Source organism: Arachis stenosperma, chromosome 3 (assembly GCF_014773155.1).
Source record: "Arachis stenosperma cultivar V10309 chromosome 3, arast.V10309.gnm1.PFL2, whole genome shotgun sequence".
NCBI lineage: Eukaryota > Viridiplantae > Streptophyta > Magnoliopsida > Fabales > Fabaceae > Arachis > Arachis stenosperma.
The window spans coordinates 147,328,281-147,400,369 of record NC_080379.1 but is presented as its reverse complement, the minus strand read 5'-3'; the positions used below and the strand labels follow the sequence as shown (position 1 = coordinate 147,400,369).

General features: G+C 33.6%; 6 protein-coding genes across 7 annotated transcripts; 2 read left to right on the top strand and 4 right to left on the bottom strand.

Annotated features, from left to right (window-relative positions):
- The first annotated feature begins 31,333 nt into the window (after positions 1-31,333).
- On the top strand, positions 31,334-33,753 carry LOC130966771 (WAT1-related protein At5g64700-like). Its single transcript, XM_057891595.1, has 6 exons — positions 31,334-31,609; positions 31,871-31,987; positions 32,630-32,870; positions 32,960-33,118; positions 33,203-33,354; positions 33,436-33,753. The coding sequence occupies exons 1-6, from the start codon at positions 31,353-31,355 to the stop codon at positions 33,563-33,565; spliced, it is 1,056 nt and encodes a 351-aa protein (XP_057747578.1). The 5' UTR covers positions 31,334-31,352; the 3' UTR covers positions 33,566-33,753.
- A 464-nt stretch (positions 33,754-34,217) lies between these two features.
- Positions 34,218-39,816, bottom strand: LOC130966772 (uncharacterized). The gene is made up of 2 exons (XM_057891596.1): positions 39,414-39,816; positions 34,218-34,746 (listed from the first exon to the last, which is right to left on the bottom strand). The coding sequence occupies exons 1-2, from the start codon at positions 39,618-39,620 to the stop codon at positions 34,447-34,449; spliced, it is 507 nt and encodes a 168-aa protein (XP_057747579.1). The 5' UTR covers positions 39,621-39,816; the 3' UTR covers positions 34,218-34,446.
- Positions 39,817-43,247: 3,431 nt separating this feature from the next.
- LOC130968859 (uncharacterized) lies at positions 43,248-44,755 on the bottom strand. Its single transcript, XM_057894334.1, has one exon. It carries the CDS (start codon positions 43,995-43,997, stop codon positions 43,455-43,457), a length of 543 nt encoding a protein of 180 aa, XP_057750317.1. The 5' UTR covers positions 43,998-44,755; the 3' UTR covers positions 43,248-43,454.
- Positions 44,756-45,033: 278 nt separating this feature from the next.
- LOC130968858 (fibrillin protein 5 homolog) lies at positions 45,034-47,255 on the bottom strand. 2 transcript variants are annotated; one of them, XM_057894333.1, is made up of 7 exons: positions 46,614-47,255; positions 46,367-46,534; positions 46,155-46,277; positions 45,918-46,016; positions 45,767-45,811; positions 45,590-45,663; positions 45,034-45,470 (listed from the first exon to the last, which is right to left on the bottom strand). In XM_057894333.1, exons 1-7 carry the CDS (start codon positions 46,659-46,661, stop codon positions 45,374-45,376), a joined length of 654 nt encoding a protein of 217 aa, XP_057750316.1. In that variant the 5' UTR covers positions 46,662-47,255; the 3' UTR covers positions 45,034-45,373. The 2 variants fall into 2 exon arrangements, with proteins under 2 accessions (XP_057750316.1, XP_057750315.1); XM_057894332.1 differs by having other exon boundaries at positions 46,367-46,482.
- A 161-nt stretch (positions 47,256-47,416) lies between these two features.
- Positions 47,417-48,325, bottom strand: LOC130968861 (protein BOLA2). The gene is made up of 3 exons (XM_057894335.1): positions 48,086-48,325; positions 47,832-47,854; positions 47,417-47,747 (listed from the first exon to the last, which is right to left on the bottom strand). Exons 1-3 carry the CDS (start codon positions 48,146-48,148, stop codon positions 47,549-47,551), a joined length of 285 nt encoding a protein of 94 aa, XP_057750318.1. The 5' UTR covers positions 48,149-48,325; the 3' UTR covers positions 47,417-47,548.
- Positions 48,326-57,668: 9,343 nt separating this feature from the next.
- On the top strand, positions 57,669-59,204 carry LOC130966865 (uncharacterized). Its single transcript, XM_057891686.1, has one exon. It carries the CDS (start codon positions 57,669-57,671, stop codon positions 59,202-59,204), a length of 1,536 nt encoding a protein of 511 aa, XP_057747669.1.
- Positions 59,205-72,089: the final 12,885 nt, after the last annotated feature.

The following is a 72,089-nucleotide window of genomic DNA, read 5'->3' as shown; positions in this document are numbered from 1 at the left end:
ATTGGTGTTGAAAAATAAAATTGTTACCCATGGGGATCGATCGAACGACCTCCCCACACTTGAAGATTGCACCGTCCTCGGTGCACGCAAAGAAGAGCAGAGTGGATGGGTTGCTACAATTGATGAGCTCCTCAAATGGTAGTGCGGATGACTTGTTTGTTGCCCATTTAAAGGTATTCATTTCTCCCTTCTTGGTGGCCAACCTAAAAGGGGAGGAAAGAAGAACGACAATTAGGCCTACAACAAAGATATCAAAACAAGTATAACGTAGGCCTGGGCTAATGCCAAATAAGAGTAAGGTTCTCACTACATGTTAGCTATGCATGTAGGTGAGAAAACAATATAAGCTAATGGCATATTAACTAATACTTGATGCAAGAGTAAAATCGAAGCATGAAGAGCATATGGCACATCAAGTTCACATAAGAAGAAGTGGGTCATGAAAGACAATATGAGGTCATATCAATGCACAAAGACATAAGAGTCATACAAGATGAAGCATTGATTTAAAAGTTTCATCACCCAACAATATCAAACAAGTCAAGAAGCACCAAAATAATGCAAGAATTTCTCAACAATTGAGTGTAAGAATCCAACACCATTATTGAAATGACACTTAGAAAAAAAACTGAAAACATGCTATAGAAACAAAATAAAAATGGAAAGAGTAGAAGTATGCGAATGCAGTGAACAAAAGAAAATGGAAGATGAGAAAAGAAAACTCTTTTTTTTTTTACCGACGCGTGCGCGTCATGCACGTTTATGCGTCGATGGGTATATTGGTCGAAGGACGCGTACGCGCCAGGTGCGCGCACGCGTGCGTCGAGTTAGGCCGGAGGCATAATGTCGGTCCAAAAGTGGCACAACTCTCTGGTAAAAGTACCAGGAGTGTGGATCGCGCAATCGACGCGCACGCGCACAGTGTGCGTGCGCGTGCATTGCGATTTTAAGGTCATGTGCGCGTACGCGCCAAGTGCGCGCATGCGTGCATAGACTTGTGCCTTAGGCCCAATGTTCGCACAGTGCAAGCCTAACTCTCGGGTTTTTTGGCTGGAGGTGAAATTTTGCATCCACGCGTACGCGTACAATGCGCGTCTGCGTGGATGGTCGAAAAATGCTCAGGTGCGCGTACGCGTTATGTGCGCGCACGCGTGGATGGTGTTCTGTTTTTCAAAACTTTTTCTAAGTTCTTGCACCAATCCAAGCCTTTCAATCCTCCAAACAGCTACCAAAACACCCTAAAACCTTATTTATCATATTATACTACTAATTAAACTCATTAAAACAATCAAAACAAGAATTTAAACTAATTCTACCAATATGTACAAAAAGATAAAATGAAACGAAGTTACCATGGTGGGGTGTCTCCCACCTAGCACTTTTGTTTATTGTCCTTAAGTTGGACTTATGGGGAGCTCCTCATCAAGGTAGCTTATGCTTGTATTCATCTTGGAACTCCCACCAATACTTGGTTCTCCATTGTGCCCCAAGATTCTTCATGGATTGAGCCAAGTCTTGATGGAGTTCTTCACAAGCTTGGGGCTCCCAAAGTTGATCCTCTTCTTGTAATCCGGGATCCCACACTTTGTTTTCACACCCGTCTTGAGGTTGATCATCATTATTAGTCCAACCGGGTGGTGAGTAAGGTGAATTCTCTATATAGTGGCCAACAATCCTTCTAGACCCATCTATTTGAGCACTACTCCAACCTTTATATCTCATGTTTGATGCATCAACCATAATGAGCCTTGATTTGCAACGCCCACCACAAAACCTTTTCCGCTTACGCTTCATCCCACAAACTTCCCTAAGTTGGCCATCCGTTTCAAGCAAACCATATTCAAGTGGGATAATAAAGCTAATAGAAATGAATTTTACCCACTCAAATGAAGGTGTAGATGACAACCTAGGCAAAGATGCTTTCAAAGATCTTGACAAAGCATAGCCAACCCTCGTTCTTCTATTTCTAGGGACTTCCACCTCTTCATAAGATCTCTTAATCTCAATCTTTTGTTTAACAATTTTATCTAAACATTTTCCTTTACTCAAATCATAATAGGGAGGGTGAGAAAAATTTACCTCCTCAACGCTTTCAAATCCAACGGGAGAAGGTTCTTCATGCTCAAAGGATTCTTCACCACTAAGACTTGATGCTTAATCTTCATCACCAAGGAAACTCAATCTTTGCTCTATCCCATCCAAGTCTTCATATGGAGTATGCCTTGGAAGGTGTGCACTTTCCTCCCTAGCATCAATTTCAATCATCTTGGAGGGGTTTTCTTCAACTCTATGTTCCCATGGAGGCTCCGCATCTCCTAAGTCTTCTACCACTTCTTCCTTGTTTTCAACAATTAAAGCTTCCTCCAATTGTTCCAATACAAAGCAACTTCCTTCATTTCCCACCGGATTTTCCAATCTCTCCTTCATGCTATGTTCTTCATTTGATTCTCCACATGTAGCCATGGGAGTTTCTTGAGTGTTCAAGCATTGGGAGGCTAATTGATTTGTTACCGCATCCAAGGCGGCCATGAAATTTTGCACATCCCTTTTCATCTCTTCTTGCCCTTGAACAAGAACACCAAGGGTTTCATCCATTAGAGATTGGAGTGGTTGGAAGGATTCATCATTTTGAGGGAAGGGTTCATAGTAGGAAGGTGGTTCTTCTTGGTAGAGTTGTGGTGGTTCAATATTTTCCATTCTTTCCACTTGTTGCACAACACACTCCATGGTTGCTTGAAATTGATCCAATGCTTCCTTGAGATGATCCCTTGACTCTTGTTCCTCTTGGATAATATGATTAGGATCATGTGGCTCTTGGATTAATGGATATGAGTATTCTTCCATGGGAGGTTGTGGTGGAAGGTAGAATTCATTTTGTGGTTGAAAATTTTCATATATTGGAGGTGGTTCATCTTGGTAATAATATGGAGGGGGTGGCTCTTGAAAATGTTGATGTTGGAATGTTGGTGGCTCTATATGTGGTTCATATGGCTCATATGGTTGTTGGTAGGATGGATATGGATTAGGGTCATATGAAGGTGGTTGGTGAGAATGGGCTTGTGAGTGTGGTTGGAGGCCATGTTGAGGATATGATTCATAGGCATATGGTGGTGGTTCTTGAAAGTCACAAGGTGATTCACCATAGCCATTGGATTGATATGCATCAAAAAATGGCTCTTCTTCATAGTGCATTGGTGGAGGTTGTTGCCATGAAGATTGATCATATGCATATGGCTCCTCCCACCTTTGATTGTCCCATTCTTGATGCATCTCTTCATTGAAGTTCTCATCACCTACAACATAGTTGTAATCACACTCATAGCCAAAATGAGAATTCATGATAGCAAGTGAGGGCAAAAACAAAAAATAGTAACAAATAAAGAGAACAAACTAAAAACTAACAAAGAAGCAAAAAGCAAACATATTCACAATATTCACAATATTCACATATATACAATAGCCAATAACACAACACCATTGCAATTCTCTGGCAACGACGCCATTTTGATGATTGGATTTTTGACGGTTTAGAATTTCACAAATGAAGTCTCGTTGCAAGTATAGTTTCTAAACCAACAATAATCTTTTCATACAAAAGATTGTTTGTCACAAGTAACAAACCCCTAAAATTAATAACCGAAGTATTCAAACCTCGGGTCGTTCTCCCTAGGAATTACAATAAAGTGTTTTGTTATTGGTTGTGAGTTATTTTGGGGTTTTGATAAGAAGCATGAAAGATAAATGGCAAGAAAGTAAACTAACAACTATAAAAGGCTCTTGGTAAGGTGTGAGAACTAGAAGTCCTATCCTAGTTATCCTTCTCAATTGTGATGAGAATTGTTCATTACTACCACTTAGTTAACCCTTACTAAATAAAGGAAAGTCAAGTGGATGAATTGACTTGAGCCACAAGTCCTAACCAACTCCCAAGGAAAGACTAGCTTTAGTGCACTCCAAACCAATTAGCAATCTCTCCAATTATCAATCAACAAAGGAATTAGATAACTCAAGTGTCACTAATTACTCTACCTAGGCCAAGAGGAGCAAAATCTACACTATATCTAGAAGAGGCATTTCAACAAACACATAAAGTGCAATAGAAGTAAACATTATTAAATACAAGAATTAAAGGAATCTACAACTACAAAAACAAGAGATCAACAATAGAAAAGCAAAGAAGACACATTTATTATGAATTACCTCTTATTGAATTGGAAGAAAGTAGAAGGAACAATACTAGATCTACAACAAAATATAAGAACAACATAAAGGAAATTATAACAAAAGAATGGAAGAAGATGAATGTAACAACAAGGAATTGAAAGATAGAAGAAGATGGAAGCAAAGATTAAAACCTAGATCTAAGAACTAAACCTAATCCTAATCCTAATTCTAGAGAGAAGTGAGAGCTTCTCTCTCTAAAAATAACTTTCCCTCCAAAACTAAGCTAAACTAAACTAATGATAACCAACTTATGTTTCCCTCTTCACTCCTTGGGTTAAATAGCATCAGAAATGAGTTGGATTGGGCCCACAAGGCTTTAGAATTCGCTGGCCACGTTTTGCTTTAAGTGAACCAGGTGGCAGCAACGGCGCATGCGCGTACTATGCGCGTGCGCGCCACCGTACGTGTAGCAACTATGACAAATCTTATATCGTTTCGAAGCCCCGGATGTTAGCTTTCTAACCCAACTGAAACTGCATCATTTGGACCTCTTTAGCTCAAGTTATGGTCGTTTAAGTGCGAAGAGGTCGGCTTGACAGCTTTCCGGTTCTTTCATTTCTTCATGAGTTCTCCAACTTTTCATGCTTCTTTCTTCATTCCCTTGATCCAATCTTTGCCTCCTAAACCTTAAATCACTTAACAAACATATCAAGGCATCTAATAGAATCAAGGAGAATTAGATTTAACTATTTTAAATCCTAAAAAGCATGTTTTCACTCTTAAGCACAATTAAAGGAGAAGTTATAAAACCATACTATTTCAATGGATAAATGTGGATAAAAGGTCGTAAAATCCCTTAAATCAAGCACAAGATAAACCCTACAAATGGGGTTTATTAAGAAGCAACAAAATTAAAAAACTAAAAGAGGAAAAAAATTGAAAAGCTATCGAAAAAAAAAAATGACGTACGTATACGTTATTGAAAAAGTTTAGGGGTCAATACTTTTATTAAAATTTGGCCAACACTTAATTAGTAAAAGTAAAGTAAATAATTCTATACTCTTGAATGAAATTTCACACTATTAAAATCACTAATGATAACTAATTGATAGTTATAAATCACAAAATTTGTTGGCTCTATAACACTTGTCAATATTATTTGCTCCATCAAATAAACTAACTGAATGCAAAGTTATATTTATTTATTACGTATATTATTGATGGCAAAGTTATATTTATTTATCAAAAACCAAATTCAATGTTATTATCTATTAGAGTTGTTAGCAAAATAAACAAGAGAGTTGTTAGTTATCATTACCAAATAGCAAATGAACAAGAGAGATTAACGCATACAAGAAATATGCAAAAGAAAAAAAAATGTAATGGAATTGATCACATAATTAATCATGCATAAAATAAATATGCAATCATACAAGAAATAAAAAGAAAGGCATATAGGGAATAAAAAAATACATACATGAACATGCATATAGAACAAAGCACGTCAGAGATTAGGGGTATTTGCAGTACAATTTTGATTCGGTTTTTTAAAATAAATCATCCGATTTAATTTTATATTAGTAGTTTGATTCGATTTAATTTAATTTTTTTGCTGAGATCATTCAAGCCATACCAAATCAATTAAATTTAATTTTGTTCAATTTATTCAATTTTTCAATTAATTAAAAAAATTCCGTATCCTGCAAGTATTTTCTTGTCTCCAATGCTGTATAATTTTTTTTTGTTATTCAGGATTTGCTGAATTTTTATTAGAATAGTTTATTTGATCTTCTACCATGTCATCTTTGGTTTACTTTATTAAAACTGCATAATCATTGTAGTATAAGACAACAACCTTAAACTAGAATTAAAAAACTCATCAAAACAGAAAATACAAACCAACAACTCTCACAAGAATAAAAAAAATTAAATAAGAGGATATTATTCAAAAATAAAAACCAACAACTCACTTTTTTATCTGATCTTGAGTTATTATCCAGTATCACTTACATATCTAAGAAGATTGAGAATTTGATTTGGAATGCAAACATTTTTATTCTTCCTCCTACAAGCGACCTCAAGCATAATCACACCAAAGACAAACACATTCAATTTATAGCAAAAAATCAAAACATAACCAAAATCTCTTAAACAAAAAATCACAACCAAGAAAATAATAAATTCAGAAATCAGAATAAACAAAAATAAGAATAAAACTAGAATAAACTCTAAATCTAATAAACATAAAACAAAATCAAAATAAACCAAGAACAAAGGCATAAAACATAATTATAAACAAAAAACTCTCAAATAAATGTTATTACCTAAGGCCTCTCCATTTAGATCTTAAAAAGAGGAGGAGATGCTGCGAGACTGGCCATGGGAGACGCCATGAGACCAGCGAGGATGAGACGAGCAGGATTATAGGACAAACCGTTATGAGGAGTCAAGAGGATGCGACAAACTAGCAAGAAGGAAGAAAAAGACATGAAAAATTGGTGAAAAGGGTACGGCTGGATGGACACGGTGACATCTTTGGCCGCCTGTTGCTGTTCGGCGAAGGAGATGGAGGACTGGAGAGATAAAAGGCTGAGACTTTGAGTGTGAAGTGAACTAAGTGAGAAACAGACCGAGGTCTCAGAGTGTGAGACGTGAGAAGTGAGGGAGAGTGGCGCAAGTGAAGTATGATTAAGTGAATTAAGGAGTGCAGGGTTAGTTAGTGTAAGGATATTTTAGAAATTTTGGTCTTTTAGTAACATTTTTGGTTCGGTTTAATTTGGTTCAGGTTTTTCATGTCAGAATTGAAAAATAAACCGAACCGAATAAAAAATTTCAGAAATTCATTTTTTTTGTTTTTTCTATTTTTAATTTATTCTGTTATCATTTTTTTGTTTTATTAATCGGCTTTATTCAAATTGGATCGATTTTGAACACTCTATCAGATATACTAAAAAAATTGATGCAATGCTAAGAGAATAAAATAGTTTATGTCTAGTGTAAAAATAAACAAGAGAAAATAAATATTAAGTGAGTGGAAAGTGGAAAATTACTTAGATTGATAAAACTCGTGCTAATAAGGTGTTATAAAAATAAGGATTAGGGTTTGAGAAAAGAGAAAAGAGGAAAGAAAATTTGGAGAATAATAGATGACTTTATTAATGATTGTAATATCTAAAGAACATCGAAAGTAGGCTATTTATAGCCAAGGACCCAACTCGTACTTAACTCAGCTAGATTACATTTATAACTGATTCTATCTATTTAAATTTTAAAATATGGTTACAATTTAGGATTTTCATAACAAATATATTTATAACAAATATCATTTTTTTTCTTAATTATAACTCTTCTTTTTCTCTTTTCTTCTTCATCCTTTTTCATTTTGTTGACCATCATCTTTTCTTCCTTCTCCACCTTCCTTCTACCACTACTCTCTCCTTTCATTACTGCTCCCTCTACCACCACTATCACTATTATGCCCTCCTTTCAATGTCCAGATCCTTTAGGTCTCTTCTTTCTACAGTTTAGATCCGTCGCCTTTTTCTCTTCCTCCTCCACATTCGCCGCCTCTCTCTCTTCCTCTTTGCGGTTCACCGTCACGTCTCTCCCTCTTTTTCTTCGAGTCCGCCGTTGTCACCTCTCTCACACTCTTTTTTAGTATTTTATGTATTTATTCAACTAAATATAAAATATATATTTCAATTCTCCTAGGTAACCAATTAGGGTACCAGCCAACTTGAATAACTTTTTAAAATTATTAAAAAAATTAAATTTAAAAAATAGGACTTTAAATTTGTAACTGCTTCGTCAATGTGAAGCCCCATCTCATCCTCTTTCATCGCGTCACCAGTACCTCGTCTTCAATCGTTTGTCGCGCTACCGCTATACCCTCTGCTACAACTCCTCTGTGTGCCATGTGGGGCCGACCTGCATCAATCCCAAATTTAAAAAAAAAGAAATATCCAAAGTTTAACAAAAGAAACATCCCAACTTAACAGTAGAAATATTCCAAATTTTACAAAAGAAACATCCCAAGTGTAACAAAAAACATCCCAAGTTAAACAGAAAAAAACATCCCATAGTTAGTTTAATAAAACAAAACATTCCAAGTTTTACAAAAGAAACATCCCAAGAGAAACAAAAAAATTCCAAATTTAATAAAAGAAATATCCCAGTTAAATAGAAAGAAACTTTCTCATGTTCGTCGAAGGTCCGATGGAGTTTCACGAGACCTTGCATTCATAGTCGCACGTCGTAGCAAAGAGAAATAGAAGTGGAAAAAATGGCGACGCCATCTAGGGCGCTCGACGGCAATCGGCGGCAATCTCTGATAGATGGGACTCGCGACAATCGGAGCACGACATTGACAATTCGATCTCACCACAAAATACGTTTCTTAGAGATCGGTGATCACAGCGAAGAGATTTTGATGTAGAGGGGACTAGCAACAGAATGCGATAAGTTATGGTGGATGAGATGATAATGCGCGACAGTTGCTGGAGCTTCAGAAAACAACGACGCAAGGAGATGGCGTTTACATTGCAGAAGCAACTATGCAAGGATAGTACATGGAGGGTGTTTCGCATTGGGCTTATATGACGTGTTTTCAATATCTTAATTCTATTTTTTCAAAATTCTAATTTTTGCAAAGTTGTTCAGGTTGACTTACAGTAGAATTGATTTTTTATATTTTTTTGTATATCTATATTTTGTATCTATATCTTATTTATATCTCAGGGTCTAAGTTTATAGTATACATCAACCAAATAGAACCTAACAGATCAGAGATAAGTTGTTCGAGAGATTTTCTAATGTTGCAAGGTGTCAGATGTGCAGAGAACAAAGTTAAGAGTTGACCAATTTTGTAGCACATGATCACATGTAATGTAAGTTATGTAATTATGTATGTGTGTGAGGGAGTTTGGTTGCTTCCGCCCAAAAACAAATACGTAAGAAGAAATAGTAAACGAGTGAAATAAAACACCGAATCAAAATATATATCATTTTGGCCCGAATTTTCAATTAATAAAATAATTTTGACCATTAATTAATAAATAAATAATCTGATTCCAATAAAGCTGAATTTTTTGGTCTCATCATTTACGAATGACAATGGAATGGAACATATATTTAAATATTTAAATTAGTCTCTTAAATATCACGGATCTCTACTTTGGTCCCCCAAAAATTTTTTTAGTCAAATTCATTCTCAAAAGATTTTTATTTAGTCATGTTAATCCTTCCATCACTTTTTACGTTAACGGAAAGTGACGGGGCACGTTAAGTACTACGTGGCAAGATGATGTGCCACGTTAAGTGGCACGTGTCACCAGATGATTGGTTGACGTATCAGGTCAATGACACCTAGCATGCCACGTGTCACTTGACATGTAAAAAAGTTATTTATAATAAAAATAATCTTTAAAAGTTCTAACGTAAGTCATTTTCATCCCTAAAATTTAAAAAATTAATCAAATTAATTCTTATTTAATTTTTTTATTTTTTCATAATATTAAATTTAAAATATTTTTTGATAGTACTAATTTTAATATTATTTTTAGACCTTAATAAACAAAATTATCTTTACATAAAATAATAAAAATAATTAAATTATTATAAAATTATTTTGTCATTTGTATTTTAAAGTTTTATAGTTTTAAACTTTAAGTTTTTTTATGGTGGAATTTTTTTAATTTAAATGAGTTTATCAAATTATTGTTGATTATATATTTAAAAATTTAATATTTTAAATTTTATTAAATAATATAATAGTTATTTCAAAATTTAAATCTTTTAATTTTTTTAAAATTATAATTTATATTATTGTTTAATTTATATGATAGAACTCAATAATTTAAAAACCGATTTTTGGGATCACTTGTTGAATAAAGGATTAAAATATTTAAAATAACTACTATATTTATTTAGTAAAATAAAAAAATATTAAAATTTTTTAGTATATACTAGTTATATACTAGTTATTAAGATTCAACAATAATTTGAGTTCTATCATATAAATATTTTATATTAAAATATTAAGATTCAACAAGTGATTCAAAAAATCGATTTTTTAATAATTGAATTCTACCGTATAAATTAAACAATAATAAAAATTATAATTTTAAAAATTTAAAAGATTTAAATTTTAAAATAACTACTATATTATTTAGTGAGATTTAAAATATTAAATTTTTAAATATATAATCAATAATAATTTGATAAACTCATTTAAATTAAAAAAGGTAAAATTTTAGAATACAAATGACAAAATAATTTTATAATAATTTAATTAATTTTATTATTTTATGTAAAGAAAATTTTGTTTATTAAGGTCTAAAAATAATATTAAAATTAGCACTATCAAAAAAAATATTTTAAATTTAATATTATGAAAAAAATAAAAAAATTATATAATGACTAATTTGATTAATTTTTAAAATTTTAAGGATGAAAATAACTTACGTTTGAACTTTTAGAGACTATTTTGATTATAAATAACCTTTTTACATGTCAAGTGACACGTGGCATGCTACGTGTCATTGACCTGACACGTCAACCAATCATCTGGTGACACGTTATCTTGCCACGTGGCACTTAACGTGCCACATCACTTTCCGTTAACGCCGTTAACGTAGAAAGTGACGGAAAGACTAACGTAACTAAACAACAATCTTTTGAGGATGAATTTGACTAACAAAATATTTGGGAGACCAAATTGGAGATTGCGTGATTTTTGAGGGACTAATTTGAGTATTTACTCTTAAGTATTTATATCCATTCGAACACTTACCTATTATTCCATTATCTATTTCAATATCTACAAGTATTATAATTTTTATCCCTTATCTAAATCTGTAGGTATGTACTTGTTTCGTATTTGCTCCATCTCAAAACCTGATTATTTTATAGTTTTTTTCTTAAAATAAACTTATAATATGAAAATAAATAAATTAAATTGAATTAATCAATAAAATTTTAAATATGATTAAATAATTTAAAAATATAATTAAACACAAAGACAATCCTAATTTGTTTAGGATAACACATAAGATATTATTGAGTTTGAAGAACTAAAATATAAAGATAATGACTAAATATTATTGATTAAAAGCTAAGTATATGTGTGATTTGTTTTGTTTAATGTGCAGAAAATAAATTGAATTGAAATAGGTCCAAGATGTAATGATACAAGTCCAATGACATCCGACCCACACACACAATCATGGCCCAAAAGTTATTTGTTATATCACAAAAGTTTCTCATTAGAAACAAAAAACAAAGCCTGTAGCCAAAAGAAGGAAATCAAGTCTAGACCAAGATCAAATCTAAGTTCAACCGGTGGTCCATATCCAAATCCAATCTTCCTAACTAAGTGATTTAGTTTTTGTTTCATTTGAACTAAACTTCATATTACCGAAATCAAATTCTCTCTTCTATTTTCTTCCAATCCCACGTAATTTCTCAGAAGAAAAGAAAGAAAAAGGAAAAGCTCTGTGCTAGGACAAGATCAAGAAAACAAAAGTGAATTTCTAATTTCAAGCAAGAAGAGAAGGTCAAAGAAGCTATAGCAAAAATGCAAAATCAAATCAAAAGTGCAAATCACAAAAAATATTTTTACATTTGAGCTTCATAAAGGAATGTTGAAGAAATCATCTGTGTTACAAGTACCGATATGGAAAAATGAAAAATGTAAGATAACGATGCTCTACTGTGAATTAACGCTCAGAAAAATTATTTGGAGCCAAAGTTCAATTGCACGTCTCAGATTCAAGAGGCAAGATGAAAAAGGTTGAAAGAGAAGATTGAAGGTATGGTTGCATGTTTGATTCGGTCATTGCTTCTACCTCTCTCTTCTCTATCACGCCACTGCTACTATTGATTTTGGGAGAAGAAGTCAAATAAGGTGCTGAAGTAAGTTTAAAGCCTTGTAAGCTTCACTCCTATATCCATTTTGCCTTTTACCAATGAAACTTAGACAGACTAAATTGAGAAAAGAAAATACAACATGAAAACTATGAAGGAGAAGAATAAACAGCTCAGTGAGTTATGGAAACCCAAACGTGTCCTCTTACTCCTTTCTCCAATCCTTGACCATTCACAATTATTATAGAAGAGTGAAGCTTCCTAGGCTTGAAACCTTCTTCAGTACATGTTAGTTTTTCTTCTCCCAAGATCAGAATCAGCAGCGGCGTTTACAGAGGTGAGAGAGAGCAGAAGCAATGACATGCAACCATACCTTTCTCTTTTAATATTTTTCATCTATCTTCTTGAATCTGAGCCGTGCATCTTTACTTTGGCTCCAAGTATGATTTTTGATCGTTGATAAGTAGCAGAACACCATTGACTTCTCTTTCTTCATTTTTCAATTTGGTGTTTGTATAGAGTTGATTTTTTCATTGTTCATTGATGAAACACAAATAGAAAAATTACCTTTTTGGAATTTCTTTTCTGATGAGATCTTTTCTTTTTTGCTATAGCCCCTTTTACCTCTTCTTCTTTTTTGAAATCGAAAATTTGCTTTTTGAACTTCGCTTTGCCTTAGCTTTAGAGTTTTTTCATTCTTTCTTTTTTTTTTTGTTTCAGAGTGATGTGATGTGAAAGAAAGATAAGAGAGAGAAAATAAAGTTTTGGTTCGATGGGTGAAGTGAAGAATGAATTCAAATAAAATAAAATTTAAGTTCAGGAGAGTGAGTTTTGATTATGGATCATCGATGAACTTTTGTTTGGATATGAACCAATTACTTTCTTTTTTTTATTTGGCTAGAGACTTGTTTTTATTCGTGATGAGAAACATTTGAAGTGAAAGCAAGTGAATATTAGGCCATGATTGAGTATGTGTGTGTGCCGGATTATATATGGCTTGAGTCATTGTTTCTTGGACTAATTTCAATTTATTTAAATTTTACACACTAAACAAAATACATTACACAAATAATTTGATATTAATTTAAATAATATTTAGTCATCATCTAAATTATAATTTAGTTACCTAAACTCAACATCATCATCATTATTATTATTATTGTTATTATTATTATTATTATATAAAAATACACACACACACACACATATATATATATATATATATATATTAACGTGACGAAACGAGCTATTTTTCATACCTAGGGGTGGAAAAATGTCAGGCAGCCTGTCAGGAGCCTGCAGCTTGGCTTTTGTTTGGCCTGACCTAGTCTGGTTTGTTATAAAATAGGCACAGATTTAGACTCTTATAAAAGCCTTATCAGGTTAATAGGCTAGACCCAAACTCATTAATTAGCCTTATTGGTCTATAAGGGCCTGTTAATACATAATTATATATATAAATAATTTTTTATTATTAATAAAATTATCAAATATTTTAAATTTATTATATTTAATTATAAATAATTTTATATATTTTAAATACTTTAAAGTTTAAAAATTCTTATAAATATTAAATATGATATATTACATATAAGTATGTTTATTAAAAAATAGTTTTTTTAAATAATATTTTTATTTTTGTAAAAAAAAATTATAAGGCCTTTTAACAGGCTTTAAGTCAGGCCAGGCTGAATAACAGACCATACTTAGTACTTTAAAAAAAGTCTATAGCATACTGCAGACAAGACTCAGACTAATTAACTACATGACAGGTTAAGCCTGTTAAGAATAAAGTCTGATCTAGTTTAATCTATTTTCACCCTTATCGGCCATACCTAAACAGAAAACAAATATGTCGATCCAAATCTATCTTATACTTGATCAATCGTTGAAAAAATCCTCCCCATTCGGGTCGGGGTGGAATATAATGGTTTGAATTGCCATCTCTAGTTTCATTTATTTATTATGTGTCGATACCAGTACGAAATATATATGGATACAAATATATAATATTTATCAAGTTGCGAGAACCAGACCAATCATTCAATCGGTCAAGTGACTGATTCAATAATTTAATGGTTCAATCAGAGTCGAACCGTGATCAAACTAGTTTAATTAAATATACAGTAAAATTATAAAAAAAATTTAATATATAATAAAAAATTGAATATAGCATTAAAAAATTAAACAAATTTTTAATTAAATAAAGACACTACTCATTAGTAATCATAATCATCATTAAGTATTTCATTGTTCTCATCATAAAGATAATCCATATTACAAAATTGAATATAACATTCAAAAATCTAGAATCATAGAATCTAGAATCTAAAATATTCTATATAACATGCAAAATAAAAAATAAAAACTGAAAAGCAAATTTTGAGTAGACATCAAATTGCAAAAGAGCCTTTTATATTTTCTGTAACAAACAAACCACACAAGCAATCAACATCCATTGAAAATAAGATAATTTGTTCATAGCAAAGTTCTGCTATAGGGTTTGGACCAACGATGTGCTTGAACAATTAAACACACACTTATCTTCAATTGAAAACAAGATCATTCATTCATAACAAGATCATCCATTGAAAACTCTTCTTCCAAAATCAAATTAGAGATAAATCCAGTTGAAGAGCATAAATATCTCAATTGCATATTGACACATTTAGCAAAGTACCATCAACAACTCAGAATTAGAAGAATTAAAAAAAATCAGGAACCAACAACTCAAAAATCAGAATCAATATAACAAAACAAAACTCAGAAATCAGAATCAATATAACAAGTCAAGTTCTTGAAGGTGGCTGCAGCTCTGATAGGGTTTCCAAAATACAGACCAATATATCAATTCATAATTCATACAATTCATATGGCATTCAACATAGCAGAATTGAAAAAATAAAAAATTGAACAGAGTAGAATTGAAAAGATAAAAAAAATTGAAGAACAGAGTAGAGCAGATTTCTAAAATTCAACATACATCAGATTTATTCAACATTTGATTAATCATATAATAAACAAAATAAAAAAATTAAAAAAACAGAAGAAAAAAATAAAAACAGAAAGATGTCAAAGAACAGAAGAAGAGCCAGAAGCCTATAACTAACCGCAAGAGAAGTAGAGAACAGAAGGTCAGAGCCAGACAACCCGCGACGGTGAGGCGACGACCCGCGACGATGAGACGACCTGCGACGGTAAGGCAATTGACGGGGTCTGTTTCGATTGACGGGAGTGGCGCTTGGCTCCAGCGTCTGTTTCGATTGACGGCGGCAGTTGTCCTTCGTAGGCAGAAGCTCGAGCCACGAAGAGCTTAGGGTTGGGAGTGGGAGTGTTCTTCAAAGAGATTAGGGATTTGGGTAAAGTGGCTGCAATGCCTTCTTCAGCCTTTTTTTTTCTTTTTTTTTTTTAAGCCAAACGATGCCGTTTCGTTAGCTGGGGCGGAGAACTAGTACCTGCTGAAACCCGGCCAGTTTGTCTAGTTCGTCGGTTAATTACCAGTTCGATCAATTTTTTTATCGATTTTTATAAGACGGTTTTATAGGTTGACCGAATTGACTAGGTGATTGATTTTTGGTTAACTCGGTTAAACCGGTCGATCTGGTCCGATTTTTAAAACATTGATATTTATATAAATTACAATAATTATGTAGGTAAGGATATAAATAACAATAATGTATTCTGATGTATTTATGAATAACTATGTTTTGTGTAATAAAAGATACAAAAATATTATTTGCACATTAAAATTAATCACTAAAATCAGTTATTATGTATTTATATATATATATATATAAAATTTAATTTTTTTGTGTATTTTATATTTTTATATATATTTTTTACTCTGATAACTCATTTTAGTGTAGGATTGCATTTTTTCCAAATAACTCGAGTACACAGCACGTATAAAATTGAGAAAATATATGATTTGGTGGGAAATACAAACCATGCATAATTGTGATGGATGCCGATAGGATCCCAATGGATGTAGGTTTGTAGCCTAATATCATAGTAAGGATAAGTGGTCTCGTTGATTTCTTATTTTTACCTAAAATTTAGGTAAAATTGGACAACAATCAGCCCACTAATACATAATAATTCTCAACTTAAAAAATTCTATCCAAACAAAGACAAGAAAAAAAAATTCAAATTCACTTCTGCTGAGAATTTTTGTTACAAATTGAAGCTCTATTTAAAAAAAATATATAAAATCAATTCTTAATCAGTCAAAAATAGAACAACTTAATTAATTATAATTAATTTTATTAATTTATAATTTAAAATATTTTTTTAAATTATTATTAACCACATTCAAATTTGAATGGGAGATACACTAGCGATATTTCAAGAGAAAATCACGGAATAGACACAGTGAGCCTTCAGTCTCACTATCAGGTTTACTATCCTCCTTCCCTCTCCAACTAGCACCGTCCTCCTTTTCTCTCCCCCAAAAAGCATAGCCGCCTACCTCCTCCACCGTCTTCACCCAATAACTCAAGCTGTGTCGCCGTCGTCACTCCTCCACTGTACTTGATCGCATCATATACTCATGTTCATTTGCAACAATGAAGGTTATTTTGTATTTATTCAACCTTGTTCTCTTCACATATTTATAGGAATTATTTGCTTGAAACTAGCTAGAAAATACACCATTGCAGATAGGTTGAAATATGAAAGACTTCATAACAAAGGCGTTGACTCCTTCATGACGAGTGAAGGTTTCAAGCAGCCGAAATAATCTACCATAGTTTTAAGTGAATAAAGATTTGAGATCATGAACAATTATAAAAATATAGAAAAAACATTCATTTAATATGAAAAAAAAATATCCTAATGCTTAACAAAAGAAATATCCAGTTATATTTTGACAAAAATAATTAGATATCTAATAAAATTAAAAAAAGTTATAAAATTCTTAAAGAAATCGAAACATTCACATTTGCAATACAAAAAAATTCAAAAAATATATAAAAGAACATCCATTTAGTATGAAAAAGAAACATTCTGATACTTAGTAAAAAAAATATCCTAATACTTAACACAAGCACTATCACATAGAGATTTTTGATTCACCCAAAAATATTTGGCTGGTTTTTGGTTTGTACCCTCTTGGTTCTTTAGTATTATTGTCTATTTAAAGATTTATTACTAATCAATTAATTGCTGCACGAACAAAACATGATTCGAACTCTTCCACACTTTATTTAAACAAGTTAGTGATGTAATTACTAAATTAATCCAACTTAATTAGTTTTGGTGAGATATATTTCAAGAGTTTGCTGCGTAAATCGGCGTGGATGAGGCTTAATAACGTATTGCTAGCCTAAAACATATCAAAAACAAAGAGAGAGAGAGAAAAGCTGGCCAAAAAGGAGAGAAAAGAAGAAAAATGATGTATCCTTGGAACCACCAAAGGCTTAATTATTCAGCTTGTGATTCACATGTCAGCGTTGTATGGCTCTTATCTTTTATTTTTGGGTTGAGCATCTTGCCATCTTGCACGCTTACATGAATCACTTCAATAAGATGCATGAATATTTAATTCAAGAGACTCAGTTCACATTGTAAAGTTAAAGAACTTACATATAATTGTTTAAACAGATATATATGATTCCATTGTCTGTTCTAAAATGTTTAGCGCAATAATATGGTATAATGGGTACACGAAATTATGAAATTAGGACCACATCATCAGCATATATATATATATATATATATATATATATATATATATATATATATATATATATATATATATATATACTATTAAAAATATTAATAATAATTAATTAATAATTACAAATCATAAAATATATTATTTCCAAACACTACCGATATATATATACAGTCAACAACAGCGAATTGAAGTCAGTGTTCCCCACCAACCACATATGTATGCATGCATAGTTATGGTCATGGTCATGCATGTGGTTCGGTTGAAAACCCAACCCATCAACATCGAAGCTCTTTATTTGTGAAAATAATTAAACACATGCAATAATTTCCTGTAATTTTGCATAGCTCGATGAAAATTTAAACCATTTTTATGTATTTGGTCGATTTTTATTGTGATTATCATTATGACATACAGGATTGATATGGCTATGGAATTTTGACAATATTTAATAATAAAAAATTATAACATTAATTTTTAACTAAATTAAACTTTTTTAAGTGTTTTGTCACAGATTCATAAGCCACATCCAAAATTCACCATTTTATGTTTAGCATTCTATCAAGCTATCACTGTCAAAGCAAACAATAATTAAGGAACTTTATTTTTAATGACATGTCAGGTCATTAGCTTAATTAATAATTTCTATATCTTTAGGTGGGAACGCGCTCGGATTACTATATTAATATAGTCTGCAAAACCTATTTTAATAACATATATAGGCTATTTATCTATATAGAATTAAAGTAGTATATAATGGCCCAGACAAGTAAGAAGTAATATAAAATACTTACTGCGGACCAAAGAATTATGTATAGTCTCACTCAAATTAAAGCCTAAAGATATGACTTTGTTAATTATTAGTTGCTTTGAATTATAAAGGATTCTTTTCTATATATGGATGCGAGCTATTTAGAGGTAGAACACAAACACTAAAATTAAGTAACACTTTGATTAATGCAGTGTAACACACCAACAGCACGCAAGATCTGGATTATTGAAGTTTATTTGAATAATATAATCCTAATCCATCATACACCATATATAAGGAAATTAATTTTCTTTTTTACTTTATTAACAGCTATTGGGTCACGTACCTTTTCTACTAATCAGAATTACGAAGAAGCGATTCAGACCTTAATAAAAATGTATAAGGATTTTAGTTTAAGATACAAGACTAGAAGAAGAAAAATAAAGGAAAAAAAAGAGAGTGTTTTAGTATATCACTTTATGTCACTAGCTGGAGCTATTCTTTGTAAAATGAGTGGAGGAACTTTAATTTGCTTTTAAAATAAATAAATTAAATTTCTAGCTATATAGAGCATACCCAAAAATACTTAATTAACTAATCTGATTATTCCTTTAAACAAACTGGGTCCCTGTGCTTGGAAACTTTCCATTTGATGTTAACCGATTTAGACTTAATTATTGAAGTTTCATTCTCTGTTCCTGCATGTGTGCTTTCTTTCTTTTTTTTTTTATTTCTTCTTTCTTTTTCATCCATGCATATATTGTGAGTTTTAACATTGTATGATAGGACAATAGATTTTTGTGAAGAATATATAATAGAGAGAGGCCACTTGCATATAAAAGAAAAAATTAAAGACTAAAGTGTCATATATATATGGCTCGTGTATGTGAACAATGTCTTTTGATAATGATATTAAAGAGTTTCTTTTAATTTCCAAGCTAGTTCGTAACCATCACTAGTCATGTGCTCAATGCTACTATATTATATCTGTCATTTTTATTCTTTATAAGCTTGACAATTAATTATTAGCCAACACGTCTCTTCATTAGTTTGTTCTTCATCACATCCAAGCAACCTCCAAAAAGGTTTTCTGAAATGAAAATCATGTGTATTAATTATTATTTGCTAATAAAGGCAGGCTAGATGTCTGTGACACGATTAAAGCTAAGAGACACTGGAATCCTAAGTTTTCTTTTATTGTTCAATTATTTAAAAATGATCGATTTTACAATATCGAACTAGCTAATTAATAATAGAATTCTATTAGGGAGCCAATAGAATATTTATACAATGTGTATAATAAACTATTTATTTGGCTCAATATTAGTTAAAAAATGAACATCTAAGATAAAATATTACTAATTTCTCAAACACAATATACTCATATTATCCAAAATAACCATCCAGATACTAGGAATAATAAATATCTGATATCCTACTGAATCGAACATTCTTATACCCTCATTATATACATTATAGATTATACAAATACTCTATTGACTCCTTGTACTTACTCTTAATAATATAGATCCCCAATTAACAAAAACCCCTAAAATCTCAAAAGGTTATGTATATCTTCTTCATAATGGATTGACATGATGAATTGAAAGATGTAATTCTTGTTATATATATTTGTTGACAGAAGAAATATGTACTTCTGTAAGTACTTAATCATTTGGTGGATATTAAAAGAGGACACAAATTCAAATTTGAGAAGACATAATAGGGTTGAAGATATGTGCAAATTTAATGTATATTATTAATTTAGTGACTAAAATTAATTATTAATATAAAATATATATTAAAAATAAATTAAATAATACATATATTTATATATAAATACATAATGACTAATTTTAATAATTAATTTTAATTTCAATGTATAAATAATATTTTTGTTACAAATATATATATATATATATATATATATATATATATATATATATGAAAGTTTATGCCATTAATTCGTAGTATTCTATCAAACACATACGCTCGCCACTTTTGTCCCCCAGATATACCAACCATATTAAATTTAATTTATACAAAAAAATTAGTTATTGTTAATCCAGGTTGAAATTTGGCTATATATCAATTATGCTATGTGTATATATACTAAAATTAGGGCAAAATATCCTAATAAACCAATGCCAGTTTTAAGGTACGTAAATAAGCCAAAATAAAAATCGTTTCAGCAATAAGTCAAGGGATATTTTAATGTAATTCGAATCAAACTGGTTCGAATTACAATCGTTAATAAATCGAATCAAGCCATCTCGAATTAGGGTCAGAAAAGCTTGAACATAATTCGAACCAATGTGGTTCGAACTCAATATGCACATAATTCGAACAAGGCTAGTTCGAATTATAAATAGGAAAGCATTGCATGTAAATCGAACCAACCTGGTTTGAATTAACCAATTCGAACCATTCTTCCCTTCTCCTACCCACCAAATCCCAGAGAAAACGACCCAGATTCTCTCCGACGAAGACCAGAACGGAATACTCTGCTGAATGGGGGACGATCCGGTACAGTTATATCGCTTGGACAGAGTCGCTCATATAGCCGGGGTCATCAACGAGGAGGTTAGTACAGAAATAACTTCGTGCTAGTGGTATATGTGACTTAGTGGTTTTGAATTTGGTTTTAGTGGCGGTTTATGTTAGCGGTGGTTTAGATGGTGGTTTAGTTGGTGGTTTATATAGGTGGTTTCTGTTGGTGGTTTATGTTAGTGGTTTACGTTAGTTGTTTAATGGTACCTGTTTTACGTTAGTGGTAGGTGTAGGTTGTTTTGTGTTGGTTGTTTTATGTTAGTGGTTTAGTTAGAGGTTTATGTTAGTTGGTTTATGTAAGTGGTATGGTTTAGTTGTTTTATGTTAGCTGTTTTATGTTAGTGATTTTGTGTTAGTGGTTTGTGTTAGTGGTTTCTGTTAGTTGTTTTATGTTAGTGGTTTGTGTTAGTTGTTTCATGTTAGTGGTTTGTGTTATTTGTTTTATGTTAGTGGTTTAGCTGTGTGGTCCATGTTAGTTGTTTCGCATGTGCTTCTCGTTCATGGATTTTTATGCGGTTTTATTTAGTATGATGTTTAGTTGGTGCTTTATCATTTTGGTTATGTTTGTTGTTGGTTATGAAGCTGGTTCTAACAATGCGGTGCATGTCATGTGCAGCCCCAGCGATGCATCAGAAGCATGCGGCGGCAGCAGGGCATGCGACTCGATGATAGATACGTTCCGTACTTGCAGATAGCCGAACTATACCATCTTGCAAGGCTGAACGATAGATGGTTCCGGTTAGACGAGGCCCTTGTCAGTGCATTCGTCGAACGATGACGTTCGGAGACGCACACGTTTCATATGCCGTTCGGAGAGTGCACGATCACACTTCAGGACGTGGCATACCAGTTGGGTTTGCCAGTGGACGGGCATTACGTGAGCGGCTGCCTATCAGAGTTTCATTTATACATCCAGGGTGGCCGTCCAGCCTGGGTGTGGTTCCAGGAGTTGCTTGGAGTGGTTCCTCCTCCCAGCCAAGTTCAAAAGTACGCAGTGAAATGCAGCTGGTTTCAGGAGACTTTTGGTGAGTGTCCCGATGGAGCCGATGACGAGACTGTGCGGCGATATGCCCGCTGTCATCGTCAATCATATCCGGCTCGACGTCACCCTCCTCTGCATCACCCAACAATCCGTCTCCAACGCCAACCGGTGCAACACCCAGTAAAGCGTTCGGCAGATTTTTCCTTGACCTTACCTCGTCGCCTACGTTGCCATTGAGATCAACAGCAAAAGACGAGGAGGCGACAGGTTGGACCACTGGCTGGTACACAGGGACAGAGGAAGAAGCAACGGCAGGCCAGGAACTAGAACCTGCTGGGGTGGCTAAACTGGTCGTATTCTGGTTCGAACCCCCTGAACTGGATACCACACCAACCAGCCATGCCAACAACTCTGATGTCCTCACCTCCGGAAACTGCCGCCGACAAAGGAACATTACTTGCAAGTCCACATCACTACTAATCGAGAAGCAATCATACTTCACGGTATCCTGTAGCACCGTGACTGGAATGCGATAGAAAAACTTCTTAACCCGCTTCGCACCTTCCCGACCGAGCTTCATCAGTACAGCTCTAACAAGGTCATCATAGCTCGTCGTTGGAGTAACGACAATACAAAGAGGATTCTTATCTGTGAACTTCACTCCGGAACGAGTTTTCCTCTTAACGGATCCTCTGTGGTGAACCAAAACAACAAACCTCTCCTCACTAGCCATCCTACTCCCTCTAATGAGACCAACTCACGTTTACAACCATATATATAGAGCTCAGTCTCCAACTAATTCGAACCGGCCTCCATCGAATTATGCTTTTTGTAATTCGAACCAGCTTGGTTCGAATTACTTTTGCTTGCTTCTCTCTCTATAATTCGAACTGCCTTGATTCGAATTACATGCAACCATAGTTCGAACCGACCTGGTTCGATTTATTCAGAACATTCAAACAGTAATTCGAACTGCTCCAGTTCGAATCATTAACAAGTGCAGTTCGAACCACTTTGGTTCGAAGTGGTTCGAATTATATAAATATATGCTCAGGCGCATTACTGAAAATCTTTTCGGTTTGGCTTATATACGTTAATTCGAGATGGCATTGGCTTATTATGATTTTTTGCCTTATTAAAATCAACTATTAATATAAAATATATATTAAAATATAAATATATATTAAAAATAAATTAAACTATATATATTTATATATAAATATATTAATAATTGATTTTAATAATTAATTTTTATATAAAAATAACATTTTTGATAAGAATAGTTTCGATAATTCGACAATAAAATAATACATCAGGCAAGTCAACAAAGATACTTAGAAATTAAGTATTAAATAAGTGAAAAAAAGAGAAGTAGAATAGTCAAATTGGCAAAAAATAGGATGCAATTAACATGTGGGAGTAATTTTGATCATAATGGATAAGTACTACCGTAAACGTAGAGACTGTAACTTGACTCTCAAAGTATGATAAAAATATAGGTAGTTAATTTTGGAAAGCAAGTAAAGCAAAAACGTGAATATAAGATCAATAACTATTAAGAAAAGTTTAGCATATAACAAATTTTTTTTTCTATAAATAAGAGAAGAAGAGTGTTAAGAGTAATAAATTTTATAATTTGTAATTATTAATTAATTATTATTGATATTTTTAATAATATGAAATATAGTGTAAAATTATTCATTTTTTTTAGTTAAGTACTAACCAAATTTTAATAAAAGTGATCACATCTAAACTTTTTTATAAGAGAAACCTAGAATTAAGAGAGTTTTAATTCAACACCACAAATTTCACTAAAGTTTTACAAAAATTGTGAGTCACACTAAGGTTAGGAAAGATTATAAAGTGCAAGAACATGCGAGTATTAAGAGTTAATTTTTCTAATTTTTTTATTGTTTCATTTTTAGTTTAGTTCTTTCTTGTTTTTAGTTGATTTCTTTATTCTTCTATATTTTTAATATGAAAGTCATTTAATAAATAAAGACACTTAAAACGTCTTTTTTAAAGATATTTTTTAACAATTAAAATTTAACATATGTAATCGATTAAACCATGTTATTTCTGTCATAATTAGATCGGACAAACCGATTTAACTGAAAAATTAATGAACTAAATCTTAAAACAGTCTAAATTAATATTTTTTATTATAAAAAATAATTACAATATTTCTATTATAGAAAATTACTAAAATACTCTTATAATAATAATAATAATAATAATAATAATAATAATAATAAGTATTTTAGTCATTTTTTATAATAAGAATATTGTAATATTTTTTTTAAAATTTGATTCACTGATTTTTTGGTCAAATCAATTTGTTTGATCTAATTTTGATAAAAATAATATAATTTATTCAATTATATGTATTAAATTTTAATTACTAAAAACTATCTTTAAAAAAAATGTATTTTAGATCTTTATCTAAATGATTTTCTTCCAATATTCTAGCATGTTTTCATTTTTTTTTTAAAGTTCATGCTCAAGTTTGTTTAATCCAATTTAATCTTTTAATTCACGTTATTTGCGAATTAAGTTAATGTCGGTACTATAGAATCGAATTTACTTTTTTAAAAAGATTGTACGTCCAAATTAAGATCATTCATACAAAATTTAATTGACACATGTGTCAAAGTCAAATAAAAAACAAGCAAAATAATTACTTTATAAAATATATATTAAAATAAATTAAACTTAAATACACAGCATTTATCATTTTATCCTTACAGTATAACTTGACTATGTTTTTCACTCAGAATATAATATTATGTACGTAGTTCAGTAGTTGATTCAAGCGGGGTAAAGGTATCCTCTCGCTCCATCCTTTAATTCCACGAATTGAAGAAATAGTGGTCCAATTTAAATGTGTGATTTTCTGCTTTATTTAGTTCCTTTTTTTTTCCCTCCATTCTTTGAATTAATAATTTCCTCATTGCATAAATAAATCACTCAGTTTGGATTCATATCTGCATGGAAAGTAACTAGCCGTATATGACGTATCGCCATCTCTTTGCCTTTAATAATATCATATTCTACGTCCAAATAAATAATAAAGCTTCAAAATCATGTGAGAAAGACTAGAGACTAGACAGCACCACAATTTAAAACTCGTTGCTCATTGAAAGAAGTAACAAAGAAGCCACGACCTTTTTTATTCTCTTTTTCTTCGGAAGAGAATGAAGAATTGAAAACACACCACCGACCGTCATTGCTATTTTTATTGAATTATGTTACGTATTCACTAAAATCACTCATTAAAGTCAATATAAAATATATATTGAAATATAAATACATATTAAAAATAAATTAAAATATACATATATTTATATACAAATATATTAATAATTGACTTTAGTGATTAATTTTAATGTACAAATAATATTTTTTATTTTTTTTTACCAAGTGTTTGATGTGTATTTGAAGCAGAGTGAAAAGTGTCTTGGCCTTGAAAATCAGAAATCGGAGGTGGTGATAAGGTATGCAAGCGCTTCATGTCAACTCTAAAATGCTAGTAGAAGTATTTGTAAAAAATCCAGATACTTATGTCATTAAGAGTTTTATACATATTTATGAAAGTTAAGATTGAAAAATATCTAAATTTGATGAAATATTTATAAAAGACTTTTAAATTTTCGCTCTTGTAGTAGTAGATGATTTTTTTTTCAATATTTAAGAAATTATCCTGCCTAAAAGTAGTTACTAATATGTAAATAACATTAAAAGAAATAGAGTGACAAATTATTGCTTGCCATGCAAATCGAATCGGGTACGGACCGTAATATTCGCGCTTTAAGTAAATTGGATAAGTCAATCCCTATAGCTCTTAGAATGATTTCCTTGATCTAGATAGCTTCCATTAGATCCAACTACCTTTTGGGTCATGATTTTATTTGATCCAACATTAAATAATTTTGATGAAAAAACATTTTCTGTAGTTGTTTGATTCATGCGAGACATACAATGCTGTCGGTTAGGATTCGTCATTTTACTCCCAAAAGGCATAACTCATGTTATGAACCCTCGAATTAAACATGCAATTTCACATTTCAATGAAAAAAATTATATTTCTTTTTTTAAAAGAAAAATACAAAAAAAATATTTAATTTCTTTTTTATTGTACGAGAAAGGAAATTAATATGAAATTATTTTTACATAAAGATAATAAATAAAAATATAAAATAATTTAAAATATTTAATTAAATTATTTTTTAATAATTTTTAATTATCATCTTGATACGAACACAACTTCATATAAATAGTGACTGTGACACAATTGTATTGTTGCTCCAACAAACTAAACAATTATAAGTCTTAGAAAAGCTGGAACAAGGTGTACCACTTATTAGCATTCAAATTAATGTCCTAAAATTTTAGTTCCGATCCCATGTAAATAATATATATATATATATATATATATATATATATATACCAATTTTAAAAATACTAATTAAGTTAAAATACTTATTTTGCATTTGGTATAAGTTTAAATAAAACAATTTTTCAATCAATTAATACACCTAAAAAAAGTTGAATTTATATTATTGAAAAATAACAATTTCTTAAAATTTGTAATGATACACTAAAAGATTAAAAAGAAGAAATAAATATTCCTTTAAAAAAATATTTAAAGTTAATTCTTTTAGAAAAAGGCATGTGAATAAAAAACAAAGAAAGTGACATTAATATCTATTTTAATTGCAAATTAAAGACAACTCCTGGCCATCAAGTCAACAAAAGTATACGAAGTTGCGTATGAAATGGATTAAAATAATAGATCTTGTTGTTGATAAGTATCTTAAGGATCTGTTAAACGTACTAAAAAAACAAAAATTTTAGATTTTTAATATACTTATGTAACATACATACAGAGTGTATGAAACCAACTGTAAATATAATAATATATATAATATAATAAAAAATAGAATTTCTTCCATGCATATGATATGAGGTAAATGAATATTTTTGCTCATTCATTTTATATATTGATAATGTAAACTATTTTATATATTTATCAAATTATATTATTTTTTAAATAACTATTCATATAATAAATATTGTTAGAAATAAGATATCAAACTAAAAGAAAATATTTTGTGTATTATTCAGTTTGATCAAAAGTACAATATACAAGGAATATTTATATGTGCTAAATAAATCAAAGTAATAATGACATAAAATCCTACTATTAATAAACAGATATGCTATATAAATATAAACGATACTAATTGATCTAAATTGATTCTAATGATTCTCTAACATCTCCCCTCAAACTCAAGTGGGAGCTAAGGATACCTACTTGAGTTTGGATAACAAAGTCCGAAAACGAGTCGGGTAATGAGCTTTCGTGAAGAAATCAGCAGTCTGATCCAGTGTTTCCAACAGCAATGAGACGAACAACATCAATAAGAATACGTTGTCGAACAAAGTGACAATCAATTTCAATGTGTTTGGTGCATTCATGAAACACATCATTATGTACAATTTGGATAGCACTCTGGTTATCACAAAAAACATCAGTAGGAGACGATTGAGGAGCACCCAGATCTTCGAGGAGCCAACGAACCGAGATAACCTTAGCAGTGGTGTCAGCGAGGGCACGATATTCAGCTTCTGTGCTTGAGCGAGTAGTGAACGTTTGCTTCTTAGCACGCCAAGAAATGAGAGCATCGCCAAGAAACAAACAGTAACCAGTAGTAGAACGACGATCAGTGAGATCACCAACCTAATCAGCATCGGAGTAAGCCTGAAGGGACAAAGAGAAATGGACAGAAAAATAAAGCCCATGAAATAGAGTGCCTTTGATGTAGCGAAGAATGCGAAGAACTGCCGCATAGTGAGTAGTACGAGGAACTGACAAGAACTGGCTAAGTACATGAACCGGATAGGCGATGTCTGGTCGGGTGATAGTCAAGTAGACGAGACTTCCAACTAACTGTCGATAGAGAGTCGTATTATCCAAAACAGTGCCATCCATTGGGGTAAATCAAACATTAGGCTCAAGAGGAGTAGACTCAGTCTGACTATCTGTAATCCCAGCGCGAGCAAGAAGATCTGAAGCATACTTAGCCTGAGAGAGATAGATGCCATCATCGGTGGAGATGTCCTCGAGACCAAGAAAATAGCTTAGAGAACCAAGATCTTTCATCTCAAAGGTACGGTGAAGTGAGGCCTTGAGATCAGAGATACTATCAACATCATCTCGAATAATGATCATGTCATCAACATACAAAAGTATAAGAACAACTCCACGTTTGTTTTTACGAATGAAGAGGGCATTCTCATGAGGGCTAGAAGTAAAACCAAGACTGCATATGGTAGTGCTGAACTTGTCAAACCATTCACGAGGAGCTTGCTTAAGTCCATAAAGTGCCTTGCGAAGGAGACAAACCTTACTAGAAGGACAAGGATATCCCGAAGGTGGTTTCATATAGACTTTCTTTTTTAAATCCCCATTAAGAAATGCATTCTTCATATCCATCTGACTGAGAGACCATTTTTTAACCGCGGTAATGGCAAGAAGAGCTCTAACAGACGTAAGACGAGTGATAGGAGTAAAAGTCTCTTTATAATCAATACTATACTCTTAAGTACAACCTTAAGCAACCAAGTGGGCCTTATAATGGTCAATAGAGCCATCAGAGCGAGTCTTGATCTTCTATACCCATCTACGCCCATAATTTCCTTATCAGAAGGAGGATCAACCAAATCTCAAGTGTGTACTTTTTCAAGTGCTTGTATTTTTTCCTGCATTGTTTGTTGCCAATTTGGGTTTGTGGAGGCTTATCTGAATGACTTAGGTTCATGTTGATGAAGGATAGTAGAAAATCAATGATAATCAAGAAGATGAGGAGGTGGATTCCTTACCCTAGAAGAACGAGCGGGAGGAGGAGGCATGACAGTAGGAGCAGGATCATCGTCCGGTCTGGAATCATCGGGAGATGGAGAAGGCAGAAGAACAGGAGGCTATGGAGGGTCACTCGAGATAGAATCTGTAGAATCATCATTAGGAAAAAGATCAACATTAGAGTTAGTAAACAAAGGTGACTGAGTAGTAGGAATGGACTCAAAGGATGAGAACCGAGAAAATATGTGATGCTCCTAGAAGATAACATGACGAGATATACGAATACGTTTAGAGAGAGGATCCCAACAACGATAACCCTTGTGTTCAGTGCCATAACCAAGGAAACAACACATACGAGCCCGTAGTTCAAGTTTACTATGTTCATGAGACTGAAGAAGAATAAAACATACATATTCGAAAACTCGAAGAGAACTATAATCTGGGGATGTATGATAAAGACGCTCAAAAGGAGTAACATTACCAAGAACAGAAGAAGGGAGTCTATTGATAACATGAACAGTAGTAAAAACAGCTTCACCCTAAGTACGCTCAGGACACGAAGAAGAAAGAAGCATTGCACGGACGGAGTCAAGAATGTGACGGTGTTTGCGTTCAACTCTACTATTTTGTTGAGACGTACCAGGACAAGAAAACTCAGACAAAGTATCCTGTTCTGCAAGAAAGGTTAAGAGTTTGGAATCACGGTATTCTATAGCATTATCACGTTGAAAAACCTTAATGACCTTGGAAAACTGAGTTTTAATCATAGTAGCAAAGTTGATATAGATCTGAGGTAACTCATGGCGATTAGTCATCAAATAAACCCAAGAAAAACAGGAATAATCGTTAATGAAAATGACAAAGTATCGAGCTCCTCCCATAGAAGCAGTGGGAGCGGGACCCCAAACATCAGAGTGAATGAGATCAAAAGGAGAGCAAGCAAGAGATGAATTATTGTGAAAAGATAAAGCAGGTTGTTTCGCAGCTTGGCAAGAAATACAATCAAAAAATTCATTTGGAACTTGACCTAAAACACCCTGAGATACAAGAGGACGCAGTTTTTCTAAGGAGGTGTGGGCAAGACGTTGATGCCATAAGTGAATGGTAGATGGAGAAAAAGCAGCACAGAGATTTGGTACAGGAGGAACATGAAGATTCTCGAGTTCAAACAACCTTCTGACCTTGGTTTCGGCGACGAGGCTGGACTCGTTGAACTCGCAATGATGAGACGAAGGCGGTGGTAAAGGCAGTGACGAACCAAAGCGTCTGAAAAAGGAGCAAAAGAGAGACCAAAGAACACTGCTGGAAGAGGAAAAAACAAAGGACTATGAACTAATTTTCATTGAAAAAAAAAAAGAACCTAAGCTTTGATACCATGTTAGAAACAAGAGGCCAAACTAAAGAAAGTGTTTTGTGTATTATTCAGTCTGATCAAAAGTAGGGGTGGCAACGGGGCGGGTAGGGGCGGGTTTTTGCTCTATCCGACCCCGTCCTGCCAAACAAAAACCCACATCGAACCCACCCCACTTCTACCCCCGAGTAGTAAAATGTTAAACCCTAACCCGCCCCTATAATTATTAAATCTAATAAATAAAATAAAATTTTAAAAATTATATAACCATTATTTACATACATAACATAAATTAAAATAAAAATTTAAATATGATATAATATTATTAATTATTTTACTAATTATTTTATATATATTACATATATTATCTATTAAAAATATATATATTTATATACATATTATATATACCGGGGCGGGTTTAACTTAAACCCGTCCCGTTAAAACCCGCCCGGTGCGGGGGCGGGTAATTACCCGCCGCGAACGGGTAGGGGCGGGGTGGGTACCCGCTGGTTCGGGTAGTGTTGCCACCCCTAATCAAAAGTACAATATACAATGAGTATTTATAGATGCTAAATAAATCAAAATAATAAAGGTATAGAATCTTACCATTAATATAGAGATATGCTATAAAAATATAAACGATACTAATTGATCTAAATTGATTCTAATAATTCTCTAAAAAATATAAAATATAATTATTTTTACCCACATAATATTTATGTAGGTATAAAATTGTTTTAAATTTTTATTCTAAAAAATATATGGCCATGTTTAATTTGTTGTGTTAATGTAAAGCTAAGACAGTGTAACAGGAAACACGTAAACAAAAGTAGGGGTGGTCCCCAAACAGGTAAAGCAGCAAATCATAGTTATATAATATGATGGTGAATTATATGGTAAAGATGTAAGTTTACAGATTTTTCTTTTAATAGAATGAAAGAGAGATTAATAAAGGTAGGACTCACATTTTAAATAATAATAAAATAATAAAAAATAACTATAAAAGGAATTATATTCTCTCTCTATATCACTCACACTTGTACACTAGAGTGTCCCTAATATGATCCATAACCATATGTGGTGTATGTCCATATATAAAAGCCTCATCAAACTCATTAAATTGCGTCAAACTTAAGTGTAAAGAAACTCATAATAATGATGATGATGAAAGAAAGCAATAATAATAAGAAGGCGTACATGGCAGTGATCCTGATACAAGCCATATACGCAGTCATGTTCCTTCTCTCCAAGGCAGCATTCGACCATGGCATCAACACCTTCATCTTCGTCTTTTATAGGCAGGCCCTGGCCACTGTTTTTCTCGCTCCTTTTGCTTTCTTCTTCGAACGCAAAACTGCACCACCTCTCTCATTTCTCACCGTCTGCAAGATCTTCTTCCTTTCTCTCTTCGGGTGGGTATACACTATATACTATATTATTAGAGGAATATTCTATAAATTTATTATTTTTTTTTATCATTAATTAGTTATTAATGTTTAAAAATATGAAATAAAAGATATTGTCAAATTATTAATCTAAAGAAACTAGATTGATGTCTAAAAATAATTATAAAAAATAAAAAATTTTAATTAATTTTTTAGTATTTTTGATATTGTTATATTCATGCATTAAAATGAAAGCACTTAAATAAATAGTTAAGAATAATGGATCAGGATCACGGGGAGCTTGGACGTATATGGTATTGCGCTTATATACACTTCACCCACTTTGGCTTCTGCTACCACTAACTGCCTTCCAGCCATTACCTTCTTCTTAGCACTCTTACTCAGGTTTGCATTTTCATTTTCTATTTTTCAGTTTAACTTGGATTTTGTTTATCGAGAGTTACATATTTACATGACACTTGCAATAATTAAATAAAAAAATATTAAAATTTATTTTATTATTATTATTTAATTATTAATTTAATTTTTTTTAATTAATAATCTAATAATATATTTTATTTTATATTTTTAAACATTAATGAGTACTTCATGGCTAAAAATAATAAATTTTCAGAATCATCTAACATTCCTCGTAATAAAAAAAAGAGGGGGAAAGCATTAAGGTGGCACTAAAAGAAGAGAAATCAGAGTTCGATTTTGCATTTGATTAAGGTTAGGTCTAAAAATATATTTTCTTAAAGCCGCCCATGTTTATTGATTGAGTATATTTCTCTTTTCGCTTTTGAAGAAATGCGTTGTGCTTCTTCGTGTCTCAATAAAGCTAGCTAATTAAGATTTGAATTCAAGACAGAAATGGAATTAAAGGGACCAAGAGTCTGAGCTTAATTAGGCTTTGTTAAACCACAGTTGAAATCATTGTTTATCATTGAAATTTAATAGTTAAGATTTGAATTGAAGACAAAAATGGAAGTAAATGTAGAGTTATCTTTTAGGGCTGTGTTGGTTCTGATGATGGATGGATTTCAGGATTGAAATTCTGAAAGTAAAGACAGCAGCGGGTGTGGCTAAAATGGTAGGTGTGGTGGCATGCTTGTGTGGAGCCGCAACACTTGCTTTCTACAAAGGTCCTCATTTTCAGCTTTTAGGGCACCATCAAATACAACCATCTTCTTCTTCTTCTTCTCCTTCTTCTCCTTCTTCTTGGGTAAAGGGTTGCTTCCTCATGCTCCTCTCTAACTTCCTTTTTGGGATTTGGCTTGTGCTACAGGTAACTAATTAATACCTACTCTTCCTTATGTGCTTTTATTTCTATATACATAGAATAATTAATTAATAATATGTTTAACATACATACAGGGTTTTGTGGTGAAAGGATATCCTTCAAAGCTGCGTCTTACGACTCTTCAGTGTTTGTGTAGCTCAATTCAGTCTTTCTGCATTGCATATGGCGTAGAGAGAAGCATTGAGCAATGGAAACTGAGTTGGAATGTCTCGCTCGTTGCCGTACTATACTGTGTAAGTACTCATCGCAGTGCCGTATATGTATACGTATTTATTATATATCAATATTCATGCATGCATGTACGTATTATTATACAGGGAATAATGGTGACGGGTGTGACGTATTACATACAAACATGGGTGATAGAGAAGAAAGGGCCAGTGTTTCTGGCCATGTCAACGCCACTCGCTTTCATAATCACCGTCGTCTCCTCCGCAATTCTGCTGCACCAGATCGTAACTTTGGGAAGGTGATTAATTAATATACATTTATCTAAAATAAAGCATCTTTTCATTTCATATATATAACTTTTTGATGTTTGATTGAGCAGCATTTTAGGTGGGTTACTATTGGTTATAGGACTATATAGCGTTCTGTGGGGTAAGACAAGAGAGGAAATGCCCAAAGTCACAGACTTGGAGGTTGGATCGGAGCACCACCCCCCACCGCCGCCGCAATAAGCTACAGCTACTCCGGCCCATTTCTTAATTGAGATCATCCTAAATATATATACTATATACTAGGTTTTTATTTTATTTAATTATATATATTATTAGACTATTTGTCAACATACAGGGATCGATTGTATAGTACTTCAGGAAGGCAAAATGTAGCTTGAAACTAAAAAAAAAAGAAGTGCCAAAATTTATGGCATAGTCAACTAGCTATTAGTCTATTACATATCATCGATCATGCTGAACCATAGATGCAAATGCTGCTTATTATTTGGTTCAGCTTCAGCCTTATATATATATATACTTTTAACTAGAGAAATTCTGTAGTGATTAACACATTGGTGTTTAATTTGTCTAAAAAGTATGAGTGGAAAAGGCGAACCTCCTTGTTTATTTGAGACTTTTGAATCAAATAGTTAAAAATGAGGCGTTAATCTTGCTAACTCAACTACTTTTCAACAAACATGTTAGTTACAATTATTAATACCTTGTTATATAACACACTAAAACAGTAACAGATACATTTAAATCATAGAAACGATATAACGTGAATAGGGTATTCGGCTGACACATGGTACAATAAGGAATCTCATCTATCATTACATGTTTGTATAAAGTATTTATAAAAAGAAGAATAACCTGTATTTAATTTGCACCAGTCTTTAATGTAAAAATCAATTTGCTTACACTGTTTGCATATTAGTATTTAAATTTGCAGATAGTTTTGCATTGACATGAACGTCGATGGACTTCCCGGTTACAATTTACATTGTGATTTTAGTTTGATCTGACACGGTCAGTCCACAAATATAAATCAACAACGCAGAGTACACAACACACTTAATTAGAAAAAAAAAAAATTGAAACATACATGATGACTTGGTGTTCTAATGAATGTGAGTGGTAGCAACATCTGTTGCGTGATGATGATGATAATCTGTTACGGTTGCATCAATCTCAATTACCTTCTCTTCAGCCACAGCAACACCAACTTCTTCTTCAAATTGTTCTTCTCCTACTTTCACTGCTTCACTGCTTTCATTACTTTCTTCTGTTTTTTTTAAAGGTATCGCATCTTCTTTTGCCGTCTCCTCTTCATTGATTTTCACTGCTTCTTTGGTTTCTTCTTTCGCTGTCTCCTCCACTGCATGTTTCTCATTTTCTGTGGAAACCTTTGCATCTTCATTCTAACACGGCACCCACCAAGAAACAATAATTCAAGGTTGCATAAATAAAACACATCCATACAAAATGAAATAAAACTTTGGTATCTTTTCAAGGTGTTCAACTCTTAAATAGTGGATGGACATCAATCATCAATTCATCATGTTACAAGAATTCTCCATTATTTTCTTGATTTTTGTGTTTTTTTTCCTTCCTGTATTGGGTAACTACTTGTTTTGTTTCTTAATCAAGATGGGCCGGCCCAGCCTATTTACAGAAAGATGCTGGGAAAGGGCTTCAATAAAAAACATCTCTCCCACTCTCACACGCACTCATTTGTACAATTGTACCTACACTCTTAACATAATTCAGTGACATCTGTCAACCAAAAAACAATAATAATAAGAGTAGTTATTCAAATTAGTCTATGAAGATTTCGAAACGGATACTTAGTTTTCAAGAAAAATTAATATATAAATCAATTTCTAACATTTTTTTCGTCAGATATAACAGTTTTTTACTTATTTTTCGGCGTGATTCACTAACGAAAAATGTTGAATTGGCACGTATACTACAAGAAAAATGTTGAATACCGTTGGATTTAACATTGGACATTAGCAGCGAATTTATCGGCAGATTTGACAATAAATTCTTTAGATAAAAAGATTACCATCGGATTCGGTTTTTCGACGATAAATTCGCCGATAATAATTGGAGGGGAAAAAAAAGAAAATATGGCGTGATCATTATTGTCGGATATACCGGTGGATCGGTAATCCGAATTAGTGCAACGCTGCGTTTTGGTCATTCACAAAGCAATACCGTCGAATTTATCTGCCAGTAAATCTGACGGTAATCTTGCCCTAAATTCAAATTGCAAACCCTTTTCTCCTTCATTTTTGAACTACTCTCTCTCTCTCTCTCTCTCTCTCTCTCTCTCTCTCTCTCTCTCTCTCTCTCTCTCTCTCTCTCTCTCTCTCCCCTACCTCCGGCAGCCCCTCCACCAACGTCGGCTACCACCAATAGCGTTCAAAGATTGCGTGGACTCCTTGCGTCGCATTAGTCGCTCTATTGCTGGCGTTTTCGCCGCTCCCGCCACTGTTGCCGCCGCCACTGTTGCACCGTTCTCGCTGCTGTGTCCCTATATCGCCAGAGCTGTCTCCTTCTTCCCTTCAAGTATGTTGTCCTCCTCCTTCTTCCTATTATTTTTTAATTTATTTTAAAAAATCCTAATAATGCAACCCTGACAGTTGGTCACTACTGTCACCACTTTGCTGTCTGTGCTGCCACCACTTTGTTAGAATTTCCTCCTTCCTCTCTCCAGGTATGTTGTCCTCCTCTTTCTTCCTATTTTTTTAAGATTTAGTTCATGTATTAGTTTAGATTTAGTATTTTTTTAATTCTGTTTTGATTATTCTGTGTTTGAAATTTTATTTATAATTCTAATTTTCAATTTTGTTTTGATGATAATTTTGTGTTTATTATTATTATTTTTGTTTATTGATTTGATATCATGAAGAATGAAAGTGATTGTTCTATATTGTTAAGGGTTTATTACTTAAATTTTGCATTAAAAATGTTGTTGATGTATTGAATATTCGAACTTTAGGTATAAATGAAACTAATATGCAATGAAAGTTGTGGGTGGTGACTGTAATAAAAACATACCCTGATCCACCAGAATTTATGTCCTTGGTTATTCTTCCTCCTCAAAGCTCTTCATGAAACCCTCATTCTTGGAATTGAAACATTCAAGTTCAGTTCCAATGTCCAGCTCCTCGAGAATGACATTATTTTCAGAGACGCTGAGATTCTTCGCAAGCCAACACAATCCAAGACCTCCAGGCTGAGAATTAGAGGTTGGCCAAGAATCTCCATGAACTTAGGCTCTGAAGCGAGAAAGAGAAGAAATAGAATGGGTGTAAGACAAAAGCATTGGAAGATGAGATAGGGAACCATGGCCATGAACTCTATTCTTCTCAGAGGTTCCATAAAATTTTGAACAAGACTCTGAAAAAAAAGGCGTTATCAGATCAAAGAAGTGAAAACTAGAAGCAGTTTGTAGAATGTGGCAGTGCTGCTGCTGTTCTTGAGGATTTTAAACCTTAAGAGGAAGGGCGATCGATAAGAAAAGAGCGCGTGTCGATGAGGGATTTGCCGATCGAGGACGTAGAGGTGGTGGCCGAGAGGGACTACAACGATGTTGACCTGAGGGTTGCAGGACATGGGTGGAAGAGGGCATCATGCATAGTTCTGTGGGTCGAAGAGAAAGGGAGAAGCAATGGATGGATCTTGCGAGAAGATGCAGAGGAAGTGGCTGCGGTAGCAGTGGAAAAGAAGGGTTTCAAGGAGAGGATGTGGTTTTATGAGAGTTGAAGAAATGCAATTTTATTCTCGCACTTTGTTCCATATCCCAAAATAGATGGGGACCAATTTGTCTATAAGAACACTTGTACATGTTATTAGGTATGTTGGATACTAAACGTGCCACCTCATCATTTTCCGATGATCTCAAGCAGAAAAATCATACAAAAAATTATTATATCTGATGAAAAAATCATTAAAAATTAAATTGTGTATTAATTATTTTTAGAAATTAAAATATATATTTTTAAATTTTTTAAAATTAATTTGAATAATTACTCTAATAATAATAATTTAGTGACATGTTTATTGGAGTTTATTTGTACTCACTCAAGGAGAAAAAGTGGTATGGTTCATTAATTATGGCTTATGATGAAACTACTAGTCGATAGTCATGCTTTATGCATGGAAGATGGAACACACTAAATAAATATTTGCACTATTTTTTATTCTAATTAAAATTCCATCACTTTCACTACCTCCATTTCCTCTGGTAATTTTATTCGTTTTTAATCTAAATATGAAAAATTATTCAAACAGTAAAACCTTAGTATTAGTACTTCTAGTCACAAGAGCTACAAGACCACCATAATGTGTACTAGAAAGCATGAAAGCAATATCTTGACATGTTGTTTGCCATAATTGTGGATGTTACTAATCCAACGTACATACTAATTAATAATTATTATAATGAAAGCAAGAGAATTATGATCCATGATATATAGCTGTAAAGGAATTGAAATCAATAGGTCCAAAGTCTTCAAAATCAAAGGGTGGCACGTTTAATTTGTTGGGAATTTTTTTGAAGGATAGAATTAAATAAAGAGTGAAGATTTTTATTTAATTATAAAAAATGTGTATTACCCATAATAATTTTTTTTGGACTTTTTTTAATTCTTTCACTCTTTCCTAAATTTCCCTCTTCAACCGTATCCTAATTTGTTTGTCACGTCTTTAGTGTCAAATGCAACGAATGCGATAGACAAAGACAAGCTTCCCAAAGGCAAAACTATTAAACATATGTAGCACATTATGCCTCGGTGGCATCTAAAAGGAAAAAAAAAAAAAGGGTCCACACACACACAAAAATTCCGTTTTTAATATCTGAGCTAAACTTTGGATGCCGACAGTAGCCAATAATATTATGAAAATATTTAGATAAAAATATTTAAAATATTTTTTTAAAAGATATTTTTTAATAATTAAAATTTAATATATTAAATTATATTATTTTTATTAAAATTAGATCAGATAAATTAATTTAATTAAAAAAATAATAAATAAAATTTTAAATTAATTTAAATTAATATTATTTTTTATAAAAAATAATTATAATATTTTTATTATAAAAAATGGCTAAAATATTTTTATTATATATATTAATTTTGAAAATTCTAAAGTCATAGGATTATGATTTAAAATTTTTAAAATATATATATAATAGAAGTATTTTAGTCATTTTTTATAATAAGAATATTGTAATTATTTTTTATAAAAAATAATATTAATTTAAACAGGTTCAAAATTTAATTCATTATTTTTTAATCAAATTAATTTATCTGACCTAATTTTAATAAAAATAACACGGTTTAATCAATTATATATGTTAATTTTTAATTACTAAAAAATATAAAAAAAGATATTTTAGACGTTTTTAACTGAACGATTCCCTAATATTATTTGGAGTCAAATTTGTAGAGTAAAATGCAAAGCCTGTAGAGTAATATTACCGTCAAATTAAATTTTTATTGTTATACATATAATTTTCAAAAATATTACGTACAGACTACAAATGAGATATTACGTCAGTTATTTTATATTTATATATAGATATATATTATTTAATTTATTTTTAATATATATTTTATATTTTTTATTAATTAAATAGTTAATTTTTCTTATGTATATTTAATATAGTTAATTTTCAAAAATGCTACGTGGAAAATAGAAAACAATAATGATTGATTGTTTGTATGTAATAAACTAGCTAAGGGCCAACATTTTCCATAGCATATGAATTTGGACAAAAATTTCCAATTTTGGAACACATGTATGTGTTGTATAACGAAGCATGATAATGGGATACGATATACGACTAAAACAAATGAAGGGTTTGGTTGGGCAAAGCTGACAGAAAATCAGTGTACGATAAAGTAGAGAGAATCTAAAGATGCTAGAATCTCTGGAGAATGCCAATTAAGAATAAGAAGGATTAATCAAATCCAGTAATTAATTGTAACAAAAACTGAATGGATCTGAATGAATAAATAAAGTAGTGGTACTACAGTTTTAAGAATGAGAAGATGGATAAAAAATGGTTAGGTACCTGCTTGAACAACAAGCTGAGAGAAGGTCGCTTGTTGGATTGGTCATCATGATCATCATCGTCATCATCAACTACCATCACAATCTTCTTCTCCATGGCCTCTGGTTGAGATTCAGGTTCAGGTTCAGGTTCAGGCTCAGGTGCTTTCTTTGCCTTTGCCTCTGCATCTTCCTTTGATACTTTGGGCTTAGTGGCACAACCTCCCATTCTATCTCCTTTTTATTTATGTTTTTGTGTCGTCACACAAGAACAACGTAAGAGTAGAGGCAACCAATTAATTTAGAGAGGTACCAATGAATGTGATGGAACAACAATGGTGCTCAAAAATTAGGGAAAGTGTAGGCATTTCATCCTCTCTGCTCTCTCTTCGACTGCTTATTTTTTTGTAGGGCATGCATGTATAACCCCCCTTTTAATTTGACCCAGTCAAATCAAACTCCCCCTTTCCTTAACTATATATACCTATAAATGTTATTTGTATAATAAACTCTGCCATCATTATATTTATGTATAAATATATATATGATTTAATTTATTTTTAATATATATTTATATTTGAACATATATTTTATATACTAATAACTAATTTTAGTAATTAATTTTAATTTATACCTAACATATTTTTTATTTATTACATTATTACTAGTTGAGCTTTTAAGAGATTTTTTTTTCTCACAGTATATATCAAACATTAATTTATCACGAATTGTATAACATTATTCAATTAAATTTATGTATTTAAATAACTTTTTTAAGTATTGAATTTAAAATAATTAATTTTACTACGTTAACACCCATGAATATTCTCAATAGTAGTGGACCCTTGGAGGAGTAGATATTAGGTATTTTCATTACAAAAATATAACATGGTGGTTGCTAGTTGGTGTCATGTACATTATGATACAGTTGCATCAACTAACATCCATCAAACATTAAACCCACTAAACTATAATCCTTCATCTATCTGTATGTACTATTTGTTTATACTTTATACTAATCGTGCTCATGTTACTGTAATTATTTGGGTCACAGCATCTTCAACCGCCTTCATTTGAAGCAATAAATAAATAAATAAATATAACGTGGTAAGGAACGAAAATGATTGAACACACAGTATGGGGGCCCGGCCCATGGGAACGTTGTTGACAATTTAATGGCAACCTTGGCCACATATGAGAATACTGTTGTTGTTCTGTTGCAATGAAAAGAAACAGAAATACGATCGATGCGTCAAGGCACAGCACACGAAATTGTCGTACACTATACACTTGTGGCTTTATTAACCTTCTACAGCAACTTCAACCTTTCATCGTTGAGTTAAAAGGCAATCACTTCACGTTAAAAGGCATCCATATAGGTTTAAACTATATGTAACTATGCCAATTATATACTAGAATTAGTTACAAAATCAATTATCTGTAAAATATAAGATACATACTGAAAGTCAGTTAAACAACATATACATTTCATATACAAATACATAATGACTGATCTTTTGTGTGTATATAGTATTGATGTTATTTGACAAAATATTTTCGCCTAAAGTCAAAATAGGAGTACAAGATTAATACTGCTAAAATACTGAAAAGTAAAGATAAAAAGTGAAGTCTTAGAATAAAAATTAAGAGGTCGAAGAAGATCTCTCAAGAGGAGCCGGAAAATGAAGTAAACTCTCATGATTCCCTCATATAAGTTGAAGGAAGCATCTCCTTATAGAGGCAAAGAGCATGTCTAAACTCGGGTAAATGAATGTAAGTTAAAAAAGAAAAAAAAGTCGAAAACCGTAAAACTGATATTTTTGAGAGAGGAATACGAAGAAAGAAAACTTAGCCAAATTTCACAAAGATTATTATCTAAAAACAAGGAGATTGAACCTAAAAAAGGGATAATAGTCATAACTAAAACGTGTTTAGTTCCTAAACTTGAACTCAAAGCAATATCAAATAGGAAAAAGTATAAACGGACAATGAGAATACTAAACAATATGAATAATGGATATATCGAATGTTCAATTTAATAGATATGTATATGATTATGTTAATTATTTTTAAATGGATGGTTATTTCTTTTAATTCGATTTACTCATGCACAGTTAACAATAGTTGGATATTCAATTCATTAGGTGTGCAAATAGTTATTCTAATATTAAGGTTTAGGAGATAATTTGAGGTGGAGTATTTTTTTATTTTATTAGGTCAATTCTAGAACTCATTATTCATATTGTTTAAAAAAAGTCATTGCCTGCCTAGCAAAACTGTATCAAATAAGTGGGGAATTAAAAACTATCAAGACGTGGGTTGAAGAGTTTGGCATCTAAGAAAATAGCTGCTTCTCAGAATATGGGTTGAAGAGTTAAGTATCCAAGGAAATAACTGCTTCTCAAGATGTGGGTAAACTATATGATCTCCAAACAATACTAATATGAGTAAAGAAACTCATTTATAAATAGAGATGATGAAGATCAATTGGGATGACTTCCATTCTAAAACTCACTACTAATACACTAAAATTCCGAAGAATTTTTTAAGTCACACTGATAAGGTAAAAGAGATAGAGTACAAGTGTATGTGAATGTAAGGAGACAATTTGTTTTTCTGTTCATTTCTTCTCTCTTGCTTTCTTTATTCCTTGTTTTATGTTCTTATTGTCTTTTCCAATTTCACTACATTATTCGTTTTCCATTTTTCTAGCATTGTAATATTCAATTTTTGTTTCAAATTATTGTTAGATTTTATTTCTTGGCAAGGTCTTTGAAAATTATTGATAATAGTTGTATACTTTCTCATTGTCAATAAAAGTTAATTATTTTTGCATTAAGCATCTTGCATCTTACAAAGTTGCTAAGTCAACTTACGTAAGAGAGGAGTCATATTTACATCTCAAATTGAGAATTGAGATTAGTGATATAAACTTGGTCGTTATTCTGTGTCACAGTCCAAAACCAAAATCCAAACAAAATATATATAAATTTAAAACAGTTTAATTGTATTTCAACTCCGGTCCAAGACATGGATTGCACTATGATTGAAGTGCTGAGATGATGGTGGTTTTTCTTTGCGCCAAAAATATATAGAGGCAGAGAAAAAGAAATGTGAGAAAACTACCGAATAAAATGGTAGTTGTGGTGTGCTTATTGTTACAACTTACAAGTCAGAACGTGCTGCCCATCATTCCTTGTCATATAATAAGCATGCATGCTTCTTAATCCTTCTTATAAAACTATTAAATAAGTGGTAACATAGCAACCCCTTTAGTGAATTGTCAGTATGGTGGGCGCATGTGGCGGATATCATCATATCCACATTCCATAATCCATCATGTTTTGGCCTGATAGCTAGGTGAAACTTTCTTTCAAGTGACAAATATAAAATCTGAATCGAATCTTGTGTTTTTATTCTTTAAATTTTGATATAGTGTTTATTTTAACTAGACCAAAATGATTGTTCAATACTAGACTACTAGCAAGGGAATGAATGTCAGAATTTGAATTCAGGGAAGAAACAAATAAATCGTTTTTGCTTGGGTGTGTATTCCCATCCACCATTGACATGTGTTAGATGTTGATCAATAATTGGATTAGGCTTGAACCATCTACTGCATTTATGGTCTAAGATAGTACACATTACACAACCAAATATGGCAAGATACACTGTTCAATCAATTTCCCTTTTATCACATAATCACGCAACAAATATATTATTAGCAATATTCACCTAACGTTTCAGTCATACATGTTACTGGTACTACTCCATTCAAATGTGCATGACAAAGTTCACTGACCATCATTATTAGTACTTACAATGTTTAATGATGAGTAAAAACAACACCAAAAACTGATGATTGATGATGTGTGTTCCAATTTCCAAATGAATTCATACATCCAGCTGTAACTTGATTCAAATAAAAAAGTTGCTTTTTGTGTACATTTACATACCTTTATGTATTTAGGCCCCTGTTTGGTAAGTAATAAAAAGACACAAATTTATTAAGAAAAGATAAGAGATACATCAAGAAGAAAATTTGACTGAGATTAAATGTGAACTAGAAGCAGAGAAGAACGACAGAGGCAGAGACCATGAAGCCATAGATGAAGATCAAGAAGGCAAAATGAAGAGCCCAATTCCTCTTGAACTTGCCAAAGTAGGAGTCAGGTGGTTCCTGGTAGTGAATTTCAAAGTCATCCTCAGCAACAAAATCAGTGTTGGCGAGTCTGAGCTTCATGTCCCTGAGCTTCTCGGTGGCCAAGCCAAGTGTGAGCTTGTGGCACCTCCTCTGGTACTTGAATCCATTGATGCACCTGAGGGTCTGTGCCACGGAGACGTAGAACATGAGGTGTGCAATGGAGAGGAGAGTGATGGGGATCCAGCAGTGGCGGCATTGGAGGCGCTGCGGTGACTGAGAGAGTGCCAAGAAGACGAGTGAGAGGAAGATGAAGAGCAGCTGGAAGAGCTTCTGGAGCTCTTTCTTTTGGAGGTCAATGGCGCGCTTCTTCTCCAGCGTCTTCTCGAAGTGGAGCTGGATTATGGTGTTCAATGCTTGCAGTGCTGTTTCCTTCGGTACACCTTCACCTTCGTACTCTGCCATTGATGCTGCTCACTTCAACACAGATAACAAAAATGAACGTTGCCCTCTGCTCCCTCTCCTTTATTGGGACAACAAACAAGTTACTATTATTATTATTTGGATTTAACTAAGATCTGCCATGGACATATTTTAAAAATATAATAATATAATGTAAAAGAATTAATTTTTGTGGTAATTTTTGTAAAATATTTATTTTTATAATATACTTAACCTATCTACTTAGGAAATAAGCTAAGCAAAATTCTTAATTTTATCAACTCAAACTTATTTGCACTTATTGGAGAGAGTAAAAGCAAAATGTTGGGAGTAAACGGAGAGAACTCGAATGTCGAATCTCCAAGTTGGATGTATATGCAACGGTTAAAAATATAATAATGGGCAGGGCACAAATATTGAGGTTGGAACTTGAAAATTGAAATCTCTCTGCCATTTACCACTTGCCATTCATTCATGCTATCCAAATGGGCCACTGTCCAAGCTTTTCCGTTCAAAAATTAAGTTTTTTATATTTCATATACTAAATTTGTATTAAAAACATAAAAAGAAATTCCTTTGTAGTATTTTTAACAAGAATATTTAATTAATTATTGAAAAATTAAATATAAAATACGATGTAGATTATTTCTTCTTATTCATCATAAGTACTATATCCAACATGCATTTTGTTTTGGTTTGCATAAACGGTAAACGATAGTGTTAATAACTTAAATGCCACATTAGTATGGAAGTAGCGTATTTCTTTTTCATAAACCAACTTCTTCATGGATATTGTATTGCACTCTGGCTAATAACACTATTTAAATAAACTATCAGTGTAAAACAATGTCATATTAGTAAAAATAATTATCTTTCACGTTGACCCCGTAAATGGTCATCCAAAAGAACGGATGTGATTGTACGACTGTGTAAAATACTTTACTTGCATCAAAATTAAACTTTTCAAATAAATTGAATATTCCAAAGTATACCTTCGGATATTTGTAAATCAGGTTACCCCTTTACAGTTGGAAAAAGAATTTGATTGATACAAGGTAAGTATAAAATAGGCATTAGTGAGTACTAATACTCACAATGCAACAGTAATTATAATCAACATATCAACAAAAAAAAAGGGGACAACATTCTTAAAATTGGATTAATAAAAATATACATGTCTAACTCAAACCTATCGAGTTATGTTAAGACGACATAACCTTTTTAAACTCATCTTTAACTCCTTATTCCTTCACTAAAGGATGGATGAAGACTGAAGAGTGAACCCACCATCTAAGCAAGTTCCACACTCTATCTGATGATGATGTAGTGATGCGTCAAAGTATGAGTTTTTCTTTTTAAAAATTATGTCACCCCAACATTTATCCTGAATAAAATACTACTTAACCTTGAGAATTACGATTTCTATCTTCAATTTTTTCCAGCACAAAGATATTACCCTTGTTGTCCCTTCCAATCCTCATGGTGTCATCAACATATCTATGAGAAAGATTGAAATAAGAAACAACAAGAATTTTCAACAATGATAGAATAAAAGACACAGAAAAACAGCAAGTTTCACAGCCCTTTAGTTTGTCCATGATATGATCTTAGGATACGTGATTTCCAACCATCCCTCTGGATTGAAGATGCCCAACAGAAGATTATAGTTTTTCCGGAATACATGCATCAACTGTGAATGCAAGGAAGAAAGTAATTTGAACTTGGAAAATCAGACAAATATTCAAATCCGATTAGTTAGGCTAGAGAAAAAATGCAGTATCTAATAGCATTACCTGATCAGGAGTAATGGTGGAGCTTTCAAAGTTAATGTCAACCCTCTGTGAATTTCAAGTATTATCCAATTAGGTAGTTACTCAGCAGCAATAGTTATAGATTACAGAGAAATAAATTAAGATTGGTCAAACAAGAAGGTAGAGCTTTAACTGTTGCTGAAGCAATCTTGAAAGAAGCCTCAATACTAAGCTGTCCTGACAACAAACTCAACCCCTTTGCACTGAACTCGACCACGTTAACTGCTTTGCTCTCCATTTTAGAATCAAATGACCAATGCTCAAACTCAGTAGATAAAAGTTACAAAGATGAAATACTGGAAACACAGTTTGCATCTTCTAATGTCAAAGTTATATACAATCTCTCTACTCAAAATTTTGTAGTTTGTACCTTGGCTATGTCAATGGTTTGAAAAAACTCATCCAATGAGATAAAGTCTCTGAGGCCTAACTTGGTTCTCTTTGATCCCAGAATTGTGATTGTGCTATAAACAAGCCTCCAGCACCCAGCCACCTTCCATGTAATAGAAATTATTGATAGGGATAGCTCATAAATTGCAATTACAATCAGATATCAGATAATATAGGCAGAGTTGAAGTTACCTTGTCTAGTTCTAGAGTTGGCTCTGGAGTTGGATTCTGAGATTCTAGCTGCTGCACCAAACTCTCAATTTCAAATTTCTTGGCAGATGGGAGTCCAAAAATCCCCCTGTTGATTCCTTGAAACATATTTTTTATTGCAATTGATTTCAAACATATCACATACCCTTTCTGCATTGTTAAACAATGCTAAAATCTTATAATGAAAAAGAAAAGAAAAAGTAGATTCAATATTGTTGAAATGGGATACCTTCCACTGCCTGGTAAAGCTCCCTTTTCTTCTCAGCAAGTGTGTCATCCTTAACCAAGCCTGAGCCAAAGTTTTGTTCCCCAACTTTAACTATGGTGAAGGGTCTAAACCAGAGCGGTCTGTCACCAATTCTCACGGTGTTCATCCTTGAAAGATTCTCAGGCGGAGCCAATCTTTGAAGCTTCATTATATCCAAGGTTCTAAAAATCACAGGACTCACATGACAACCGGCCATTGAAGCATGAAATAACTTGGTGACCCTTCAAGAAGAAGATTTAACTACAAGAGACAGAAAATGAAGCACAGGATAAGATCATGGCCTGACCCTGCACGCGCCTCTATCTTTTTTCTGTTGATAAAGACTGTGGCTCCTATTATTAGTGCCATCATTTTTGCCCTATCGAAACAGTGAACATGCATTTAGAGCAAGGTTGCGGTTTGTGGATAGGGCTCTTGAGACATGTGGTTCAGAAATCAGAATCATGGCCACATAATGTGGTCCACGAGATACCTTATGCTTTGGTCTCTCACTTGCCGAACTCATTAAACTCCTTATCCTAACAGTGACGGCATGTTGCGACCCATTTCTCTCTCTCAAAATCAAAGTGCAAGTGTTGCAAAAATAACAAAACTCAAACCAGGAAAAACTTTCGAGTTAAAAATGTAAAATTGTAAAATTTAACTATTCAAGTTAATAACTTCAAAGAAGAAGACTGCATCAGTATTCCTAGATTACTTTTAAGATTGCTTCCACCTTTTAACAATTTTCATCAACTAAACCAAGCATCCTCAAGTCAAAAAAGAAATTAAAAACATGAATCATTTATAAGTTCATACATACTAATAATGTAAACTTGGGTTTAGTGAAGATAAATACAACTAGAATCATCCATGGATTCTTATTTATACCCTATTGTAACTGAAAAGACATGATCCTAGGCAGCAGGAATTGCTTGGTTGGAGTCTTGCTGCAGCTGTTTCCACTGCTCTGGGGTGACAGCTTTCTTGACAGAGAGAGCATGAATCTCTTTCATTTCCTCCTCCAACGCAGCATTCACCATTCGATGCCTCTCCAGTAGCCTCTTGCCTTCGAATTCTTCTGATACAATCTCAACTACGAAACTTGCACCGCATCTAATACCGACATGAATTTTATTAGCTTTTCATCAACAAAACGGTTTAATAGCAAAAAATTCAAAGAAAAGTAAGTTTTTTTACCCTCCAGATGTATCAACTACTTCCTGAAACAGAAATACAAAAAGTGTAAGAAAATAAAAGAATACCAAAATTAATAGTTTCCCAGGAAACATATCCAGTATAGATAAACAAAATCAAAGGAGTGGCTGTTCGTGGTTGAAAAAAAGCAAATGAAAGAACCAGAATTCTACTTAGAAAAAATGCAGCGTGGAATGAATGATGCAAGAAAGAAACCCTTGGGAGAAGAAATTGAACGAAAACAAGTAGTGACATACCAGGTGAGTAGGGTTGAGTTTGGATTTCAAAGAAGATTCAACTTGTTCCTTCGTCACACCCATCTCAGACGCTTATCACTTTCTCTTTCCCGTTTTGGGTTTTTTATATACGGAGTATGCGGCAAATTTACGCATTTTCTTAGTTTCATTTTGCGTTATTCACAAGCAGATGTCATATCGGTGAACCGGCTGAACCAGTACCGGTTCTTCAGGGTGGCCGGTCTAATTTCAGAATGACAAACGAGAGAAACCCAAAGCCACAACCCACCCACACACTATTCAGCCTCAGAAACGAGGAGCCCCAGTAGCGCCCAGATACGCGGACCAATCAGCCAGAAATCGTCGTTAAGCACTTCACTGGTTTCACTGCTTGTGACTTATAGAAACGTAAGCCCACTTTATTTTCTTTCCTTTTTTTTTTTTGGGTCATTGATGCAGATCCCTGCGATTGAGGAAGTACGTGAGGGTACAATATTAAGTAGTTAAATTAGTAATTAGTGAGTTGTAGTTTAGGTCACATTATTAAATAATAATTCTGCATTTTCCCTAGGTTCACGAATTTGTGTATATTTTTTTGTTTTCTACGGTATCCCCCAATTCAACAGGTCAAGGATTAATTTGTTGCGATACTGAATTCCATTTAAGGGTTTGTCGTTGGCTAATGAGTTACTGCATGCATATGTATGTGATTCAATCAATATAATGTCTCTTCCTTTTTTTGTTGGGACTTCCATTGAGGCATTGGACATGGAAAAAGTTGTATGTTTATGTGCGCTTGTGAAACTTTCAGGAAACACCTTCACATAAAAATCTTCAATCTTTAATGTAAGAATCATTTTCTTATCTAATGTATTAGTGATTTGATTTTGCTAGTATATATATTAATTTTGTGTTGTTTTACTTAAATCATAGATTATTAATTGAGATTCATAATTACTTCTTTTTCTTTAAATGATGGCCGATCTTTAAAAATGAAATCACTTAGTTTTTTTGGTCAAATTTTTCTTTTCTTTTTCTAATGATATCATCAATTTTAATTATACATGAAATGCAAGATATATATAATTTTTGTTTATAAAAATGACCAATATTTGACTACAAGTGAAATTTTTTATTTTAATGTAAGTATAAAGTTTTTTAAGATTAAAAAAATTATTGATTAATGCAATAATGAAGAATTAAAAATAAAATCATATCATATCTAACACATTAGAAAACAAAATATCAGTATAACTATGTAAATTACATTAATCACAAGATTTTGATGCATAAATAAAATTTAAAATATTATTCTATTTTCAAAATTTAATCTAAAAATTATGTTTAATAACTTAATTCACACTTAATTAGAGTATATTCATTAGAATTATTTTTGTAACAACAGCTGATGAAAATAAAAATTTATTCAGGAGCAAATTTAAAACAAAATACTAGCAATTAAAGTGAATTTAATCAAGTATTAAAATACAATAATGGTAAATAAGCTGTTGTATTAATATAGTGACATTATGAATTTGATTTGTTTATAGATTTTAATTGAGTCAAGGAAAAACGATAGCCAACTCGAACTTACTACGTTAACAGTTTGCTAAGTTAAAGTGATGATGCTGATGACATATTTTGAACTTTAATTTGAACTTATATATTAATGTGAATTTAGTATGGTACCGAAAGGAAATTAAGATTTTTTTTATGACATAAAAGATGACTAAATTCTCATTTTGGTCCCTGAGATTCACGCGATTACTCATTTTGGTCCCCGAAATTCAAAATTACCTATACTGGTTCTTCAGATTCACATTTGGGCACCAATATGGTCCCTCGACTCTTTTCGGTGATGATTAGGCAAATGGAGTGCTGAAATGACACCCTTCTTATCTGCTAGTTGATGTGGTAAGGGTTGTATTTGTATTCAATTTAGTCCCCCTTATTAAAACTTTGTCATTATAACTCAAATAAATAATAAGATAATTAGGGTTTCAGGGACTAAATTGGATACAAATACAATTCTCGCCACATCAACTAGCCGTTACAGCGTCCAACATGACAGGAAGGGTGTCATCTCAGCACTCCATTTGCCTCATCATGACCGGAAAGAGTCGAGGGACCATATTGGTGCCCAAACTTAAATCTGGAGGACCAGTATAGGTAATTTTAAATTTTGGGGACTAAAATGAGTAATCGCGTGAATCTTAGGGACCAAAATGGGGATTTAGTCCATAAAAGATAGCCAAAGTAAGAAAAGGAGAAAACAAAAATTTCAGTATCTGGGACAGAGACTGGGAGACTGAGACTCAGTATCATGTTTGTTGGTTCAGAGACTAGTACTAAAATTTTAGTATCTGTTCCCAAAATTTCAGAAGTACCTCCAACAAGTGGGGACAAGGGACTAAAATTCGGTGGGGCAAATACTAAAACTTTAATAACATTTACATCTAAAATATTGTCATTTCAATTAATTAATTCCAAGTTTATTCTGTGTACAAATTAAATTAGAGCTTTATTCTTATTTTAGTATCTGTCTTCCACTTTACACCAAATACAATACTGAGACTTATTTCAGTCTCGGTCTTTTAATTTCTGTCTCTCAAGTTTAGTCTCTCAATCTCAGTCTCTCAGTCTCTGTCGCTCTTCCAAACACTACCTAACATAATCGCTGACGAAAACAACGGCGAATATTATCTGATCCACACTGTCACCGCATCAGATAAGATCCACACTCTAAAAGGATCGGTGTGGTTGTTGTAAGAACCGTAATTTTCACGAAATAAAATAATTTAAATGCCCATATTAAGTTTCGAAAAGTTAGAATGAGAATTTGGGGATTTAAATATGATTTTTGGACTCAGTAGGTCTTTCTGAGTCAGAAAATGTATTTTCTGCAAAAAATCGTAAAAAACCATAAACCAACAGTTGAACCGGTTTAAGTCTATCCGGTACTGTGTGAAAAAAAGTGAAAACGGTCAGAAACCCTAGAAACATATTAGAAATGAAAAACCAGACGTTAGTGTTAAAGGTTTGGCCCAAAGTTGGGCCGAACGAGCTAAAAACGCTAGCGGGTTGGACTGGGCCCAAGTTTGACCCAAGCCCAACATATATAAGAGTTCATTAATGAACCCATTCAACCCAACATACCTATAAACACACACACACCAGCTGCAAGAAGGAGAGGGGAGAAGAGAGAAGAAACACTATTCACCTCCTCACTCTTTTCATCATATCTTGAGCTACGGTACTCCGATTCGCGTGCCGTCAGCAGCTACGCGAATCTCTTGCCAAGCCCGTCATTTCTATTTAAGTTTTGTGGTAAGTCTCTCGAGTTTACCTGTCCAGTTTTCGTGCCCTTGTGTAATTCGAGTTTTAGGATTTGGTTTTGAGTGAAATCTCGTGATTTGGGTATTTAGGTACACTCTAGCACTTGATTGCTTGTGGTTTTGGCTTCCAAAACTGTTGAAAAGATAAGAGCTCTTGAAACTCTTGTGATTTTATGATTATATTGAGCCCTAGATTGGTTAGTGATGGTTTGTGTGTATATAGCTTGTTTGTTGTGAGTTTGGGAACTTTTGGAGCTTGTTGGAGTCCTTTTGGAGGCTTGCTTGTGGTTAGAAGCTCAACTTATGCTCTTTTGGGGTTTTGGTTCATATTGAAAATCGGCTAAGGTGTGGTTTCGATTTTTTCTTTGTAGTATATAATATTCATGGACACTTAGGCTAGTGAACCATAGGATAGGTTTGGATTTAAATGGTTGTTGAGTTGTTGAATGATGGTATGTAATGATTTATGATGAATTAATGATTATTGGGTGTTGAATGTTGATGTATGATGATTTATGATGGGTTGAGGAATTTTTGAGTTCAATGATGTTGACTAATATTGATATGATGAGGATGAATGAATGTGTGGATTGAAAGGTGGTATGATATGTTATATGTGATGTTGAGGTTGTTGGGATGTTAATTGATTATTTGGAATGGTTGATAAATGGCTACATTGATATTGGTAGTTGGACATGAGAGATTGATAATTGAAATTGATGATAGAATGATGATTAGTGTAAGTATTGGTGAGAAATTGTTTGAGATGTTATATGTTTGATGATTGAGATGGAGAATGATGAAGTGTGATGAAAAAATTGGTGGAAATGATAGATGGTAACCCAAAAAGGGTAGATTGTGTTGCAATTGGTAGTTTGGTATAATTTTGGGTGGATGTGGTTTGTAAAAGTTGGTAAATTAAGATTTTGGGAGTTTTGGTAAAAATTTATTTTTGGTAAACTTTGTCTGATTATAACTTTTGTCTCGATTTTTAAAATTTGTTGAAATTTATTTAGAATTAAAGTTTGTTGAAAACTCTTCGAATCGATATAAAGTTTGTAAAATTTAGAATTTTGTAGAGGAAGTTATGATCATCCAAAGTTGGTGTTAAAAATCTAAAATTCTACCAAATTGCAGAAATTTTATGATTTTTGGTATGTGCGCACGCACAACCCTGCGAAAATTATAACATGTGCACATGCACAGACCTGTGCGTACGCACACGCAGGGGAAGGCTCTCTGTTTGCGGCGCTAGCACAGCTTGTGCGCACACATACCAATAAGGATTTGCGACCTGTGCGTATGCATAGCCCTATGCGCACACACACGTTGGGAAGGCTAGTCTGTTGGGGGTGCTGGCACAGGTTGTGCGAGTGAACAGGCATTGTGAATTTTGGCACCTGTGCGTACGCACACTCCTATGTGTACGCACACGTTTTAAAACTCTCCAGAGCGTGCACGCGCACACCCCTATGCGTACGCACACGCCGTGTTTCTCAAATTTTAACTTTGTTTTCAACTATTCCACCTTTCCAATAAGGTTGTGAGTTTCTATAACACCATTTTAAGACTCTTGGGCCTAGTTTTGGATATTTGAACATGGGATAGGACCTAAGGAATTTGATTTGGTATTATTTCGAAAAGTTAGAGAACAGAGGCTTAGGTTTCTGGTGTACTAAGGATGGGTTTGATGGAGTGCGAAGGAAGAATAGTTTGTGAATTGAAAAGTTAACAAACTAGTGAGTTCGGAATTGAAAGTCATGAATTAATGATGGCTGTGATGAGAACTTAGAAATGGATGATTATGGTTGATGGAGTGAGTATGAGTGGAAGGGTGCTATGAGCACGGCCTCTGAGATTGAATCTGTGATTATGATATGTTTTGTTTTTCGTCATAGGGACTGTGATAGTCTCCCGCCTACGTTCGGATGTGAGAGTTAAAGCTGGACTTCTCACTCATACTTATTGCTTCAGAGGAAGGTGGTAGGGCACTCTCCCTCGGAATGTTTTCCTCTGAAAGGAGAAGGTGGTAGGGCACTTATCCCTCGAAATTATTCCTCCTAAGAATGCTATTTCTCTCTGATTGCAAGGTAGTAGGGCACTAACCCACGGAATCATGCGGCAACCAGAGGAAGGTGGTAGGGTACGCTCCCTCGGAATGTTTTCGTCTGAAAGGAGAAGGTGGTAGGGCACTCATCCCTCGGAACTATTCCTCCTTATGCGTAATAGAGAGACTAATTTGGGAGTTGTCGACCGGATTTTCTGTTGGGTTTGGCACAATAACCGACATGTGATTTCATAGCCAATAGGACAGACATTCGTCATGTGCATTTTCTATCTGTTTGTATGCTTTGCCGACTTGTAATTGTATGCCTAATTGAATAACATGCCTATTTGCTTACTTGAGTTACTTGCCTTATATGCTTCTACTTGTGTTTTACTTGTATTGTAATTAATTGTGATTTCTACTGGGGTTGAAGAGGTTCGGAAGGCGGTGGCAATGGGATCGCATGGATGATAGGTTGGTGAAGGTTGTGGGACAGCGGTGTTTGGTTAGATTAGAAATCCTCTAAGATAGATTACCCTTTTATTGTATTATGGTTTAACTTATGCTTTATTGTTTTAGCATGCTTTAAGATAAATCTGTGATGGATATGAAGTTCTAGGATTGCCTCTGGCGTCTCGGGGTCTTATATCCTACATCATTGGGCACTGTTACCATACTGAGAACCTTCGGTTCTCATACCATATTTCTGTTGTGTTTTTCAGATGCAGCTCGCAACCCACCTCGGTGAGTTATTTGGTTGGTGACAGAAGCAGAGGATCCGGATACCCTTTTGGAGTCTTTTTGGTTTATTTTGTACATGTCTCTCACTTTTGTTTGTTTTGGCCTAAAGGCTTGTATTCGAGAGCACAAAACTTATATAAGCTATTTTTTTTACTGTCTGGTTTCTTGTATGGTCTGTATATGGCTAGCCGGCTCAAACTCCGCGAGCCATGGCTAGTTTCTTATGATATTATATACTTATCTTTTATTATCTTATATTTGTTTCTTGTGCCTTAAGCTAGTAGCTTCGTTAGTACGTTTTGCGCTTTTGAAATCCTGTTTTTGAGCTATATCCTTCATCGGGCTTCTAGATTATATTAATTCTTTCTATACATTTTATATATAGGCTTAGGATTGTCGTAACCTCTGATTAACCTTTGCTTTACAGCTAGAGGTAAGGTTTAGGGTAATTAGGGTGTTACAGTTGTAGGATGCGACAAATTTTTTGTTGGTCTAGGATGGATACCAATCTAAAGAGACTATTTTATTAATACTCTAAAAATATATTTGTCTCTTGAATATGATAGAAAATAGAGAAAAAATAGGTTTAAAAGAAAGAAATAAATAAAAAAGAACTTAAAAATATATTTTTTTACAAAAAAGATTAAAATATATAAAAAAATAAAAATAAAAATAAAAAATAAAAATATGAGATTTTATAAATAGTTGTAATATTATATTCTTTTAAAAAAAGATAATAGGTTTGTTTTTTGTTTCCATAATTATGATTTTTACTTGTTAGCATCCTCTACATTATACTTTAATGACATCAATATATGTTCAAAGTATAACTATTTAAGATTTTTATTTGTCCATTGTATGACTGAAGTTAGAGTTTTTGTCCATTTTTATCACTGGATTCAAAAATTTTATAAGATTTAATTTAAAAAAATACTATAAAAGACTATCAAAGATATTTAATTATTAAAAAAGACCTTTAATATAAAAATTATTAAGTAAAATTAATTTTTATAATATTTATAAAATTAATTTTTTTAAAATTTTGAATGTATATGTAAACTATAGTCCACTTTATTATTATTATTATTATTATTATTATTATTATTATTATTATTATTATTATTATTATTATTATTATTTATACATATTTTAAGTTAATGTTGCCAAATTTTTTGTAAGGATTTATACATATTTTTAAGTTGATTTGATTATAGATTTTACAATAACAGACAGAATTAGTATATTATAATTGAATTGAGTTCTTTTCATAATTTTCTAAAAATAATAAATAAAAATATATAATTTAGATGTAAATTCTGAATAAAAAAATACTTTATTCATTAGTATTTATTCGTTATATTTATTCATTAGTATTTAACTCTAAATTATAATTAAAAAATATTAATTGCTAAGTTTGATTATCTAAATTGATCAGTTGCGGATATGTATCCGCAGATCTAATCTGCATGTCTACATATTCGCACACTTATAAATGAAGAGTAAATTATTTGTACAATTATATTATAATTTATATTTAGTATAATTAGTAATAAATTAGAATATTATCTTTCTCTGAATAATATAAGAGTTTATCTATTATGTACCCATATTAAAGTTATAAAATTAGAAAGAAAATCAAAAGAATATCATATCCAATAATTAATTTGTTTAGATATCCAAATATAAAATAATTTAATATAATATTAATTATTTAATATTAATATATTAATTCGAAGTATAGTTGATAAATAGGACAAGACTATTTAATTTAATTTAATTTATTTGATATTAACTATATAATTTGATTTATTTAAAATTATAAGTCTTAAATGTTCTATTATTTTCATTCTATTATCATTATATTTATTTATTAGCATTTAATTTTAAATTATAATTGAGTTATCTTAATTTAATTTAAAAATAAATGTATAAATAAAAAATGCATTAGTTACTTTGGAAAATTATGAAACCTTACTACGCTCTTTCATTTCTTCATTTCTGCTTCCACATTTTCCTCTTTTCCTTCCCCTTCCATCCATTACTCAGATCTCTCAATTTCTAATCTACTTGACCATCACCGCTGCCGTTTCCTTTTCTCCAGGTCTCGCATCTCCAATGCCTCCTCACATCGTGACAGTCTTCTATTCTCTTCCTGATGGCGTTAACGTGTATAAAACCGTGCTCAGAAAGTATCTAAGAGACATGGATAGCCACATGAATGACGTTGACAACTTCATCCCCAAGGTGCTTCTCTGTAGAAGAATTCCAACAGCCCCACAAGTGTGAACATATCCACAACACCAAATATAGCGTACTGGAACGAAAGCCAGAACAGACTTATGAGGTTAGAAGGGTCTTTTCTCCCTTTATTTGTCCCTTCTTTTCACCTCAACAATTTCAGCCACTGCCGTTGAGATTACACAGACAACAAGGCCTACGCCAAGTCTACGTAATTGTGTGATTCTTGAGTGGTGATTTGTGATTCCTCGTAGCATCGGTGGAGATTCGTGGAAGCAGGCCACTCTAATAACAAATGGGTAAATTAGAATTTCAATATAAGATATTTAATCAGAATATGAGATCGTAAATTGGATTAACTTTATTATTTTGTAGGACATTTTTATAAAAAATAACTAGATTGAATTTGATTTTGAATACCAGATTTGAAATTAGAATATTGTTATTATTTATTAGGATATCTGTATAATAAAATTATATTTCTGCACCATTTTTGTAAGTTATCGCTATAAATAACAGTGTTTTACGTGATGTTTTAAACTTAAGCACTATTTTTTTCCAGGCACCGTAAACTGAAGGAGTAAAGAGGATGAGTAATGTAATCATACTTGTTTTTGTTAAATAAAAAATATTATTATCAATCTTTTGTAATCTATTTTTATTTTTTTATTTTTCTTTTAGTCTAATATCAATACTGATCCGGCCATTATAAATATCAAGTCATAACTCGGTCATGATAAGTCATAACTCAGAAAGAACGCAGCATAGTTCGGTGTTACAGTATTAAGCAATCTGCGTCATTAATCGGCAAGTTACGTTACAACTCAATAGATTATGTAAACGTCCAATGTAACGTCATCTCACATCAAAGCATAATAATTGCTCTTCAATTCCTAAGATCAGTAGAAATATAACCGACCTTACTTCACGTATAAAGGTATGGTATTTTATCTTAAAGATAGACATTGAATTCTCAATACTGACTTAAGCTTTGGAGTGCCCTTGCAGGTACACTCCCCCCTTGTTCCTTACTCACACTCTGCGCAATTGGACATGCCCTCGGAGTAAAGCTTGAACTTCCACAAAGCTCAAAGGTCAGCACCGAAGATAACAACTCGGCGTCAACTCTCAGGGACTGATCTCTCCCTTCAGGTATCCATACAAGAACAATTGGCACCCACTGTGGGGCCGAGAATATAGTCCCTTCCATATATTATCGGCCTCGACGATCTCGCTTGGAGCCATGGCTGAACAGCTTCCACCCACACCATCTGAACTCCTTCAGATGGTGACCGAGTTACGGCAAGCCAACCAGCGCATGGCTGAAGAGAACCAAAGAATGGAAAATCAAATTACTAATTTGAATAACACCCGAATCGAAAACAACAACGATCGACAAGAACGGACAGAAGAAGCCGAGCATCAGTCAGGGCCTACGCATGTCTCTGAAACTGCTCGGCACGAAGAAGAACAACCCGAGCATAATGAGGAAGCTCAGCCAAAAGATGAAGATGACCACCTAGAAAGCTCCCCTTGGCCATTCACGGCTGAAGTGATGAATTTCGTGTTGCCCAGGAGATTCACTTTGCCGACCACCCTGACTCCATATGATGGGCTGGGTGATCCGAAGAAATACATCAAAAAGTTCACCTCTATAATGATAGTAAATGATGCATCTGATAAAGTATTATGTCTTTGTTTTCCATCTTACTTGGACGGTCCTACACTTGATTGGTTTTGTTCTTTGCCTGCAGGTTCTATTTCTCGTTTTCTAGACCTATCAAAGCCATTCGAGGAGCACTTTGCTGGATCAACCATCTACCTACATGACTCCGACTACCTAAACACAATCAGACAAGGCCAACATGAAAGTCTCAGAGACTACATGACGCGCTTCACAAAAATAGCCATGAGTATACCCGACCACCACCCTGAGGTGGAGCTGCATGCAATAAAAAGTGGACTTCGACCAGGAAAATTCCAGGAGACCATTGCTGTGGCCAAGCCCAAAACTGTGGCCAAGTTCCGAGAGAAGGCAAAAGGTCAAATTGACATTGAAAAGCTCCAACAAGCTCGAAAAACAGAGAAACTACTACACAGAGACGACGACAAAACTCGAGACAACAAGAAAAACTTCAAACCAACCCCGCGATATGACTCTTACACTCAGTTCAACACCAAACGTGACAACATCATCAAGGAGATCATAAATTCAAAGTTGATCAAGCCGCCAAGAAAAGCCGGCAGCTACTCAGAATCAAAAGGCACAGACAGATCAAAATACTGCTTTTTTCACCAAAAACACGGACATACTACTGACGAGTGTATCATCGCCAAAGACCTTCTGGAGCGGTTAGCTCGGCAAGGTCACCTCGACAAGTATATCGGCGGCCACATACAACGACGAACGCCTCCCTCTGGTGACCAAAGCTCGGCAACACAGCATGGCCGAGATAAAGATCGACCAAACACCAAACATCTCGACCAACCAAGACGTATTATTAACTGTATTTCTGAAGGTTTTGTAGGTGGAGGAGCCACAAGCTCGGCAAGAAAGCGATCTTACCGAGCTATGCTTTCCATAGAAGCCGATCCAACTCAACAGCAGACACCTCCACACTTTCCTCAGATAACATTCCAGACTGCCGACCATAACACCAACTTAAAAAATCTGGACGACCCAGTTGTCATTTTCCTACAGCTCGGAGATCTCCTAGGCAAAAAGGTTTTACTGGACCCTGGGAGTAGTGCTGATGTCCTCTTTTACTCCATATTTTAGAAGATGAAATTGAGCAATAACATCGTCCAACCTTCCATTGGAGACCTGGTTGGTTTCTCAGGTGAGAGAGTCCCGGTTATGGGCTTTGTGTGGTTACAAATCACACTCAGTGAGGTTCCATTATCCAAAACTTCAGATATCCAATACTTAGTTATTGACTATTTTAGTCCTTACAATTTGATACTCGGCCGACCTTTCTTAAATAGGTTCGGCGCCATAGTTTCTACAATTCATCTAGGTGTTAAGTTCCCTTTGCAGGATAACACAATTGCAACCATTCACAGTGATGCCCGAGAGGCCAGAGAATGCTACAACAACAATTTTAAAAGACCTAACCAAAACTTGCAGGCACATGTGTACAACATCGGCAACCAAGAGGACCTACCAGACCTAGCCGACCTTGATCCCAGGGCAGGAACCCTTGAACGACCAACCCCAACAGAAGACTTGCACAAAATCTATTTCACAGAAAGCTCAGACAAATTCACCTATGTCGGTTCCATATTGAGCTCAGAAGAGAAAGCCACATTTCGAGCATTTTTACAACAAAATTCCGACCTATTCACTTGGACCCTAGCTGACATGCCAGGCATTGATCCGTCCATCATATCCCACAAGTTGGCATTAGATTCGTCTGTCCGACCTATAGCACATAAGAAGTGAAACCTCGGCCATGACCGTAAACAAGCCTCCCTAGAAGAAACCAAGAAGCTCATCAACACCGGCTTCATCCAGGAAATCAGATTCACAACATGGCTGGCAAATGTCATCATGGTGAAAAAATAGAACGGTAAATGGCGCATGTGTGTTGATTTCACCGATCTCAATAAAGCATGCCCCAAAGATTCATATCCTTTGCCATCTATTGATTGCTTAGTTGATGATGCCTCTGGTTATGAAAAACTTAGCTTTATGGACGCATATTCTGGCTATAACCAGATCCAAATGCATCCATCCGATCAAAATAAGACATCCTTTTTGACTGAATATGGAAACTATTATTATAAAGTCATGCCATTTGGTCTTAAGAATGCAGGTGCAACTTATTAACTCCTAATGGACAAAGTATTTGCCAAACAGATCGGTAGAAACATCGAGGTCTACGTTGACGACATGGTCGCCAAAACAAAAATCGGCAACAGCCACCTTGATGACCTTGTAGAAATCTTCGAACAAATTAATAAATACAACATGCGGCTAAACCCGAAGAAATGCGCATTTGGCATACAAAGTGGCAAATTCCTCGGCTTCATGCTCACTAGTTGAGGTATTGAGGCGAATCCAGAAAAGTGCCACCCCGTTTTGGATATGGCCATCCCACAAACTATCAAAGAAGTCCAGCGGTTGACAGGAAAACTTGCTGCACTCTCTAGATTTCTGCCATGCCTAGCTTCTAAGTCTTCATGTTTTTTCCAAACCTTAAAAAAAGAAAAGATCTTTTCAATGGACTGATGAATGTGAACAAGCGTTCACAATCATAAAAAAACACTCTTTTAAAACCACCAATTTTACAAACTCCTCTTCAAGGAGAACCACTATTCTTATACTTATGTGTGACTAACTGGGCTATAAGTTCCGCTCTTATTGCAGAAAGGCAGAAGCAGCAATTGCCGATTTATTTCACCAGCAAAACATTACAAGATGCCGAACTTCGATATCCAAGCATTGAGAAGCTCGCCCTAGCCCTAGTCTTCTCAGCCAGAAGACTTCGGCCATACTTCCAGAGTCATGTCATCCATGTTCGGACAGATCTTCCTCTGCGACAAGTCCTTCAGAAACCGGAACTGGCTGGCTGACTAGTGAAATGGTCGGTCGAACACTCCAAATTTGACATCAGATATCAGGGGCGATCATCAATGAAATCCCAATTCTTGGTTGACTTTATTGCCGAATTTACAGTACTAGACATTGTCGAAAGTTCACTTGATTGGTCTCTATATGTAGACGGATCCTCTAACCCACAAGGATGTAGCGTCGGGATCATACTCGATGATGGAAAAAGTAACGTCATTGAACAATCGCTTTACTTTTCCTTCAAGGCAAGCAACAACCAGAGTGAGTATAAAGCACTTATTGCCAGCCTCAAACTAGCTTCCGATCTCAATATGGACGAGCTTAAGGTATACTATGATTCCCTATTAATTGTTCAACAAGTGAACGAGCTGTACCAGGTAAAGGACCCTTTACTATCCAAATACCTAGCAATTGTTCAAACTTTACTTTCAGAATTTCATAAATGTCAGATTAAACATATACCTCGGGAGAGCAATAGCCGAGCTGACATACTTTCTAAGCTCGCCAACACACAAATAAATAATTCCTCCCTTCACCGATCTACCTTAACTAAACCTAGCATAGAATTATCAGATGTTTTAAGTGTAACACAGGATGTAGATTGGAGAACTCCATACATAAACTATCTTCGGACAGGGATCTTGCCAGGCAATGTCGAAAATATTCGACACTTTCGTCGACAAGCCTCATTCTTTACAATTTATAACAACTACCTATATAAATGAGAATTCTCTCGTCCTTTACTAAAGTGTCTTTGCAGAACAGAGGCCGACTTTGCGCTTGCCGAGGCACATGAGGGTATCTGTGGTACACACCTCGGAGCCCGAAGCTTATCTTCAAAGATCCTTAGAGCTGGATTATATTGGCTGACGCTACAACAAGATTGTAAAACAAAATTCAAAAGTTGTGACAACTGCCAGAAACATAGTCTGATCCGATCACACATCTCCCAGCCGAACTCCTACACTGTTCCGAGGTAAGTTGGCCTTTCAACCAATGGGGTATAGATATCCTCGGCCCTTTCCCGACAGCAGCAAGGTAGGTAAAATGCCTAGTTGTAGGAATTGATTATTTTTCAAAATGGATAGAGGCACAGCCTCTAGCCAAGATTGCATCACAACAAATGCTTTCTTTTGTATGGAAATATATTATCTATCGATTCGGCATACCTCGGCACATTATCACAGATAATGGTTGCCAGTTTGCCAACCATAAGTTCAACTCCCTTTTGTAGGACTTGAAAATCAAACACCATTTTTCATCAGTAGAGCATCCGTAGACAAACGGGTTAGCAGAGGCTGCAAATAAAGTAATACTACATGCTCTAAGAAAGAAACTAGACGATGCAAAAGGCCTTTGGGCCGAGCTTATCCCAGAGATCGTATGGGAATACAACACCACAATTCACTCAACCACAAAGAAAATCCCTTCCGGCTAGTCTACGGTTCAGACGCAATGATACCCGTGGAGATCTCCCAGTCCTCACTGCACACTGAAATGGCCGATCATACTACAAAAGAAACAGCTCGGCAATCCAAACTTCACCTCCTGGAAGAAGTCAGACCGTCCACAACAATCAAACAATTAGCTATGCAACAACTCATAGCTTGAAGATATAACAAAATACTTCACCCAAGGTCTGTTCAAGTAAACGACCTTGTGCTCAGAAAAACCGAACAAGCAAGAAGACCCTCAACCCACGGCAAACTAGCTGCTAATTGGGAAGACCCTTACCAAATCATAGAAATCGTCGCCAATGGAGCTTACAGATTACAAACCTTAGACAGTAAAGATCTGTCGAATAATTGGAATGTATCACCTTTAAAGTTATATCACAGTTAAAAATCAGGAACAGGCGAGTACTCTTTTTCCTACTACCAAGATTTTTCCCAAAATAGATTTTGCTTGGAGAGGTTTTAACGAGGCTAGCCTACCTGGGCCTTTGAAATCAAAGGTTCTACAAATAAATTTCTTATTTCATTCAGTAAATATTTTTCGCATTTCACTACTTCTCATTTATTTGTCAAATGTTTATACCACCGATTTATACACAGAATCCGACCATTCGGAAACAATCAGTCAAACAAAATAGCTTATCTTAATCCAAATCCGAGCACTCGGAAACAAGCATTCAATCAAATAGCCGATCTTAATCCAAATCTGACCACTTGGAAACTATCATTCAATCAAATAGCCGATTTTAATCCAAATCCGACCAGTCGGAAACTATCAATCAAACAACTTGTCGATCTTACTCCGAAACAAACAATTCGAAAACTATCAGTCAAACAAATAATCGATCTTATTCCGAAACCAATAATTCGGAATTCAAACAAAATAAACCAATCTTAGCCTGAATTATTCGGTCAAACAGATTGCCGATCATTACTCGGAAACCGATCATTCAAAATTCAACAGAAATACATCTGATCAATAATCAGAATCTGACTACACAAAATATTATTTATCAGATAAACCCTATTCCTATTACTCGGCATCTCATTAAACTCGGCCTACTCGGCTTTTCCCTGAAAGTTAACCAATCTCAATCAAAATAATGGCACTCAACCATTCATACAACCAATTTGGCTCCAAGCCACAGTAATAAACAAGATAACACTAGCTTATCATAAATATTCTGTTCTAATCGTAACATATAAAATAGTTTGCATTTAGAAGCATTATAAATCATTCCAAAAATAGTAGCAAAATAAAAAAGTTACAAACACAAAAGCTCAACACAGGAGCAAAATAGTTTACCAACAAAATCAATTATTCAAAAGTACAACAGAAGCAAACCAAAAATCCTATTGAACATTTTCATCTCCTTGCTCAGCAGCACCATCATCTTTGACTATAACGCCGTCCTGCACTATTTTACTTGGATCCATCGGTGAGAAATCCACCTCGAGAGCTAAGAATCTCACCTGAAGGGAAGCCCTTTCAAATCCTTCAAGGAAGGAATCAAGAATTTATCCTTTCTTGTTTTTCTCCACCTCCTTCAATTGAGCGGTAACCTCAATCATACGGGTACTCAGAACAGATAAGTCATACTCTTTCTTTTTTAAATCTTCAACATCCTTGGCATAACTATCCTTCACCTCTTTCAAATGCTTCTCAACCTGAACTAACTTCACCTCAAGCTCTAAAATTTTAGTACTCTTTATAGCCAACTCCTCCCTTAAACTCAGATCCTCCTTTTTCTCAACAAACTTCTGATGTATTTTTTCTCGGCTACGCCTTAAACTTGCCAGCCGTAATCCCACCACCTGAAACTTATACATTATCACATGAGTATTCCACAAAACAACAAAATTTAAAACCATTACTCAAAAAATAAAAATACCTGCATATACTGGTCAATTGCCACATCCCAACCTCCTCAGCTAAGATGACATCGAAAAGGGTCAGACAAACCTCATCAACAGTAATCATGAAAGGATAATCCTTCCCCCAAAGAGAGAAACCCTCATTCTTCTCAACAACGTCATGCAATTTTTTCTGATTCTCATAAAACCTCTGTAAATCCTCTACTGGAATTTTTAACTCTTCATCAGAATCTTCTGACAGATCAACCACATCAGCCTTTTTCCTTTTTAGAATTACCTTTTTTCTGCTCGGCTTTGGTTGGTCAACTTCCCCAGTGCCAACCTTCTCCGCTTTAGACGAAAATCCCTCTTTGTCAAGGACTTTAGTCTTCACTCGAGCCCTCAAACTCGCAGCAGATACACCAGGATATTTTCCACCTGCAAAGTACAAAATAATAAAGTTAGCACAATTATCCCATTCCACTCAATCTACAACGATCACACAGCTCATCTAAATACTCTATCACTGCTTCCCTATTCTCGTCCCATTGGAGCAAGTCAAACACCGAAATGAACTCCTTTCGATCAATAGCTTCAACTAAATATTCAATGATACATTCATTTCTAGCATTAATAACCTTTGGCCCCAGAATACTCTGTGGCTCCAAGCACCACCAAATCGGGAACCTCTCCTCAAAGTGGTCGTCCATATAAAACGGAAAATCTCCTTCAACACTCCTTACTTTCACATACATTTCCTTAAAATTCTTAAAAGAGGATTTGTAAAGCTTAACACAGCAAACCTTGGGGAACAGTTCAAGTTCACCCATACATCGTTCCAAACATCCTTCGCTTGAAATAGCGAGAAAAACAACTCCAGTGTAGATGGCTCCTCTAGAAAATCCATCAAAATCTCGAAAGCACGAAGAAAGGCCTAACCATTAGGATGCAATTGAGATGGTGCGCAATTCAGCTGCTTCAACACCTGACACTGAAACTCATTGAAAGTGAGTTTCACCCTCAGTTCCTCCAAAACACAATTATACATATAAAAGTACGGAGAACCATCCTCCCTGTGGAAAATATGATCACCCTCAACACACGGAAGCAACTCCAAATGAACTCCAGAACTAACCCTCACGATCCTACCCTTATCTATCTCCTTCACAACACCTTCATCCAAAAACAAAGATGCATGTTTCTTCACATCCTCACTCACCCAATCATACGACCAGTCAACCTTCCCCTTCTTCTCCTTTTTCTCCTTTTCAAAACCCATTAGCAAAGATCAAAAGAAAAACACACAGAAAGATAGAGAAAGAGAAATTGCAGAAAGCTATAGAATTTTCATGACAGTACCTCTCTTGCTCATTTTCCCTTTGAATGATTCTGATAAATTGAAAACCCCTGTGCGAAATATCAAACCTTTGGTTCTCTAAGCCTTAATTGAAAACGCAAAAAACCGCTTTCCAATACCACTATACAATCACTTTAGTTACCCCAAACAAAATGATGTGCATTGGGAATACGCAAGTCATTATTAAGCATTCACTTAGATTCTCTTTCCTAATCATATTATAGTTTAAAGTCCCAATAACTGTTTAATAAAGCACCTTGAACTGGGGGCTCCAAGGGCAACCCAAACCTCGCCGAACTATGCTTCTCAACCATTAGTCAACTTCTAACTCATTAAAAGCTCAACCTACTTCATTAAACACACTCCCAGGCTAAACTTAGGGGCTATGATCCGGCTGTTACAAATATCAAGTCATAACTCGGTCATTATAAGTCATAACTCGGCAAGAACACAATATAGTTCGGCGTTACAGTATTAATTAGCAATCTGCGTCATTAATCGACAAGTTACGTTACAACTCAACAGATTATGTAAATGTCCAATGTAACGTCATCTCACGTTAAAGCATAATCATTGCTCTTCAATTCCTAAGATCAGCAGAAATATAATCGACTTTACTTCACCTACAAAGGTATGGTATTTTATCTTAAAGATAGACATTGAATTCTCAATACTGACTTAAGTTTCGGAGTTCCCTTGAAGGTACACTCCCTCCTTGTTCCTTATTCACACTCTGTGCAATTGGACATCCCCTCAGAGTAAAGCTCAGACTTCCACAAAGCTCAAAGGTCAGCACCGAAGATAACAACTCGGGGTCGACTCCCAGGGACTGAGCTCTCCCTTCAGGTATCCATACAAGAACAAATACTAAAATTTATTTGGTTTGACTAGCAAACACCGGCAGCCTCTGTAACTTCTAAGGGAGAATCGAACATGCACTTTTTTGCTTTGGACGAGAAGGTAACATATTTCTTGACTGTTATAGCCGAAGATGCCTTGCTTTCTTAGCAAGTTTTTTTTAAAAACGTGTGTAGTTATATTTTGTGATGTCTAGATTTGCTGTGTTGTTACCTTATTATTTAGTAATGTGTTTCTTATTTTATGTCATCTTGAAGTTTGGAAAGGGTGTTGCCGAAACACTGTCAACGATGATATGTGAAGCTGTTGTGGATGGGATAACAACAGTTCTGCCAAAGTTTGTGAAAACGGTTGGTTCTTCATCAAAAATTGAAAGTCACGGTGTCAAATTTTCGAATACTGCTCCAGCTGTTACATTACCGTCAGATAGTTTGAAATGCTTCCTTGACGCCAACCCCGCAATGTATTTGGGTGACGAACCAATAACAAAAAAAGGACACTAAGGTACAAAGGAAAAAAGCGTAGATTATCGATCTCCGTCTGAAGTTAAGGTTTTATGTTTTTTTTAACAAATGTCACAATTTATTTTTTATTTTTTATTATTGTCATTAATTTTTATAATTATATTTTTTATCATTATCTTTTTGTCTTAAATTTTTTAAATAAAAGAATAAAAATAAACCAAACTATTATAATTTGTTCTTATCTAGTCTTCTGTGTTATTTGTAAGATAAGAGTACAATTGTGAATTGTGATATGTGTAGAGTTGCTACTTCCTATCAACCTACCTTAAATTAGTTACAACTTACTTAGGGCGACTTTATGGCAAGTTTGTTTTCCTCTATCCACCTACTGTAACAGTAAGCAAGAAAATTAAGAATAGTTTTGTAAGATAAATATGCTACTTAGATTAGAAGGTGACATTTCTGGTGTTAAATATTTTTAGCACGAAACTCTTCAAATTGAATAACCAATTTGGGAAAAGGCGCAAAGCCAATTAGACTAATTTTGCAAGCACTCTAAATGAATGTTTGAACCAATAAAGGAAGAATGATTTTGATTCGCAAGCACAGCAAAAATCTTCCATATTATCAAATCTCAATTATACCAACTATCCTGTTATATCTTTCTAGAGAAATTAAAAGCATTGACATCATTTATATTGTAATAGTCAAAGCATTAACACCACTATCAAATTCCCTGATATATCTTCCATATTTGCCTTACTTCTTATTTATCCCTAACTGATTAAGTTGGTGATAGTAATAGACAACATCTCTCTCCCTATTATAAATCTAAATATTATCTTTAGTTAAATCAAGTCTAGCAATGCTTAAACTAATTGTCATAATTTTTGGATTTGCAGAAAGAATTGTATTTTGGGGAATAGCTTCCTCCAGGCCGTTCATGACTTTACTACAACAATTACAATTCAAACATAGATGGAGATAACATGCCACATGTAAGCCTGTTCTTTAGAATAACATTGTTATTAAAAGAATTTTGTGTGTATACTTTGACTAAATAATTAATGTTAAAATTATTTTTATAGTGTTTGGACCTTTTATTCGGTCAACTAAAGAGATGGAATTTTTTTAATATGAACTAACCATTGCTGCTTACATCTTTGGAAACAATTTGGATCCGAAGTAAGTAAAATTAATTTATATCTCATTTTAATTGTTTATTTGCCATGTAATTATTTTTTTAACATTTTCTAACACCATAGTATAATATTCTTTTTACATGATTTAAGAAAAGTGCTTGTTCTAGACGATCATTGTATGGGCACACGTGAGACTCTTCTGACTATTATCCACGACAAGCCAATAATTGGTGATGTAAGATTTATTTCAGCAGAATTTCTTTGTTATGCTTGAAAAATTATAAAATTTGGATTAATACAGCATAACCGTGATTGTCTTTAATCAATAGGTCCTTACCTTAGTTTGTTCGATGATGACCAAAGGGCCATTTGGACCAAGTAAAATCAAATTAGGCAACCAATCGTTTTTGCCACTGACATTCTCTATAAATTTATTAGCAATTCAAATTTTACTCTTCAATATAAATATACCTTCCTAGTTATATTATAAATATAATAAGATTCCTCACTTAGTTTAATATTCAATGTACAAATTGTTTTAAGTGCGAAACAGAAATGTTCTGGCACAATAAAATACATCAAGGGATAACTTTATGGGAGACCTTGGCAGTTTATACGAGGTTTGTTAATTCTGATCAACATTCAATTAATTTGAATATTAATATTTCAAGGCTATTTTTATTAAAAATTATTTTCTGAATGTTGTAAATTTTTGTGCCAATTTACCTTAAATGTCATTGGTTTCTCATAGTGGTTAATTTGCTTTATGAGACCGTGAGATATATGGAGTCGTTCAAGCGTTGTACATCGATGACAGAGCGTAAGAGTGTCATTGGCGATGTGTTAGCTTATCTTGAGAAGTTTGTATCCGACAAAAACTTTCAAGAAATACCTTCACATAAAAATCTTCTATTTTCTAAGTATAAATTCTCTCAGCTAGTTGTCCCGCAACAACATGCCAAATCGTAAGTTTACAAAACATGAATTTTCAGAGTACAAATTAATTTTTCTGGAAGGAATCAAAATAGAAGATAAGTTAATAAAATAGTTCAATAAATTAAATGCTTTGCTTTTATCTAGTAACTAAGTGGAGTCAGAGAACTTTAACCACCGGAATCACTCCACATGAAAACAAATGAAAACTGAAGAAGAAAAGAAAAGAAAACAGAACTATCTATGCAATTCGACAAGTTACTGGTAAATTAATAAAACTGTATACTATATGAAGGCCTAAGGTGAAAAAGTTTTAGTTTCTAAGGACAGCCAACCAACAAATTCTCTTCAGCTCAATACACATGATATATATGTGAAACAATTTAAGTATGTACGAAGACTAATCCTTCTCACATGTTTATCAAAAATTTTTTCTTCAAACATGTTTGACTAAGATTCCATGAAGCAAAAATCTTGAAGATGAAATAGAACAAAAGAAAATATAAATAATGCAGTTGTCCTTCTTATATGTGAATAATGTTCATATCAATCAAATTTTTCTATAAACAAAAGAAAAGATAAATAATGCAGTTGTCCTTCTCAGATGTGAATAATGTTCATATCAATCAGATTTTTCTATGAACGCTAAAAGAAAAAAATTAAAATGGATGTTAAAGAAGAATACATGAAGTTGAAGAAGGTGTTTGGTGAGTGTTAGCAGTGAGGAAACGGTGGCGGTTAAAGAGTTGAAAATAGCCAGTGATACAACCAATCTAAGCATGTATTTTATCTTTCTGAATTGAATTCAAAGAAACTGGAGTAGGCGAAGATTGTTGGGCTTACTCTTATTCCCACAGCTATACTGGAGTTTATTGGGCTTCTTCTTATTCCCTCTCCTTTGAAGTTCGTTATCTTCCTCCAGATTCATGATATTATTTTCAGCTACATTCTAAGTATCTAATATTCTAGTTCCCAAACTCAATTATCCCAATACGAAATTAAAATCGATACAAAATACATACATCATATGACATACAAAAGAAGGCATAAAGAGGTAGTGGCACTTTCCTCTTTTCTCAGATCATCACAAGAAACCCTTTTGAATCTTAGCATGAATAAGAATTAACAATAATATGATATGAATTATTATGTTTTTCTTCTGCAATTAAAAGTTTTTACACAAAAACCAAAAGAGCTGAGTATATGAGCAACCAAAAATAGAGCATACTCTAACTTAGTCAGGTTAACTATTTAAATTTACTATGAAGTATCAATCCAAAAATATCTAGAAATTTAATTATAAAAATTTTATATCAACCTCAATGCACTACTATTTGAAATCCAAAAATTTAAATAACAACTTAAACTGTACTCTCATCACACTATACAAGTCCATGCGATTGGATCCCATTAAACTTCGGATATTGTCCTTGTTGTACAACCTGTTCTCCACAGCACAAACAAATTTGAGAGAAAAAGAAAGGAATTTAGCGACTCATAATGTGATATCAAATAGTATAAAATTTACTAATGTCCCTTGAGAAGTCATAGGGTCTTTGAGAAGCTCCTATGAAGAAATGATACATGCAGTCAAAATTACTATCAAGTATAACAACAGCATAGAATTTATCAGTTTATTTAATCCATGTAACCACTAATGCAATATTGTATCTTACTGACCTCTTCTGTACCGAAGCTAGCTTGCGTCCCTTGAGAAGTCATAGGGTCTTTGGGAAGCTCCTACGACAAAAGAAGGCATAAAGTCAAACTTGATATCAAGTATAACTACAACATGGAATTTACCAGTTTATTTTTATTCAAGTAAAGCATAATGCAATTTTGAATTTGACTGACCTCTTCTGCACCAAAGCTAGCCTGCGTGCCACCGCTAGTCCTATCACCCAAATTGTCATCCTCATTCCTCACAGGACAATTCTTCTTTACATGACCGGCATTGTTGCATTTAGTGCACCTCTGTTTTTCTCTCTTTTTTTTCCTTTGGTGCACCTTTTGTCTTGACAACTGAAGGGTCACCAACAAAGTTCGGCTTGGGAGAATCTCTTGTTGCTCTTTTCAAGCACGACTTCTGCTCTAGTGTTTTGGTCAAACGAGAGACTTCATTCATAGTGTCATGGAAAGAAGGACCATCTTGAGCTCCTAAGAATACCATCCACGTAGCTACCACTGACAATGCGCCATAGCGCATTAAAAATTCTCTTTCTCTGTCTTGCACAGTGCTTCCAACTGAACTTTCATCCAGATACTTTTTGGCATCCATGGACCATCTTCTCAAAAGAAGACTTTCTGGCAACTTTTGTAAACCTACCCTTTTCATGGCACAAAACATGTAGCTACAGGGAATCCCTTCACTACTCCACCTACTACATTCACACTTCATATTCTCGGTGTTGCGCTCATAAAGTACGATGTGTATATGTTGCTCTCTGTCACACTCCTTAACTTTTAACACAACAGTAGTTGATATGTTTTCCTCATTTATAACATCTAATGCAACCACTCCTTCAATCTCTATTTTTACTTTTCCAAACATCTCCCGTGTGTAAAAATTTGTAGCACAAAGCTCCAATGTAGCTAAGCGAGTTGTTAACACAGGCTCTCCGTACATCGTCTTAAATTGAAAAACTAATTTGTTGTATCTATAATCCCTAACAGCATGTTCAAGATTCTAGACCAGCTCTAAAAGACTTTGGCGAATGCCAATAAACCTCTTGATGAAGTTGTTTATCCCTTCACACCTTGATGTTATTCTAAATCCAGTACATAATTTATCTCTCAAGTAAGCACTTGTCCAGCTTTTTCTCTTTTGATATTCATTTAGTACCCATTCATTTTCCTCCAACCCATATTTTTTATCATATTCTCCTAATATTCTTCAAATTCATCTGGATGCCACGGAGCATATAAACATCTTCTGAAGTCGTCGGAAAAACCTTTGCTTTTTATGTTTGCTGTTACATTTTTTTAAATGTGCCAACCATATAATCGGTGAATTGCTTTGGAAAGATTTC

What these genes read in the sequence shown, in the direction of transcription:
- LOC130968861 (XM_057894335.1), bottom strand. Translation starts at nt 48,148, where the DNA reads ATGGGTGTGACGAAGGAACAAGTTGAATCTTCTTTGAAATCCAAACTC. An exon ending in AACTCAACCCTACTCACCTG is followed by an intron (nt 47,855 to 48,085) that starts GTATGTCACTAC and finishes TTTCTGTTTCAG; the next exon opens with GAAGTAGTTGATACATCTGG. An exon ending in GTAGTTGATACATCTGGAGG is followed by an intron (nt 47,748 to 47,831) that starts GTAAAAAAACTT and finishes TGTCGGTATTAG; the next exon opens with ATGCGGTGCAAGTTTCGTAG.
- LOC130966771 (XM_057891595.1), top strand. Translation starts at nt 31,353, where the DNA reads ATGATGATGATGAAAGAAAGCAATAATAATAAGAAGGCGTACATGGCA. An exon ending in TTCTTCCTTTCTCTCTTCGG is followed by an intron (nt 31,610 to 31,870) that starts GTGGGTATACAC and finishes ATAATGGATCAG; the next exon opens with GATCACGGGGAGCTTGGACG. An exon ending in GGATTTGGCTTGTGCTACAG is followed by an intron (nt 32,871 to 32,959) that starts GTAACTAATTAA and finishes ACATACATACAG; the next exon opens with GGTTTTGTGGTGAAAGGATA.
- LOC130968859 (XM_057894334.1), bottom strand. Translation starts at nt 43,997, where the DNA reads ATGGCAGAGTACGAAGGTGAAGGTGTACCGAAGGAAACAGCACTGCAA.
- LOC130968858 (XM_057894332.1), bottom strand. Translation starts at nt 46,848, where the DNA reads ATGGCCGGTTGTCATGTGAGTCCTGTGATTTTTAGAACCTTGGATATA. An exon ending in CAACTCTAGAACTAGACAAG is followed by an intron (nt 46,278 to 46,366) that starts GTAACTTCAACT and finishes ATTACATGGAAG; the next exon opens with GTGGCTGGGTGCTGGAGGCT. An exon ending in TCAAGATTGCTTCAGCAACA is followed by an intron (nt 45,812 to 45,917) that starts GTTAAAGCTCTA and finishes TGAAATTCACAG; the next exon opens with AGGGTTGACATTAACTTTGA.
- LOC130966772 (XM_057891596.1), bottom strand. Translation starts at nt 39,620, where the DNA reads ATGGGAGGTTGTGCCACTAAGCCCAAAGTATCAAAGGAAGATGCAGAG. An exon ending in TCAGCTTGTTGTTCAAGCAG is followed by an intron (nt 34,747 to 39,413) that starts GTACCTAACCAT and finishes GTGCCGTGTTAG; the next exon opens with AATGAAGATGCAAAGGTTTC.
- LOC130966865 (XM_057891686.1), top strand. Translation starts at nt 57,669, where the DNA reads ATGGCTGAACAGCTTCCACCCACACCATCTGAACTCCTTCAGATGGTG.